This window comes from Polyodon spathula, chromosome 31, assembly GCF_017654505.1.
Source record: "Polyodon spathula isolate WHYD16114869_AA chromosome 31, ASM1765450v1, whole genome shotgun sequence".
Taxonomy (NCBI): domain Eukaryota; kingdom Metazoa; phylum Chordata; class Actinopteri; order Acipenseriformes; family Polyodontidae; genus Polyodon; species Polyodon spathula.
The window spans coordinates 2860200-2922698 of record NC_054564.1 but is presented as its reverse complement, the minus strand read 5'-3'; the positions used below and the strand labels follow the sequence as shown (position 1 = coordinate 2922698).

The 62499-nt window shown below is 41.1% G+C and overlaps 2 protein-coding genes across 2 annotated transcripts; one reads left to right on the top strand and one right to left on the bottom strand.

Annotated features, from left to right (window-relative positions):
* The first annotated feature begins 3648 nt into the window (after positions 1 to 3648).
* LOC121303224 lies at positions 3649 to 5349 on the top strand. The gene has a single exon (XM_041233793.1). The coding sequence runs from the start codon at positions 3664 to 3666 to the stop codon at positions 4621 to 4623; it is 960 nt and encodes a 319-aa protein (XP_041089727.1). The 5' UTR covers positions 3649 to 3663; the 3' UTR covers positions 4624 to 5349.
* A 3188-nt stretch (positions 5350 to 8537) lies between these two features.
* On the bottom strand, positions 8538 to 42665 carry ftsj1 (FtsJ RNA 2'-O-methyltransferase 1). Its single transcript, XM_041233689.1, has 11 exons — positions 42566 to 42665; positions 27527 to 27665; positions 26548 to 26617; positions 25152 to 25254; positions 24974 to 25052; positions 24832 to 24884; positions 22609 to 22662; positions 22222 to 22324; positions 21754 to 21837; positions 16533 to 16636; positions 8538 to 8872 (listed from the first exon to the last, which is right to left on the bottom strand). Exons 2-11 carry the CDS (start codon positions 27645 to 27647, stop codon positions 8660 to 8662), a joined length of 984 nt encoding a protein of 327 aa, XP_041089623.1. The 5' UTR covers positions 27648 to 27665; positions 42566 to 42665; the 3' UTR covers positions 8538 to 8659.
* Between the last annotated feature and the right edge of the window lie 19834 nt (positions 42666 to 62499).

Genomic DNA, 62499 nt, shown 5'->3' with positions numbered 1-62499 from the left:
ATGTATTGGGGAGATTTGATCTTACACCTTATAAGGGAGGTGGAGCTGACTATGTGCCTTAGCAAACACACTTACAATTCCCTAACCTTTTTACAAGCATCCAATTCAGTCTTCAATACCATCAGTCTCTTGCCTTTCCTTGGCACCGATAGACAGAACAGCCAGACAGTCGTGCAGAAAATGCAGGTAAGTTTAAATCAGACATGTTCCCACCAGTTTCCTGTATGCAAACACAACCCTTATTGACCTCAAATTAATTCATTAGGAACTTTATTTAAATGCCCCCCCACCGACCACAAATGTATTACCTCACCTCCCGTTTACAGCTGTCAAGTCACGTCAAAGCAACCACTCCTCTGTGTGAACGACTCTCGAGTTAAATCATGTAGACAACCTCAGCAAGCACTTTGTCACAACACATGACACACCATACTTGAAGAGGATTGATGCCAAGTTGCCCGACTAGTGGTTTCTCAACAGACAGGTAAAGATTTTATATTTTTACAAACTTTCAACATTTTTTCTGTTCATAACCAACAGGTTGCCATCTCTTAATTCCCACCTTTATTTTCACAAACATAAATTATCCGTAACCAGGGCTTTGTTGAAGTGCAGTTGTTAGTGTGTGTTGTTGTTAGTGAGTAGTTTTTCGAGATTTACGATTAAACTGTATTTACAGTATAATCATAAATCTCGAAAAACTACTCACTTCTAAATCTTTTGTAGTCATTTTTGTATTACTTTAGTATAAATACATGTTAATTTGGATTCATATGTTGTTTTTTTCTGACTATGTGAACGAAAAGACGCACATTTGCCTGTTTTCCCATTGGAAATAGTGATATTTTGAAATATCACTGTCCTGGTCACAAAAGCAAAGTTTGTGGGGAATAATAGCCATTTTCTATACTTCTGAGGCATAAGCAATTAGGAAATAACACTTACTACCCAGGAACAAAAAAAATAATAATTGTTACATAGTGTTATTTTTGCCCGAGGATTTAACACATCCAATATATTGTTCTGTTCCTCTGAGTAACTGGATAAAAACCGCTGCAGAGGATATTCCACTTTTTGACAGACAAGAAGAGTTGAGGTTTCTATTTTTTTTTTATTAATCAATTTTTCATCTGTGTAATTGAGTGTATCAAACCAGTTTTAGAATTAGTCGAATTGCATGAAACTGCTACCCTGTTTAAGCTAGTCAAAACATTGTCTGACTTTCTTGAAGTACAGTGGTTAGTGTGTGTTGTAATTACAGACCTTCAAATATACTTTTCAGTACATTAGATACATAAATATTGCACATAGTAAAGACCTATGAGCAACTCGCACAAGCAAAAGTTTCAGACAAATGCATTCAGTGTTCTTACAGTCAAGCTAGTTTTTAAAGCAAGATATTTGAACATGTCTCTCATAATGAGACATGATGGGTCTGATTTTCCCATGTGGACAGATTGCTCATGTAATGCATTTACTATAAAAAGAATCATTTGGCTGAGATGTAACCTCCAGAGTTCCATGGCATCAAGGATGAAACTTTGTACCTAGTAGCCTATATATACCACAATGAACCTGTAAAACAGCTGCTGTGAGAAGTTTGATGCAGGCTTTTCCCTGGTCACCTACCATGCAATTACTACCATTGATTTTAAAGGAGTCAGATTAGAATCAGGCTATTTATTTATCTATTTTTTATCCCAAGTGCTCAAGTAGTCAATCGGATTCTTATCTCAGTAAGGTGATTAAACATGTAGGGTAACAGTAAGAATTTGAATTCTCTTTTTAAGTCATACCTACAAATCTATTGTACGTTTTTGTGATATTCTATGTGGTATAGCCAGTACAACACTGCATGTTACCCACTGTTTATAACAGACAGTCTAATGCCATGGTATCAAACTATCTTACCAGTATTTATAAGTTTGCACTTCCAGCAGCGAGCAAGGATATTTTATATTTTTATAGGTATCTTTCTACCTATTTCAAGACAAAACAGAATCGTTTAGAGTAATCATCGATGCTGGTTTAATTAAAAGATAACACTGTGTAACAATTTTCTTTTTTTTTTGGTTCCTGGGTAGTAAGTGTTATTTCCCAATTGCTTATGCCTCAAAAATATAGAAAATGGCTATTATTCCCCACAAACTTTGCTTTTGTGACCAGGACAGTGATATTTTGAAATTTACCTATTTTCCAGAACATTCCAGATAGATTCAGTGCTGAGTAAACTTGGAGTAACTTCTAGAACTTTCCAGTAATATAAATAGTAGTATAAATACAGGGGCCTTAAGCCCAGCAGTTCAGTTTAGTTCCAGCTGCCTAAGTGGATACATGTCTGCATTTTTCTGAGATGGCATCAAAAGGCTGCAATGGTGGCATTCCTGATGGGTCTCCAAGGCGCTTTTACCAAGTTTCCCTGCTATCTTTGCCTTTGGGACAGCAGGGACACCAAGGCGCACTACCACAGGCGGGACTGGCCACAGCGGACCGAGTTCTCTGTGGGGAGGAACAACGTCAAGTGGGAGCCACTGGTGGACCCCCGGAAGGTGCTGATGCCACCACTGCACATCAAATTGGGCCTTATGAAACAATTTGTCAGAGCTCTAGATAAGGAGTCGGCAGCCTTCAAGTACCTTCAAGACTTCTTCCCTAAGCTGTCTGAGGCAAAGGTCAAAGCCGGTGTCTTCGTCAGACCACAGATAAAGAAGATCGTGGAGTGCAATTAATTCCCCAAGAAGCTCACTAGTAAGGAGAAAGCGGCTTGGAACAGCTTTGTCGCAGTGGTTCGGGGCTTCCTGGGCAATCACAAGGCCGAAAACTATGTGGAGCTGGTTGAGACTCTGGTGAAGAACTACAGCACAATGGGCTGTAGGATGTCCCTCAAAGTCCATATCCTTGATGCTCATCTTGATAAATTCAAGAAGAGCATGGGAGCGTACTCGGAGGAGCAAGGCGAGCGCTTCCACCAGAATATACTGGACTTTGAACGCCGCTACCAAGGACAGTATAACGAGAACATGATGGGAGACTACATCCGGGGGCTGATTCGTGAACGTGATTTACAGTATAATCGTAAATCCCGAAAAACTACTTACTTCTAAATCTTTTGTAGTCATTTTTGTATTACTTTAGTATAAATATATGTTAATTTGTTGACTTTATGTGAACGAAAAGATCGTTTTCTCATTGGAAATAGGTCAATTTCAAAATATCACTGTCCTGGTCACAAAAGCAAAGTTTGTGGGGAATAATAGCCATTTTCTATACTTTTGAGGCATAAGCAATTAGAAAATAACACTTACTACCCAGGAACAAAAATTGTGTTACATAGTGTAATCTTTCAATTTCTTTTCTTCCACAGAATTACACTGGATTTAGCAGACTGCTACCTTGAAGTGGTTTGTTAAACTGGCCACAGGTAAACATCTTTAACAATTTATATTTTGACATTGTAGCGATCTAAGAGCTTTCATGCATTATTCTTCCTTAAACTAACAAGAGTGGACATCTTAAAAGTGGGAATCAGCAGGCAATTACATGTTTATCATCCCTATTGTCCTTAACTTAAATTACTAGGTAATTCTCAGTTTTATAAACAAGCACTCTTGTTTTCCAGCTTCACACCCATCCCACAAGAGAGTGCAAAAGGAGAAAAGAATCATGTTGGAAAACATCACCCATTTTGCCATTTGGATGGTGGTGGGTTTTGTTGCTAGTTTGACCATATTTTGCAATCTCTACATCCTCCTGATGAACCTGGGCTCGTATCACAAGAACCATCACTTCCAGCCTTGTGAGATCATCATCACTGTCCTCTCAGTGATAAACATCGTCTACCAGATCCTTACCTATCTCTGGATGACAATGGATCTGTTCAATGTTTCCTGCCTCATTGATTGCCTCTTCAACACACTTATTATGCTGTTAATCAACAGTTTGAGATGCACACTTGTGTGGACCACTGCTTTCTTGTCTTTCTTCTATAGCACCAAACTGGTGATCGAACCCATCCACTGCTATACCAAGATCCAGGAAGGCATCCTGAAGCACGCGCCCACTGTTCTTCTGGTCATCGTGTTCTTTAGCTTCGCCAGCTGCCTCCCTGCCATCTTGGTATTGTCCCGCAACAACCAAACAGGTTCATATGATGGTAGTACTATGATCTCCAACGAGACCCCTGGATTAATCTATGTGGGGTTCTACATCACCATTTCTGATATCATCCCTGGCTTGATCATGCTGAAGTCCAGCATTTCCATTACAGTTCACTTGGCTATCCATCTGTATCATATGAAGGCCAACACAAACGGCTTCCATGGGCCCAAGCTGGGCTCTGAGATGAGGGTTATACGGATGATACTGGCCCTAGTACTAATCTACTTATGCTTTCTCATAGCTGATTTGGTTGTGCTCTACAGAAGCACCATCAATAGGGACAACATGTCTTACATTACTGGCCTGGTTTCATCCATCTACACCTCCACTAGCTCTTTCATTCTCATCTACGGCAAGAAGGCCCACTGGAAGGAGCTCATCCACATATACAACCAGTTTGTGGATGAATACCCTTGTATTCGCTGCATGAAGTGCCCAGAGAAGAAGGTGTCTCCACCACACTAAAATGCACATAATTTTGCCTTAGCACAGTATGACAATTTAGACATCCATAAAATAAATCAATCCCAGTGATTATAAATGTAATAAAACAAGAAAATATTAAATTTTTATTAGTTTTAACTAGGGTGTAATCTGCTCCCCCTACCCTCTGTTTCTATTTTGGTATATGAGAAGATTTATTTTTTAAAATTGTGTTTACAAAAGTAATTACAGATTCTCAAATTCTGATCAGCACTTTCAAAAGCTTATCACAAGAACATTAAAATCGGTTTTGTAAATAGTGAGGTCCAACATCAAAAATGAAAAACCCCCTCTTAACCCCTTCTCTGCTGCCTAACATACCTGGCACATCCTAAAAATGCTCACTAAGTGCTACTTAATTAAATTAAAAACGTGCTTTTTAAAAATAAAGCTGGATTGCTATTATTTCATTGGGATCGATAGAGAAGTTTTTACAAATCTTGTTTGGCTGGTGGTTCCAATTTGATTATGTTCGTGAGATAAGGGTAGTGCTGGCTACGGCTGTGATACAGCCAGAGTGAATCTAAAACAATCTGCATGTAACTTGTTTCTCTACAATGAGTTTTCTTTTGATTAGGAGTCGTGCTAATGTCTCGCATTTCATAAAATTAGCTTTGAAGTGACATCTGATTATTTTCAGCATTTTGTTTTGTTGATGTGACAGTACAAGACAATGACATTTAATAGAGAAAAGTGTAAGATATTGCACGCAGGCAATAAAAATGTCCATCTTAAATACCATATGGGAGATACTGAAATTGAAGGAGGAATCTATGAATCTAGGAGTTTATGTGTTCACTCAAAAATGTGTTCATCTAATGTGGGGAAGCTATAAAAAAAGGCAAACAAAATTCTCAGATATATAGTGAAAAGTGTTCAATTTAAATCAAGGGAAGTAATGTTAAAACTGTATAACACATTAGTAACACCACATCTATTGCGCTCAGTTCTCGTCACCTCACTACAAAAAGGATAAAAGTGCAAAGAAGAGCGACCAGAAGTATTCCAGCATGTCAAATGCACACAGGCTAAAAGAACTGAATCTATTCCGTCTTGAACAAAGAAGACTATGCGGCGATCTGATTCAAGCATTCAAAATCCTAAAAGGTATTGACAATGTCGACCCAAGGGACTTTTTCAACCTGAAAAAAGAAACAAGGACCAGGGGTCACAAATGGAGATTAGACAAAGGGGCATTCAGAACAGAAAATAGGGGACACTTTTTTACACAGAGAATCGTGAGGATCTCGAACTAACTCCCCAGTAATGTTATTGAAGCCGACACCCTAGGATCCTTCAAGAAGCTGCTTGATGAGATTCTGGTATCAATAAGCTACTAACAACCAAACGAGTAAGATGGGCCGAATGGCCTCCTCTTGTTTGTAAACTTTATGTTAAAATAAACATTAGGAACCATGTGATTTGTTTTATTCCAGTTGCTGTACTTGAAATCTTCTATCTCAAGAGTTTGTTGCGTCTGGCTGAGTTGGGGTTGGACATAAAGTTTAGGTAGCAGTTTTGGTGCATTTTCACAGATTGAGCTTCATAAAATATATTTTTCTGATTCTCTTTTTTGTAATCTCCGAGTTACATCATTTTTCTTGCTTTACAATTTTGTGTGCGAGTGTGTATATACATACATATGCAGTGTATATCTCCTTTAATTTGTTTACCATCACCAATTCAAAAAAATCCACAGAATAACTATTTGTATAACTTGAAAAATATACTTATATTGGATTGTTGCTGTTCTAGATTTAAAAGAAATATATTTTGATTATTACTTATTGATTTATTTCTGCCCCTCTGAAATTTTCAGATATCTTTTTTTCTCCCTATCTGTAATAAAAACACTGTCTATTTAAAAATGTTTATCTAATAATTGGTCTGATTTTTTCCTTTTTCTACTTGGTTAAAAAAAAAAAAAAATGCGATTTGATTGCAATTATTGGTTAGATTTCTTCTGATTTAAAAATAAAAACAAAAAACCAAAAAAAAATAAATAAATAAATATTTTTTTTTTATATTATGTACATAAAAATAGATTATATTAAAAGCCACATTTATTTCTCATATATATGTTCTAAAATAAAGGTTGATTAATTTTATTTGTCTTTCCTCTCCCCCAAAAAACATTACTAATTGATACTGAGCTTTAATTTCTGATTTTAAAAAGGACAGCATGGGTTGTTGCTAACCCTAGAAGATTTTGTGGCAGATGACTGGCAGTGAATATGAGCTGATTTCAGATTTCAGCTATTCTACAGCAAGACCCCCCCTAACATCATCTAGTCTCAAATATCCCCTTTTTCTGGCACACCTGATAGCACTGTGAACCCAACTGGATTTACCCCAGTTAACTTTTTCCAGTTGTTGATCCCTAATGAATTCTGGGAACATTTGGTAACCCAAACCAAGGAGTGTTTTGAAAGGTACCACACACTAATGAGTACTGGAAGGACTAATTAAACCCCAGAACATATTCCAGGCAGCATTAGTTGGGGCTCCAGAAAGATTACGGGTAACATTGCAGGGAGAGGTTATTACCTATTCCTAAAGTCCCTATTTTGTGCAAATTTAAAAAAAAAAAAATAAAAAAAAAAAAAAAAACATATTCTTATGCCATCTCGTTCTTTGGTAGCATATTGGGCACATGGAATTGGGTGGTCGGGCTGTGTAATCTGGAGTTAAAAGAGCATTCTTTGGTACAGTAACATTTTCACTTCCTTTTTTGTCTAATTGTTGAGCTTTTTTCTGCATTACAGCCTTTCCTTAAATTGTCTTTGTTTTTTTTTTTTTTTTTTAAAGTTTTCGGGGCATTTTGTTAAGGCAAGTGCGCAATACACAAACCTTAAGTATTTTTTTTTTTTGCGCTGGTCTTGTTCTACATTTTTTAAATGTGAATGTTTATTTTAAGCTACATTTTTACAAACAGATTGATATATTACGATGATGCGATTGAGGGAGTATTGTGGTTGAAGAATCATACTGTGATAAAGAACAGCTGCCAGTGTAAACCAGTTGCAAGCCTGTCACGTACCAGTACGGGTATGCGTATCAGGGGTTGAAAACCACTTGTCTAGAGCATGTAAACACATGCACAACTGTATACAACAACAATTGAACTAAAGCAGTCAGATTTACAGGTGCAAATATTGTGAAAAACTATTGATTTTTACTACTTATTGAGACATTACCTCAGATTGCAGAAGAATTATGAGTAACAAACAATTGAAGGGAGATGTTATTACCCATATTTATCAATTTCTAAAATGCTTATTTTATGCAAATTAAAAAAAAAATGTATACTTATCACGGGGAACCTCATTCTTTGGTGGCATATTGGGCACATGAAATTGGGGTGGGTGATACACACCATGGGCTGCATAATTCAAAGTGGCCTGCTGTCAGCCTAGATCACATAAACCCCAAAACCAATAAAAAGAAGCAGACAAACATGGGCAAATCCAGCACCTAAAAGCTTCTAAAATCTTACATCAAAACATTAGTATTTTAGGGACTAAATGTGATGTAGGTAAAACACATTACAAAAAAGTTTTGTTGTTTATAAGAATCTGTATTTTGTGGTCACATGAATCCACAAAAACCTGGCACCAATGAAAACTTCAGTGTGTGACCAAAAAAATAAAAAATAAATCTATATATAAATCTATATATATGTGTGTGTGTGTGTGTGTTTGCCTGAGGTATCTGAAAAGGAACATACAGGAAAACAGCCGACTCCCAAAATCATTAAATTCTTGAGCAGTGTCACAAGGGCCTCAGCAGACAAGGAGTTTCTTTTTTGTTTTCCTGTACTGTGCATGTGAATCTTGATTAGATATATAGCCACTCACTGAATTATGATTGCCTGGAACAAACACACAATCCTAATGGATTTTTTGTTTCTTTATTTTATGTTTTATAAAATTAGAAGTTCTCTTTATGTCCAGGTCAGTTCTTGTTTTATTTATTCTCATTAAAATGCTGTTTAGCCTACATGCTACGGTAACCTGATTCAGGCAGTTTCTGCTTGTTCCTGATTGATGGACACATCCTGACGAGGAGACAACTCTTGCTCTTGACATGCTGATGGTTCTGGGGTGGAGCTGGGACTAAGGGTCTCTTTGGCAAGAAGGTTGTGTTTGCGGAGAAGACAAGCCTTCTGGTAGGGGGGTTGGATAGGGGGCTGTGTGGGAGGCAGGTATTGATATTCCTTGTTGGGATCCAGCTACACAGAAGGGACAAAAACAGAAACTCAGTTCAATAAGGAGCACAGGAAAAACAATCTTTCAAGAATTAGTTAAACTTGAATACCAAACAATGTAGTCATAACCCAGTTTCTATTTCCTATATCTTTACAGTGTCAACAGCAGCTACAGAGTTTTCGCTAGGAAAACACTGACATTCGTGTGACACCTGTACATTCTTAAAGTGATATAAATACATGTAGTTATGGAGAAAGAAAAGGCCTGTGTGAAAGTAAAAAAAATAAATAAATACAAAAAAATTTTAAAAGTAGCAGAAAATTGAAAAGAACATGATTTCATTACATGAGAGTAGATGTTAACTTCATACATGATTTGAACTCGGCTCTCGCCAAGATAGGCACTGACTAAGATGTAGCTTTACAGTAAACTAATGTGATCCATCTGCATCTCCATCCATTTGCATTCCTTTCCATCTGACGATGTAGATATCCTTCTGCTTGATGTTGATGGCTGAAGTGTAATGCTGGCTCCAGGGATCAGCTTTACTGCTGAGGTCTTCAAGTGGGCACCTTCCATCCTCTGTGTTTCGTTGACTAGCCCACGACACCAAGAGGGCTCAACAGTGATTCTGGCGTCCCAGCATCACCCCCCTCCATCCCCCACTCAGCTCAGCCCAGCTTACTTACCCATACATCAGTGTTGCTTTCTTTCTATTGTGCTTGAGATCCCCATTCAGAATCTTTCCTTCTCAACCCCAGACAGTTGCTGCTCCTTTCTGCTGCTTCAGATAACTTCTTCACTGTGCAAAGCAACTCTTGGCCACTGAACCAGATAACTCGGAGAAACTGGGTTGTAGAGTGTGCCGCAAATTCTAGGCATCCCACCTCCATCTGGTAAGCCTGGACTCTCCATCCTCGCTGTTCCGCTTCAGCAGCTAGTTAAGCATACCGAAGTTTCTTCCTCTCATACGCCTCATCCACAGCATCCTCCCATGGCACTGTTAACTCTACCAGATGAACAAGGCGTGTTGATCCAGACCACAAGACAATGTCTGGTAGAAGGTTAGTGGTGGCAATCTCAGGTGGAAAAATAAGCCGTTGACCAACATCTGCAGGATTTTCCAGTCTCTAGCAGCTTCCAGTTGTCTGAGGCGAGGCTTGGTTTTAACACCTTTTCTTGGTGGTTGCTCTCCTGGACGGAGGAATATTGTCTTTTGTGTGTAATGCTTTGATATGAACTGGTGGCAATTTATTGGCCAGGTTACGCTTGTCTTCCAATACTAAGGCAAAACATTTCAGCACCTGGTCATGGCGCCAAGTAAACCGTCCTTGGCTAAGACCCACCTTACATCTTGTCAAAATGTACCTTAATGTTGCAGGTGATGAAAACAAAGGACATGAGGGATCCTCCCCCACCCAGAGGTTTAGGTTCTGTGGTGATGGGAGAACATCATATGTTGATCTGATGAGGAAACTAATCCTGCTCTGTTCCATTGTCCATAGGTCTTGCCAGACGATCTTGTGTTGTTCCACACTCTCCCATCTCATCCATTCTCCCTGGCCTGGGAAACGGCCTTTACACACCTTATCCTCTCCTCCTGCTTTTGCACCTCGTTGACTACCAGCTTCCTCAGCTGAGCTGGAGTTGCTTTGTGCCATGTAGGAGGAGCTGAACTGACCAAGACCTCCTCTTCCATGCTGAACTTGCCCCAAAATATCACCAACTCGAAGGGCGCTTTAGCATCTTCCACATAGTTTATTACAATTTGTTTTCAAAAGTTGCCAGAATATTTAAGGTTGATATTTTGCTTTATAATTTCAAATTCAAATATTTAACACAATAGCTCTTAGTGTAACTGAAAAGGTTAGGTTATTATCATAACCCTGTTTTTCCTGAAATATAAATGTAACGATTACCTCATGGGTATTAATCATAATACCCATGAATCGATATTCCAAAGCTGCAAGTAGTGCCCATGATGCAGTCGTGCCCGCCCCCAGGGCATAAGAGAGACTGCAGTCATTCAAAACGTCACAATTTTCTCTCAAGACTGCTGCAAAAAACGCAGCGACCTTGGAGGTTAATGGTTACGTTTCTATTTCAGATAACCAGAGTTATGATAATAACCTAACACTCCCTTTCAGGTATGAAATGTAACCATTACCTTGTGGGTAGACATACCAAAGCTGTCGCAAAGAATATTGCAGACCATGTGAAAAAGCTACAAGGCTTGGCCAAGGCCACCTTGCGCATTACCATGAGGAACCCAGTACAAGTAACAGGGCTAAAAAAAATTATACTGCAAGAGTCAAGCTCGAGGCTGCCCTTAACACTCTTGTTCCAAAACCAGGGTTTTGTGGATCCACGACATTCAGCCGATATAAGTGTGGGGCATAGCCCACACCAGTGCATCACAAATGTCTCTGACAGTTGTACCCTGGCATAAAGCCCATGAAGTAGCCATCCCCCTGGTAGAATGGGCAGTGAGCTTCTCTGGAGGGAGTAAGTTGGCTCGTTCATATGCAGTCTGAACCGTATCTGTGATCCATCTTGACAGCCACTGTTTAGACAGAGCTTTCCCCATGAGACTTGGCCCCATAACAGATAAATTGTTTAGACTGCCTCCAACTTTTGGTTTTGTCCACATAATACGCTACTGCCCGCACCAGGCAAAGCGTATGGAGCTGCTGCTCTCTATCAGACTTGAAAGGAGGCGGATGAAAAGCTTCAAGCTCTGTCTGATTCACGTGGAATGCAGAGATGGTTTTTGGCAACAAACGCAGGATTAGTGTGAAGTATGACTTTCGCCATCTGCAAAAATTAAGCAGGCTTCTGCAACTGTGAAAAAGCTTGCACATCACTCACTCGCTTAACAGATGCAACAGCGAGCAAGACAGTCGCTTTCATTTATAAATATTTCAGCTCTGCCGAATGTAGCGGCTCAAAAGGGAGGCTTACAAGCACATCCAGCACCACATTCAGCCTCCAAATGAGGGACAATGTCCTTCATAGCATCCAAAGCCTCCGAGCACCCTTTAAAAATTGCCCGCCAGCCTGAGGAGAGTTAATCAATTTTAATATGACAAGCCGAAATGGCTGCCAAACAGGTCCTGTAAAAGTTGCAGTATGTACCCACTTGTACCCATACTAGGAACGTGTGAACTGTGCTCTGGCATTCTGTAGAGTGTCAATGACTATTAGAAAGCCCCAGATGGATGAAATGGTGCCGTTCAGGGGCCAGACCCAGAGCTGCTGGCTCGATGGGTCAGGATGCCACAACATCCCCTCCCTGGGCCTGAATGAGCAGGTTGCAGCATTTTGGTAGGCTCCACAGCTGGCCTTTCTGGAGATGTATTAGGGTTGAAAACCAGTCTCCTGGGCCACTAAGGGGCTATTAACAACACCCTGCTCCGGTCTTGCCTTATCTTTTCTAAGAACAGCGGGAGCATGGCCTAAAGAACCTGCCTCGGCCACGGGTGTGCCAAGGCATCTCTTGCCAGCGGGTCCCCGGCTCACATTATTGAGAACCAAAGGGGACAATGGGTCGATTCTTGGGAGGCAAACAGGTCCACCTGTGCTTTCCCAAACCCTTTCCAAATGAGGCTCACCACTTCTGGGTGAAACCTCCATTCCGAGGCACTGTGGACTGTCCTTGAAAGGAGGTCCGCTGCCCAATTTGTCACCCTGCAGTGAAAGGAGGTGATGGTGCACCCAAAGCAACAGCTTGCTGGCAACCCTGTGGAGACTGGGGGACCTGAGGCTGCCTTGGTGGTTTATGTATGCCACCACAGTAGTGTTGTCTGTCTGGACAAGCACATGTCTGCCCTGCACCTCCTAGAAACACTGCCCGCAGTTCCAGAATATTGATATGGAGACCCTGCATGGGGGTCAGAGTGGACAACAAGGTCTGGATGTCAGACACACTCCTAAATAGGAGGCTGTCTGTGAAGGCATGAGCTGGCTTTTTGCATAGTTCAATGACAGACCTAACAGGAACAGGTGATCTGCAAAGAGTTTCATGTGAGCCCTTGCCTGCGCTGGAGATTGGCTCATTTGTGCTCAATCGTCCAGGTAATTGAGCACTGATGCCCCGGAGTCTGAATGGGGCCAGAACAGCTTCTATGCACTTTGAAAAGGCATGGGGGGGCTAAAGAAAGGCTGAACGGTAGAACCCGAAACTCGTACGCTGTCCCTTGGAAAGCAAACCTGAGGTACTTCCTGTGCCCTGATTTTACTGGGATGTGAAAGTAAGAGTCTTTTAAATCCAGAGTAGTGAACCAGTCACCTGGCCTTACTGACTGCAACAACTGCTGCATGGTTAACATTATGAACCTGCGTCGACTCAGATAAGAGTTGACCTGTCTGAGATCGAGGGTTGGTCTGAGGCCACCATCCCATTTGGGCACCAGGAATTACCTGGAGTAAAAACCTTCTTCCAAGTGAAGAATATGAACTGTGCAAATAATAGTCTTCTGCAGCAGGGCTATCACCTCCTGAGACAATACCAACGTGTCTCGCAAATCCATATGTAATATTGTAGTTACACCCCGAAATGGAGGAGGACAGAGTTTGAATTGTAGAGAATAACCGGTCTGTACAGTATTGAGCACCCAGGTGTCTGAGGTGCATTGATGCCAGTCCTCCAGGTAACTCCCTGAAAAGGGGCCCTGGGCCTTTGGCAGCAAATTGCTAGGGCTGCTGCTTTGCCTGAGGCAAAGCCTGAGGCTTTTGCCTTTGCACTTGATGGCAGAACTTAGAGGTTCCCTCTGCACAGCCGCGGGTCAGTTGTAAAAACCCCCTCTGGCTTTAGCAGGAGTTGGCTGTGCCAGTCTCTAAGGCGGCTGGAACCTTGATCTCCAGTTTGGCACCGGTCTACGTAATGGAGGCGGCCTCTTTGGAAGTAGACGCACCAGTTCCTTCGTAGACTCCCACCCCCATTGAGAGGGCTGCAGATGGCATCTACCAAAGAACCAAAAAGGTGTATCTTGGACAAATGGGAGCATCGGTGCCTTGTTACCATCTGCTATGCGTGCCTGAGGACAGCCAGAGGCGAGTCTTGCAGCTCCTAAAGCAGCCAGGCTCCTACCCACTGCCTGCCCGCTGAATTTTGAAATATGGAGCTGGTTCTTATTCACCATCTCCAGTTCCTCAAGCTGCTGTGGTGTGGATCTGTGAAAGAGACTTCAACAAACAGCTCTGGTAAGTCACCAAGATGCTGTTACAATTACCCAGTCGCGCAGCAAAAGCACCAGCTGAGTAAGCCTTTTTTAAAGTATAATTTCAGAAACCTGCACTTATTCAGGCAGGTAGCATCTTTACTTAAAAGTGCTAGCTTTGGGGCTTGCACCAATGATGTGATAGCAGGATCTACTGGTGGAAAATCAGCCAAGCCAAGTTTTTCTGCCTCATGCAGGCTGTACAGCGTCCCCAAAAGAATGTAAAGCAGCAGGTGCTGTAGCCGGGTGACCCCAGGATGAATCACCTCAAAGAGGAAATCCGGCTGTACAGGAGGAGACACCTGAGAAGGAACAGGATCATCCTGTAAAATTCAGTGTTTCTGTTTGTCATCTACAGGCCATGAAACATTCAAAATATCCATGACCCTTTTTATCAGTGGCAAAGGCTCAGCTGATAATGACACATGCGTTACTGGTGTTGCACCATCTGAGTCACCCTCCTCAGAGGGGAAATCTTGATCAACTGCCTCCTCAGAAGCAGGGATGGACAGCAGATCCTCTTGCTGCCACTCTGCATGTACTCCTCCCTGTGATTAATGGTGCAGAGGGAGCAGTGCAGTCACGCAGCAGCTTCTCTAACATGTTTCCCTATTGGGAGACTGCCTCCCAGAGCTTATCCAGCTGCTCAGAGCTCTCCAATCTATGAGACCGATGGCTCTCTCTCTTCCTTTTCTTAGAGATGGGAAACTGGAGGAGGGGAAGGGGATAGAGAAGATGAGAAAGGCCATGAAGCCGGTCTCCTATCTTCCCTAGGCAGACATCTCATGAGAGGATACAGCTCTCTCCTTCTGAGAGCTTGTCCAGGTGGAACAGACAGAGAGCGCTCTCTAGAACTGCGTGACACTTATTTTTCTAATGCATGCACAGAGAAGGACGCACAAAATTCACAATAATTGTGGTTGGGGAGATCCCTCTTGCATATGTCACAATAATTAAAATCTGGCATAATGTAGCGGCAGTAGTATGTAACGCAAACTATCTTTAAATGTAATCGCGATAACAGTATTGCATATATTACTAGTATCCGAGGAGACTGTCGAACATGTACGCAGTAATATTGCTATGCAGCTGGCAGTGCAACAACACAGTGTTGTATCGAATGCTTAACACCTGCAGTGTCTAGTATAGTACAACGTACGGTACACACAGAACGTGTCTTTAGTGCACAAGCACAGTACATACAGTACAGTGCAACAGTATGGTACAGTGCAATACAGTATGGTGGGCAATGCACAGTATACACATGGTATAAATGATACGGTATAGTGCTAATGATATATTATAATGCCCAATGTACAGTATATACACTCAGTATATAGCGCACAGTACCCCTGGTACGGGTATACGGTACACATGCTATAACAACCACCTTTAGCAAAATGCCAACCTCCAAGGAAAGGTTACCTCCCTGAACCAACTGCATAAAAACATTTAATAAAGGGGGAAAGGCGGGTCAATAACGCGGGATCCTTCTCAGTTATAATTACTGAAAAAGTAAAAAAGGGAGATGCATCAAGCCAGGCCAAGCCCCACCCCTTGTGTGCTGTATTTTTCACATACCTTTTTATAGCATACCGATAAATCCTCTCCAGATCACTCGTTTTATCACCAAACTCCTCAATAACCCAATCCAAGTCATTAGTGTATTGCTATAACATCTCAAAAAGCTCTGCAAATGATCTTCTTTGAGCGCCGGATGCAGAAGCAGCTATCTCCTTTGTTTAATGTCTGTGTTATCTCTGTAGTGCATGGGGCTAGGAGACACACCTTTTTTTTCAGCTTCGTTCAGCTCCTAGTGGTCTAACTCGGCCATTGAAAGGTTTTCTCGACTTTTTCCGGGGGGGGGGGGGGGGGGGAAATGACTAGACACCTGTGCTATACGTCTTTTTGATGTTGTCGAACAGGTTCCAACATCGGACTGGAAAGGGAAAATTGGAATGTTGGACCCAGTCAGACATAGGACCACAAAGGGTTAAAGGACATGATTAGTCAATGCTTCTAGCTGCCTGTCACAGACCTTTTGCTGCCAGTCAAACTGGGGCAACTTCAGTCTCTGTCCGTAAACTAACTTTTGAAACCGTCTCTGGCAGGTCATTACCAGTTAATGGAAACTGCTAAGCTCGAATTAAAAGTTCAAACTTACAAATGGAACCAACAATTTCTAAATGTACCTTTGGTTTAATTCCATCAGCACATCTTCACACTGGGAAACACAGCCCCTTGTGTCAACATGGCTGCGGAAAAGTGTACCCATGTTAATATACCAGGGAGCAGTTTAAGTTGGTTCATTGTCCATGTGCATTGGGCAAGCTGGGTTTAGTTATTGTCATTGCCAATGCATCTGTTTATAAGATGAACCAATCAACTGTGGACATCAAGATCCAAGTCATCTGTACACAGAGGCACAGCATGTAAGAGCACATAATGCTAGTTGCAGAATTACCTGAAGGGGGTAGGTCCTGTCAGAATCATAGGCACTCAGGTCTCCACATGCCAGGAAGGGGACGATCACCCGGTTTGGACCCTCCAGCTGATTGAAGTCAACGTCTGAGAATACGGAAACAAAACTCCATTTTAACAGCAAAAAAATTCAGTCTTAACACATTGCCAAACCAGCTGTTACACAATGCACACCCTGTGTCACCACTGAAGGAAGTGTTTTACGGTAATCCTCGGCGAGTCCTGCAATCCTCGATTACACTGAACCCTTGGCGAGTCCTGCAATCCTCGATTACACTGAACCCTTGGCGAGTCCTGCAATCCTCGATTACACTGAACCCTTGGCGAGCCCTGCAATCCTCGATTACACTGAACCCTTGGCGAGTCCTGCAATCCTCGATTACACTGAACCCTTGGCGAGTCCTGCAATCCTCGATTACACTGAACCCTTGGCGAGTCCTGCAATCCTCGATTACACTGAACCCTTGGCGAGTCCTGCAATCCTCGATTACACTGAACCCTTGGCGAGTCCTGCAATCCTCGATTACACTGAACCCTTGGCGAGCCCTGCAATCCTCGATTACACTGAACCCTTGGCGAGCCCTGCAATCCTCGATTACACTGAACCCTTGGCGAGCCCTGCAATCCTCGATTACACTGAACCCTTGGCGAGTCCTGCAATCCTCGATTACACTGAACCCTTGGCAAGTCCTGCAATCCTCGATTACACTGAACCTTTGGCGAGTCCTGTAATCTCATTTACACTGAAGCCTTGGCGAGTCCTGCAATCCTCGATTACACTGAACCCTTGGCAAGTCCTGCAATCCTCGATTACACTGAACCCTTGGCAAGTCCTGTAATCTCATTTACACTGAAGTGTAGGCGAGTCCTGATTCTCATTTTCACGTTACAAAATGGAATTGGAGTTTTTGTGAACAATAACAAAGCATCTGGTAGCATAACCCAAGGGGAATGTCATAAAATATCAAATAAATCATGAAGTAAAATTGAAAGGTTAAAAAACTGTTTGGCAGTGAATTTGTTACTTTCTACTAGACACGATCTCTATTGGAAATTTGAAAACCTTTTACATGTATGTTTAGCAATCACATGGTTCTGCTATTTACATATCCAAATGGAGAATATAAAACATGCTTTTAATATTGAAATCACAATTACAGATTTTTTGTAACAATTTTTAGGGCTTTCTAAAAAAAACAAAACAAATATCCTCATTGATATCAATCTTGAATAACAACATAACACAATGTAATCTTAACCCTAAAATGACTTATTTCCAAACAATAAATAAAAAACATAGTAGCGTGAACAGTGATGACGCACAATAACCCTAATTCAAAGATTATTGTTATTTCATTTTTTTAAATAGAGTTGTGAAGCTGATACTATTACCATGTAGCCATAAACCCTTACCAGGGCAAGAAGTTAATTTAAGGCAGTAATGAGGATTTGCTACCTGCCTGGAAAGTAGGTAGCAAAATGGTCTTATTCGGTAGTGGTTTGTTCGACTAAAATTATATATAAAAATTATTAAAAAAAATAAACACCTACTCACTGTTTTAAATAGACAGAATAGTACGCCTATATTTAAACCAGAAAGTATTTATCGAAACCACCTTGTGCTCAACTAAGTAATGGAACTAATGAAATTCCTTGCTGAAATGTATTTTGTTTTATCCTTAAGATCTACAAGCATGCAACCATATCCGTCATCTAAATATCTGATAAGCCACCAGTATGTATTTTTCTTATTTAGAAATATGAACGTCACTGTGATTCAGAAGAAAACATTTTCTTATAAAAAGTTTAGTTTTCGTTTTGTAGAAAATATTTTTTACACTTTCAAACAATATTATTTCATGTCTAACATTAGTTGATCAGATCAGATCTCAGACTATTGAGATTTGCCTCAGCATTTCATTAAAATAAATAAAAATAAACGATTCAGTCTGTCTAACAATTAAATAAAGTTATTCGACTAACAAACTATTGTAAGGAACTGCAGTAGATGCCCAGAGGATGAACACTGCTGTGTTACTTTCCATTAGCCTTTCATTTGTTACAACAGGGCGCACTAAAGTCTTTCCTTGCAATCAGCCCGGGTGGCTGTGGGCAGCTGACGAACTCCCCGGGCAGATGCCAAAAATGACATAAAATTTGAAGCTAATCGCAAACCTAAACCGCAAAGCTAAACCGCAGCTGGGCACTTCGCCAACTGCCAGGGCATTATGGCAACGGTCCATAACGTTACATATAAAAGCAACTGCCTCTGTCAATTCATACCAACCAGCCAGGAATGGCCAAACAAACCTTATTTCCTTATGGTTCTGGACTCTTGGTTGCACACGTTGTGGTTTTTCACAATGATCCACACTACTCAGAAGTCCAAAATTCATTACATTTTTATTGAACAAACTGCTATATATAAACTGCTGCAGCCATATCCATGATGCGTTTCGACTACAAAAGTCTGATGGTGAATACTACTGTTAATTGGAACACAATCTCTATTTATACATCTTATTGTTAATCACATTTAATAACAATAAATCAATTCATTAGATTAAACTCAGAGCTTAAATAATATATATTTTTTTGTTTTGTTATAAAAGAGGACCCATATCATAATTACTACATTATTAATTACTTCTAAACATGAATCAAAAGAGATACTCAATCTTACTGTCTTTTAGAACATAAGAAAGTTTACAAACGAGAGGAGGCCATTTGGCCCATCTTGCTCGTTTGGTTGTTAGTAGCTTATTGATCCCAGAATCTCATCAAGCAGCTTCTTGAAGGATCCCAGGGTGTCAGCTTCAACAACATTACTGGGGAGTTGATTCCAGACCCTCACAATTCTCTGTGTAAAAAAGTGCCTCCTATTTTCTGTTCTGAATGCCCCTTTGTCTAATCTCCATTTGTGATCCCTGGTCCTTGTTTCTTTTTTCAGGCTGAAAAAGTCCCTTGGGTCGACACTGTCAAAACCTTTTAGAATTTTGAATGCTTGAATTAGATTGTCACGTAGTCTTCTTTGTTCAAAACTGAACAGATTCAATTCTTTTAGCCTGTCTGCACATGACATGCCTTTTAAGCCCGGAATAATTCTGGTTGCTCTTCTTTGCACTTTTTCTAGAGCAGCAATGTCTTTTTTATAGTGAGGTGACCAGAACTGCACACAATATTCAAGATGAGGTCTTACTAGTGCATTGTACAGTTTTAACATTACTTCCCTTGATTTAAATTCAACACATTCTTAAACACTCAAGTTTCTCAAACAGTAATTTAGATGCTTACAAGTGACGAATATTCAGACTGTGGTAGGGTGTGGGTAGTCACTGACACAGGAGACAGAAAGTGTGTTTGAAAAACACCGCACAGGTGCTCAGTTTTACTCCGGTTTCTTTTCAATAATTTCTTTTAGTCCGCAGAGGGCACTGCTTTCCATGGCTACCAGCGATGTTATTCAGGTCCTCCAGAGTACCACGTTAGGGTGCACAGTGGGTTGTGGGTGCACTCGCAGGTGCTCAAAGAATAACGAAAACTAAACAAAAAGGTGCTGCACTCGGCAGTGTTACCCGGGCCGTTGCTACCCGTATGACCAGGGTCTCCCTCCTACACTCGCTGCTCCCTCAACCTGCTGCTTTTAGATTTCTTTCACAGTTTTTTCTCCCGGACCGAGAGCGGCCAGGAGAAAAAACTGTGAAAGAAATCTAAAAGCAGCAGGTTGAGGGAGCAGAGAGTGTAGGAGGGAGACCCTGGCCATACGGGTAGCGACAGCCCAGGTAACGCTGCCGAGTGTAGCACCTTTTTGTTCTTCCGCAAGCTCAGCACTGCTAGAGGGACAGATCTGAATATCACCGTAGATCAGATATATTAGCCTAGCAAAAAATATGAATTCTGTAAGTAGAATTTATATTAGTAAGTAGATCGGATATATTCGACAGTATGTCTGTCTTATCTAACATCAATGTGAATATCACTGTAATATATATTAGCAACAAATACATAATTTGAAATTTGTAAGTAGCCTGTGATATTAATGCATATTTCTGTCTGTGTAACAAACATTAACTAGCTAAATGTGTTACATATTTAACGTTATTCTGTGTTCTTGTTTTGGGAAGCACTACTGTATGGACAGGTATGCAACTGATTTTCCAAAAAAAGTTAAAGCATGAGTTTCAGTCATGAAAAAAAATTTAGCTCCATGCTGCGACTACTAACTAGGCCATGGTGCACATAAACCACACGATGTACTTGAAAAATGTTGCTTTTACAGTATTATTATTATTATTTTTATGTGCTTTGTTGCTTCATTTATTTTTACATACAGTACTTTGTATAATTAGGACAGAAAACAGACAGGAGACTGGTCATCATCATGCATGTATTTCAATTACAAGTTTGGGAAGAAAGAATACATTAATTAGCTAAAAACTAACTAGTTAACATCTTTGCTAAACCGTGGTAAATACCTGTAGTTCAATACCAACCAAGACAGCTATTATAAGAAAAGAAAAAAAATAAACCACTACAAAAACTAAACTACCCTTTCCAAGTGCAGTTAGGCAATGTCCCTCCTTTCTGACTTCGACCATGGATTCACTCTGAATACCCACCCCAACTACTGAGTGGCATTATATTAAAATGACAGGGAGACTTGTTCGCAGGATTTAAAGCTGTATTACAGTAGATAAGGAGGATTTAAAACAGAACTGCAAATTGTGGCGGAATGTTAGAAAATGCCAAGACACACAAAACCCCCAGAAGAACGTGTCTGTAACCAGAAGGAGTTCATTGTGGAAGACAGCAAAGGAAAAAAGGGACAATTTATGGTCAGCAAGTACTCTTGAATTACTATACATATAGTTACAGAAAAACCGCACAAGCATTTTGGAAAGTAACAAACAAAAACAAAAAAATCTGGGGTATCCACACTCAAAAGTTGCAAAAAATAAGCACTTATAAATTTAATTAATAAAAACAGAAGCCCTAAATATATTATCCACCCAAGAGAGCATCATAGGATGAATAAGAAGTGCATTGTGTGTGTGTGTGACTGAATAATACCAAATTTAAGAAACGTCCCACTGAGAGGAACAGTAGTTTGTGTGTACCTCCTAAATGTCCTCACTTAAGAGGTACAGCCTCCCACCCCACACTCATTTAAGACAAAAAAACAGAACACTGAATTGAGACGGTACCGTAGCAGTGATCCAGGAGAGGGTTAGACATGTTGGGGATATAGCCCTCAGGGGGAGTGTACCCTTGGCACACCACAAACGCCTCTGCAGAAAAGGGAGAACCGTGTAAAAAAAAAAAAAAATTAGAAAATACAGATGCACTCCACTTATCACGGATCCTGTTAGATTCTTCAGATTTGTTAATAAATATTCAGAAATGTATCAAAATCTCCTTACTTCGTTTATAAAGTTTTTAGAATTCATTTCATATAAGCAAGTCGTCACTTGAGGGCATGGGTTATCGTAGATATTGTCACTGCTTGGTTGGTTGCTAAAAAGTGACAATATCCACGATAACCCGTGCCCTCTCGTGTCTTACTGCTTTAACAAAACATGCTCTGGAATTTTTTGGAATTAGGAAGTAATCAAAAAGAGAATGAAAGTTGCAAAGCCCCTCGTGGGGCTCAGAGGTCAGAGATCACAACTCACCGATGCTGGAGTTGCGGCTGCTGCGTGGCTTGGCGCACGTCACGCCAGAGAAGAAGATCTTCAGCTGAGAGTAGAGGAGGGTGACGTCCTTTCCACGGAAAATCTCAACAGAAAATAAACAAAAACTGTCAGTGATCAGGGGGACTGGCTGCATAGCAGCTTGATCCATTACATGCTTATTCATTACGTTTGCCACAGTGTTTGGTAAAGTTTAGTAAAACCTGACACAGCTCAAACAGCTTGTATTTCCATCCATGTAGTTCCCTTGAATCTAGACAGTGTAGGATTTCAAGTGAATGATTTGTACTCCTTTTTACATAAACAGGGCTGCTGCAGGACCACTACACTCCACATTATCATAAAAATAAACTGGAGGTTTCTCCCTACCTTCGCCACAAAGGTGCCTCCTGGCTTCAGAACGTGAGTGGTGATATTCAGAGCCTGTTGGAGACACAGCAGACAAAACATACAACTTATCATAGAAGAAGAATAAAGAAAAATGATCATAATGCACATTCTATATCTTATCGGTCTAAAAGAGCAATACCTCCACTTTGGCAATTGCAAGTCACAAATTGGAAAAGCAGAATACCATTGCTGGCTATAAACACGCTATCCGATCTCCAGTGTCGTCAGCTTCTTGAGCTCCTAATAAACACAGCACCTTTATGAGTGCTGAAGCAACACAACAAGCACTAAAACAATGTACTGTCTAGTAGGTGAGGTATTATGATGTTAAAAAAACCATGTAGTCCAGTCAGTCTCGTTCAAGTTGCACAGCTTGTACAGGCTTGAAACAGTCAGATACATCAACATCTAGTGATGGAAAACTAACACAGGTCTCCACACAAGTCTTCAGACATACCCTTACCCTCTTCAAAAGGATTCATTTGCATCATAAATGATGTTGTTAGTGCTTATTGAGTAACAGTGCAAACAGTGTATGACTTTGTTTTAATGAATGCCCTGACAATGAACATGGTACCAGCTGGAGTGTATGATGAAAACATTGAGAAGAGAGGCAGTTACAGCATAAGGGTACACCTTTTAAATATGGTGTGCACCAGTAATTGCTTTCCTTCTGAAACACCGTAATATTTGAAACACGAGTAATATTTGTTTCAAGGGGGGTGTGATAATAAGCAATTAACTGTAATATAATGCAATTAAATGTAATAGTATGTCTTTTTTTTTTTTTTTTTTTTTTTAATTCAATCCCACTTAACCCGGAAAAAGTTAAATACCTGAAAAATCGCATTCCCCAATTATAACCGAAACTTGACTGGTTAGCCCTTCAAAATCAAACCCTTTCATACAAAAAGCATCTCAAAGCACCATACAAAATAAACAAAGGGAAGTCAAAATAAAACACATTTGTATAGAGAAATAGGAGTAAAAGAAAACAAGATCCAAAATAAAAGTCTGGCACAATATAACGTTACAAATATTTGTTTGCCAGCAAAAAGTGTACACATTTCAAAACACAGTCTAAAGTTCATAACTGATGCAGTACTACATAAATCCTGCGGGCAAAGGCAGAGGAGTTTATCCAAGCATCCCCCATCCCAAGGTAGGGCATTAAATTCTCCTTTAATCACACACTCCCATGCACTATTTTTTTTATAATCTCTGTGAGCAATTTTTTCCTGCCAGATTTCTAAAGTACTGTGTTGCTTGTTGTGGGGGAGTGAACTCTAAAGTCAGCGACTTAATATTAGCTTGCGCTGTGGTCACGCTGTTGCTGGTGTTAATGATCATGTGGTTCCCATAACAACAGGCTGGTTATTACAGGAAATATTTCTCACCAGATATTATAATTAAACATTACATGCAATGCACTGTTAACCCTTTAAGGACCAGGATCATGTTAACACGATCATACTGAAGTGGGCTTTGAGGACCACGATCATGTAAACACGATAAAAAATGCAATTTGTTTTGATAAACTTACAGGGCCACTGTACACCACTTGAAACACATATCATTAGATATGGGAGGGATCAAATCTCACTTCCTGATGGTTTTTTAAAAAAAAAAAAATATGTGACATCACGGAGAGGAGCATTTAGTGCATTTACAGTTTGTGCAACACTGAGAGACAGTCTGCTTCAGAGAAACCTGTTTACAGGTAAGAAAGACACAGAAAAACGATCAGACGTATTTGACAGTTATTAGAACAATTATTCTGTCTCGTTTTAATATACATATGTTTTCACAACATTTACAAATATCACAAAACGAGGTGATATAAACATACTATTCCATGAACTAAATTTATCAGGTATGTTTTTTTTTCCTTATTACTGATAACGACGGAATGAATAACTAAGTTTATTTATATTTATTTTGAGAAAAAAAAAAAAAAAAAAAAGAGAGCAGTGTCTATTATTGCTTATAAAGACCCTGAGAATAAACATGTATTATATCACTGCAATCACAGGTGAAACAATGTCTTGTAATTGCTCAAACATCAATATTTTTCAACAAAACTTACAGGAAGTATTGTAAGGTCCCTCTGGTCATATAATAACATGTTTTCATCCATGTATCTCTAAGCAGAATACATATTTTTTTAAAAGATACAGTACTGATGAGCGGTTGAGTACTCACAGCCAGGAGGAGCTGGGCCTGGATGTACTCATCCACATCGTGGAGCCCAGTCACTGCAGAGACAGACACACAGTTAGGCACTGTACATCGTGAGGAGGGGAACACAAAGATAGGTTTGCAGGATTCAGTGTTGTGTACCTACCATCGGGGGCGCCGTCACACACCACAAGGTCAGCAGGCTGACCCTCAAAGTGACGGATGATCTCCTGGGCCGTGGAGACCTGTGGGGGTTGCAAAATAATATGCATCAGTTATGAACCTGCTGTTCACTTTAACAATAACATACCAAGCTAAACAATTCATCACCCTAATGGAGTTACCTTGGTGATGTCTCCCTGGATCTGGGTGACGGCAGGCAGGGGAGCCATGGCCTGGAGGTCCACTGCCACAATCTTTACTTCTGTGCCCTTCCCTTCATCCCCCCTGAGAACAAAATCACCAGACACCACATCAGGAACATCCTAGCCCTGCAATCTAAGCTCCCTAGGATGCCGGCTCTATATTCTTACCTCCCCTACTCTCTCCAGCACCTCAATGAGCGCTTAAAGGTGCAACTTGGTACGAGTACGAAATATCTTGCACCGTTATCTTGATTAAGGCTTGGTGGTCCAGTGGTTAAAGAAAGCGGCTAGTTACCAGGAGGTAATAGTTAAATCCCAGCTGAGCCACTGACTCACTGTGTGTGACCCTGAGCAAGTCATTTAATCTCCTTGTGCTCCGTCCTTCGGATGAGACGTAAAACCGAGGTCTTATTGGCAGTGACTCTACAGCAGCACTTCTGATTCACAGTTCACCCCTAGTCTCTGCAAGTCTCTTTGGATAAAAGCATCTGCTAAATAACAGTAGTAATAATAATAATAATAATAATAATAATAATAATAATAATAATAATAATAATAATAATCATAATAATAATAATAATAATAATAATAATAATAATAATAATAATAATAATAATAATAATAATAAATCACTAATCACCTATATATATTATAGTAGGATTATATTATATAATTATTATATTAGTGGGATTATTAATATCTTATGTAGGATAATTATTATTATTAAATAGTAGGATTATATTATTATTATAAAAATTTTATTAATAATCATCCTAATATTAATAATATCATCCAGTAGATACATTAAATCATTAGTAGGATTATTATTATCCTAATAATAATAATCATCCTAATAATAATAATAATCATCCTAATAATAATCATCCTAATAATAATAAAGTCTTCTCTTTGTTATTTGGAATCACTCAGAATCACCCTGGTGGCATTTTAAAACTCACAAGCCAAAAGCACCCCTGTGGTCTCTTAAACATGTCTAAGCACAGCTGGTTCACCAGACGGTAAACAATAATCTCTTCCCCTGCTGCACTCCCCCCAGTGGCGTTGATGTTCCAGGTGCTATATCTTCATGATGTATATCTTCATGATTACACCCTGACAGCAGACAGCTCTGTTGAGGCCACAGGGGAGCCTCAAACTTTAAAAAGACCCAAGGATGCGAGAACTTAAAACAGCAAATGATATGCAAAGTGAATCTAAACAAGGAGGAGAAGAGAACTACGTTTCATACTCAGGCCACAGCACCTTGAAGAACTCCAGTTCAAGAGGACACAGATACGTTCTCCAGCACCTCAAAGGGCGCTAACACTATTCTCAGCTATCCAGTACACCGATGAGCACAAACAGCGGGACTCACTTGAGTTTGCGACTCAGCACCTGACTCCAGCTCCCTGGAGCAGCACACAGGTCTACAGCCCGGCAGACTCCTGCAGTGCAGAAGGGGATAAAATTAAAAAAAAAAAAACAATCACACTACCCAACTGAAACCTGGCTGTTCTATCTTAATGGACCAGATCTGCAGGATAGAATGGCTTGAATTCTACCTCGTCAATGTGTTATTATAGATATGAGTAGCCTTTAAGGTTGATATTCAGTAGACAGACCCCTTTTAGACTTACTACAGGCTAATGATTATTTACTTGTACTACATGCCTACCTATAAAAAATGTGATCACTGTAAAAGTGATTGTAGCTAACAAAATTACTACAAGTGGTGTAGTTCCAATCATCATACAAGTCTCAAATATCCAGTTTTTGAAAAAAACACACAAAAAACTCAACTTCACCACATGTTAACAGTAATTTTGTATTTTCTTTTAAAAAAATGATATATGGTACTAAACTTGGTTGAAGAAATCTGTTTGCAAGTCATGCTTTCAATTAGTGTTGCACTTGATTGGTCATTTCATCCCTTTAACAGCTTCTTTCCTGTCAATCAACCAGCTGCTTCCCTGTTGACTGACATGCTTTTAGCCAGTAACATGCTTTCACCCAGAAGACACATACGGCGAAAAGACCCAGGAAGTGTAAGTGTATAGATATCCTCAGAATAGACATAGAAGCAGAGTACTGCCTAAAGCAGCATGTTTTAAAATAAATACACGTATGCATGCATGCTATAAACATATGCTTATTCAAAAATGCACATTAGAGACCTATTTAGCTAATGGAAGTGCAAAACAGGAAAGATTCATAATTATTTTGTGATCAACACTAAGGCATACTTTCAACCTATCCAACTTTTTTTTTTTTTTTGGAACAAAGTGGACAAATGATAGGGATGATTATTAATTGAAAATTATTAACTAATGTTTAATGACACAAAATACTTTTACCTTTGAAGAGCCTGAATTCCTCATCCAGCTGAAGCAGTTTGAAGGCGCTTCGTGCTCGCCAGCCCTCCTCCTTGGCAAGCCGGTAGTATATATCCCGTTTATCCTTCGAGGACCGTCCCATTGCCTCTCAGTCTGGGCCCTGAAATACAGGAGTACACACTCGTACTGTATCTCACTATGAGAAGCAAAATGACAAAAACACACTACCCTACACTAGGGTTGGAACAATAATCGCTAACTTTATTGTGTTGAAAATGTATTATTTATAATCATAATAATCATTCGTGACCCAACAAAGCGGCTTTGCATTGAGCAGTAGGTGTCACTTAACTGTCTGCGTGAAGCGTAAAACATGTGAGCTCCGAGTACATTGGGAAGTATTTATTTTAATCAGTATGCTTAGGCTTTTAACTGTGTCATGGTTTCATTTTGATAAGAAAATTAAAGAAAGCAGTAGTGGTTGTCTAAAAAAAATAAACTTTTGTAAAATAAAAAAATAATAAATCTAAGATCACTCTAAAATTACTGTGGAAAAATTGAACTTTTGACTATTAAACACTGACACAGGATTTATTTATTGTAAGTAAATTGAATGCGATTGCAAAAAAAAAAAAAACACAACATGGCACGTTTAATATAGCCTGAACAACTTTGTTGCTTCTTTATTTTAAGCTACACTAAAGACGTGAGTGCTATACTGCAGCCTATGTACCGCTATTGTAAAAAAGTTATTTCATAAATAGAAGTACATGCAGTTTTCTTTAGTAAACTGTCTGCATACATGCAGTGAACCTATTTTGATCTCTTAATGCAGATTCGCCATTAATGTTAGCACTTTTCTTTCGTTATATTAGTACACTTGGTGTCATTGTTATTCATTTTCTTTCATTAAAAAATATACTCAAATTAACAAATGTTTATATAAGAAAAATTGTTTTCCTAAAAAATACATATTTATTAATGTACAAACTAAAATAGATGTATTTTTATACTCAGGTTTGTTCTGGGCACTCTGCACATACACTGTCTTTAAAAATAAACTGTGGTGGTTGTCAAGCTGATCAAGTAAAAATCTGACAAATTACGAGAATTTTAAATATTGTATTTATTCGGACGATAATGCAATTATCGTGATAATTTACAGATGACAATCGATAGCTGAAAATGTCATTATAGTCCAACCCTACACTACACACAGCCCACTGCAAAAAACACACTACACACAGCCCACTACACTGCAAAAACACACACTACACACAACCCACTATACACAGCCCACTGCAAAAACACACAGTTTATCACCAAACTTCTCAATAATGTGATCCAAGTCATTATTTTATTACTATAACATCTCAAAAAGCTCTGCAAATGTCCGTGATATTCTCTGAGCGCTGGATGCGGAAGCAGCTATCTTGTTTGTTTATGTCAGTGTTATCTCTGTGGCGCAGGGGCTATGTACTGCTCAGATCCGTCCCTTTTTTTTTCGGCTTCTCTTGGTTCCTATCAGTCTCACTCGGCCATTGAAAGGTTTTTCCGGCTTTTTCCGGAGAAAAAACGACTACAGACCTGTGCTTGACTTCTTTTTGATGTTGAACAGGGTCCGACATAGGACCGTGTGACAGAGCAAAGCTCTGCTCTTTTTAAATTGGCAGGGATGGGGTTAATTTTCCCTACCTGCCTGGGTTTATTATGTTCAGGTGGCTGGGGCTGATCAGTTGATTAGATGATTAACTTAATTCATCATCAACTTTTTCAATCAGCGCCCAACCACCTGACATAAAAGGAGGCCTCTACTTCTCATTAGGAGGAGGGAGCTGAGGAAGCAGGTTGGTGGTTTTTTGTATTTTTGGAAAGTTTGAATCCAGTGAAGGCATCGCCCATCCTGGAAACCTTAATTTTGTATGTTTTGTTTTGTTGTCTTTCTTTTTGTGTTTAAAGATTTTTATTTTGTTCTTGTGCACGTTTATTTTGTGTTATTTATAATAAAATTAGTATTTTTATTTTTTTTTAACTGCAGTCTGTCTCTGGGCCTCTTTCCACTCGTCAGCCTGTCACAGACCGCAAAAGGGTTAAAGCACCAGTTTAAAGAATACCATTGCTGTAAAAACTATGCTAAAAGTTAAACACGAAGAGCAAGTGAGCTGCTTACCAAATGTCTGTAACTGAATTCCCTTGCTTTTGATCCCAGCTATGTCCAAAGACAACGTGTGTCCGCCCTTCACTAATTTAATAGCATCCACTATCCAATGGGAAAGGCGTTGTTTAGACAACGGCTGACCCAAGGTCTTAGAACCACGGCATATGAACAACTGTTCTGTTTGCCTCACAGTCGTTGTACGGTCAATATAACACCTCAATGCCCGCATGGGGCAGAGCATGTGTAACCGTTCTTCCTCTGGGGAAGAAAAAGGAGGAGGATGGAATGCCATCAACTCGACTGGTTGGTTCATGTGGAACGGGGATATGACCTTTGGCAAAAGGCTGGATTTGGGTGCATGGAGACTTTAGAACAGTCTCCTGCGAAACGAGTACATGATGGATGCACCGACAGTGCATGTAACTTGCGGACGCGTTTGGCCGATACCACTGACGGCAGAAACGCGGTTTTAATAGAAATAAGCTTCATATCCACAGTGTGGAGAGGCTCGAATGGTGCCTTGGTAAGGGCTTCTAGCACCACGTCAAGACTCCATGACGGTAAACTGGTCCTTCTTGGAGGTCGCAAATGTCTTGCGCCCTTGAGAAACTGCGATGCCAGAAAATGGCAGCCTGGTGATAACCCGTCAATGCGTACGTGGCAAGCTGATATGGCGGCTAAATATACTAAGTGTAGAGGGAGACTTCCCTTCATCTAACAGTTTTTGTAGAAACTGTAATATCACTGCCATAGGACAAGATATTGGGTCATGGCCCCCTGCCAGACACTAATCTTGGAACAACTGCCACTTCTACGTGTACTGCGACCTAGTAGAGGGTGCTCTAGCACTCTGAATGGTCGAAATCACCGCTGTCGAAAGCCCTAAGGCTGACAGGCACTCCCGTTCAGGGGCCAAACCCATAGCTGCATGAGCTTGGGGTTCGGGTGCCAAAGCCGTCCTTCGGCCTGGGATAATAGGTCTGCTCGCAGGGGAAGCTCCCGCGGTTGACCATGGAGCAACTGCACCAAGCTCGGAAACCATATCCTCCGAGGCCACCGAGGAGCGACCAGGATCACAGTCGCTTGCTCTACCCTGACCTTCTCCAAGAAAGCAGGGAGCATCGGAATCTGTGGAAACGCATATAGGAGCCCTGGCGGCCATTCGTGAGCCAGTGTATTGACTCCTAGGAGGCTGTCGGGGTCCCTCACCGAGAACCATAGGGGGCAGTGCGTGGTCTCTCGCAAAGCGAAGAGATCTACTTGCGCTATGCCAAGCCACTCCTAGATGCGCTCTACCACCTGAGAGTGGAGATGCCATTCCCCTGCAAGAGGGCCTCCTCTGGATAGGAGATCCACTGCATAATTGACTGCGCCCGGTAGGTGAACCACGCGCAGAGAGGTCAAACGCGGCTGTGCCCATAGCAACAGCAGTGCTACCATTCGGTGAAGGCGGGGGGGACCGTAGGCTGCCCTGGCGGTTGATATACGCCACAGCCGTGGTGTTGTCTGACCGCATCAACACGTGCTTGTCTAGAAGCACTGGCAAGAAGTGTCGAAGGGCAAGGTCCACTGCTCTGAGTTCCAGAGCATTGATGAGGGCTGACTTCCACGGTCCTGACCACACTCCGCGGGTCCCTGAGCCGTTCCAGACTGCTCCCCAACCTTGGTTGGAAGCGTTGGTTGTAACCACCTCCCTCCGGAAGATGGGACCCAAGCGCACGCCCTGGCAGATGTTTGACAGAACTTTCCACCAGCGTAATGCTTCCCAGCAGGTTTGGGATACAGTCAACCTGGATTGTTTGTCTCTCCGCGGATGTAACGCGAAGACATTGAACCAGGCCTGTAGAGGTCGCTGGTGTAATAAGCCCAAGGGAAGGGCTTGTGAAGCAGCAGCCATCAGCCCCAGCATGCGCTGACACAGCTCCCTGCTGACCAGGGAGAGACACCGCTCCAGCGAGGTAATTCTGTGTCGACAAGGTCGCGTCCATGGACACAGAGTCCACATGCAGACCCAAGAATTCGGTCTGTTGGCTTGGCACAAGGCAGCTCTTTTCTGAATTGACCTTCAGACCTAGCCGCTGAAGATGGTCTGTAACCATCACTGTGTGCTGCGCCAGCTGCTCCCGTCCAGACAGTTCAGCAGTCGGACGCCTTGAGCCCGCAAGGGAGCTAAAATGGCATCCATACATTTGGAAAAGGTTCGAGCAGCTAGTGACAGGCCGAATGGGAGGACACAAAACTCGTACACCCTGCTCTGGAATGCGAAACGTAGATACTTCCTGTGACTTGGGCAGATGGGAACATGAAAGTATGCATCTGTCAGGTCCACGGTGGTGAACCAGTCGCTGTATCGGACTGACTGGATGATGTGCCTGTGCGTAAGCATCCTGAACGATAACCGCTTTAGGGATTTGTTCAGTACTCGCCGATCTAAAATAGGGCAGAACCCACCATCCTTTTTGGGTACTAGGAAGTATTTGGAATAGAACCCCTGGTCGATCAGAGCAGGGTCTACTTGTTGAATGGCACGCTTCCTGAGCAATACCTGTATTTCCACATTCTGAGTTGAGGACTGAACAGAGTCCTCCACAGCAGTTACCACCACCCCCCGGAAGGGGGGAGGTTTTAACTGGAACTAAAGGGTGTACCCGGTGGATATAGTCTTGCGCACCCAGATGTCATTGGTGCACTGGTGCCAGAACTGGAGCTGTGGGACAGTGTAGGGGTGGGCTAACAGCTGCCTGGATGTTTCAGGGCTGTTTTGGCTGTGCTCGCTCACGAGGGGCTCGCTCTCGCAGAAGCGCCGACACCACGCAGAATGCGAGTACCAAGCGTTGAACACTAGCACAAGACGCTTAAGCTTCAGCTGACCCGCAGAGCGGAGATGCTAGTGCTGGTACAGTGTCTGATGAATACTTACCTAGGTGCTATGGGACTAATATGTGCTTGGTGGTTGTCTTCCTAATTGTGAAAAAAAAAATTTGAATGCTGCAGCAAGTGCAAGTGACTGTAGGGACAGGCCGTACAGCTACCACGTGGCGGGGAAACACACCGGAGTAGATATGTGTGTAAAAAGGTCTGCAGAGCAGACTCCACATATGCGGTCAGCCAGAGGCGTGACCGAGGCTGCAGTGTGCGTGTGGCCAAGACCAACGCAACACATGTCCTAACAATTATATAAATACAATAATACAAAACCCAAAACACACAATAAAAAATATAATATATATATAATAATGTAACAAGGAAGACGAAGACCATGAGAGTAAACAAAAATGCGATGCCGAAGCAAAGCGAGAAGGAATATGTAAAATAATATACAAGGAAATATATATGATATATAACCAAAAATGATAAGACACTGAAATATACTCTGAGAAGGGGAAAAAAAAACAACTTCTCAAGCCTAAGCCAATGAGTACAATCAGTGAGCTCTACCAACTTACCACTACCGATGCTGAAGACAAAAGAGGAAGAGAGTCTCCGCTCGCTGCGTATAGTAAGCTCCCAGGGGGCGGGCTTACACATCAGCTCGCGCAGAGGCCTATCGGCAGCTTTGCTATAAAGCTCAGCCAATCCCTACTGCCTGACGGCAATGTCCCATACCTTGATGGTTATTTTTGACTTGAAAAGGAACAGAGCACTGTTCATCCATGCTTTCCCCTGTGATTTGTAATTGACAGGCAAAGTATTCATATTTGAATTTAGGAGCTTGTGGATTTTTTGCTTTGCCAATTACAGTTAACAGCAGTTTGTGTGTGCCACTGGCATTTGAACATGCCCAGATAGTCAAGCAATCTTTGCTGCTTATAGTCAGCTGCAAACCTCTTTCTTCTGGAAACAAGTGTATTAGATGGTAACATCTTCCAGTACAAACCTGTCACCTCAATTATAAACTTGTTCCGGTGACAAGTTGTGCTCAGCCAGAATGTTGAATTTTTTGGCAGTCAGCAATAATTTCTGAATTGCCAGACAGCTTACAATCTGAGGAGAAAAGCTGTCGGATGGTGTGACACTTTTTAAACCGACTGAGCCATCCCTGACTTGCAGTGAAACTTTCGAGCAAGACTCTTATTTTATCTATAATCTCAACGTTAGTATGCAAGGGTAGTAGAACACACTTTGGTTTACCAGTTGAAGTACTTGAAATAGTGAAACCAGAAATGGTATAATAAACCAGAATTCGAGGGCAACATTTCTGCTTCCGTTTGGTGGTTCGGTTTATAAGGAGACCCAGATTATCGGGGCTTGAATAAAACAGGGTTTTACTGTGTGTGTGTGTGTGTGTGTGTGTGTGTAAATACACAGTGCCTTGCAAAAGTATTCAGACCCCTGACCAATTCTCTCATATTACCGAGTTGCAAATGGTACACTGAAATTCCGTTCTGTTTGATATTTTATTTTTAAACAGTTAAACTCAGAATTAATTATTGTAAGGTGACATTGGTTTTATGTTGGAAATATTTTTAAGAAAAATAAAAAACTGAAATATCTTGCTTGCATAAGTATTCAACCCCTGTGCTGTGAAAGCTCCCAGTTTGCACCGATGAAAGAAATTGCCCTAGTGAGGACACAATTACCTTACCACTGGCCTCCACCTGTGAACCATTAAAGTTGCTGTCACATTTTCTGGATAAAAACCCCACTGTTGAAGGATAACTAGTAAGGCTGTGAATCTGAAGGAAAATGAAGACCAAAGAGCATTCTACAGAAGTCAGAGATAAAGTACAAATGCTTAGATTAGGGAAAGGGTACAAAATAATATCCAAGTGTTTGGATATCCCAGTGAGCACAATTGGATCAATAATCAGGAAGTGGAAGCTGCATCAAACCACCCAAGCACTGCCAAGAAAAGGTCGTCCCTCAAAACTCAGCGCTCAAACAAGAAGGAGACTTGTGAGAGAAGCCAGAGAGAGGTCAACAATCACTTTGAAGGAGCTACAGAGTTCAGTGGCTGGGACTGGAGTAATGGTGCACAAGTCAACCATATCAAGAGCTCTGCATAACAATGGCCTGTATGGGAGGGTGGCAAGAAAGAAGCCGTTATTCAAAAAGTACCATCTGAAAGCACATCTGGAGTTTGCCAGAAAGCATGAGAGTGACCCAGCTGCGATGTGGGAAAAGGTTTTCTGGTCAGATGAGACCAAGATAGAGCTTTTTGGCCAAAACTCAAAGCGCTATGTGTGGCGCAAACCTAACACTGCCCAAGCCTCAAGACACACCATCCCTACAGTGAAGTATGGTGGTGGCAGCATCATGCTGTGGGGATGCTTCTCATCAGCAGGGACTGGGCATCTTGTTACAATTGAAGGAAGAATGGATGGAGCAAAATACAGGAAAATACTGCAAGACAATCTGCTTCAGTCAGCTAAAAAACTGAAGCTTGGGAGGAAATTCACCTTTCACAGGACAATGATCCCAAGCACAAGGCCAAAGCAACATTGGAGTGGCTCAAGAACAAAAAGGTGAATGTTCTACAGTGGCCCAGTCAAAGTCCTGATCTCAATCCCATTGAGAATATGTGGCACTATTTGAAAATTGCGGTCCACAAGTGTCGTCCAACCAACCGGAACAACCTGGAGCAAATCTGCCAGAAGAATGGGCCAAAATCACTCCGACACTGTGTGCAAAGCTGCTACATACTTACCCCAAAAGACTTAAAGCTGTTATTGCAGTGAAAGGTGACTCTACCAAATATTAATGTGTGGGGGTTGAATACTTATGCAAGCAAGATATTTCAGTTTTTTATTTTTCTTAAAAATATTTCCCAACATAAAACCAATGTCACCTTACAATAATTGTTTCTGAGTTTAAGTGTTAGAAAAAAATATATATCGAACAGAATGAAATTTCAATGTACCATTTGTAATTCAGTAATATGAGAGAATTGATCAAGGGTCTGAATACTTTTGCAAGGCACTGTATATATAAAAACACATACATACACACACACTTGTGGTAAAAAGTGTTCACACATTCTACAAAATACATGGTAATTGAGAGGAATGGTAGTTCCTCGTACAAGTTAGAAAAACTTGTTTAAAACTACTGAGAGTCTCCACAGCTCCAAGAGTCTGTTTTCCTGTTTTCACCATGTTGCAGCAGCAAAACTAAATCACTTAAAATTACCATCTGTACCAGTACCAAAAGTCTTACCAAAAACGTAAATACCTCTTATACACAATGAGATACAAGTCAAACTAAGGTAAAATTGTTATTCTCGTTCTTCCTTACTTTAAATGTGTAGGGACTTTTCAAAGCATGCGATTCCACATGCTGGTTAACGTCAAAATAAACCAGGGATTGCAAGCAGTTTGATATTCACATTTATATTAAACAATTTATTTATGTTTTAAAACCGCACATATCGTAGAAAGAAAAAAAAAAAAAAAAGCCTGCTGTGCTAATTTAAGCTTACATCCATGCCTGACCAGCTTTTGCTGAATGCCTGACAGCTTTTGCTGACACCTGCGAGGCGCGTATGCCTTAATTCTGAAAAAATTTGCCTTTATTTCCTGTTTGAAAATATCTAGTTTCCTTGCTGAACACCTGAAGGTTCTGCTCAATTCTAAAAATGCTTTATTTCCTGTTTGAAAATATCTAGGTTTCCTTGTTTGGTAGATACCATAGAATGGAACTGTACACAAGAGTGGCATGTAGGTTCCTTGTCCAAATCTCATAGAAATAAATAAATGATTTTAAAAAATACATAGAGGAATAAATATTTAAATAAATGTAGAAATGAATGTTTACATTATAAATGTATAAATAAATTAATAAATAGCAAGCCAGAAAAATGTCATATTAATTGATTTGGCTGATGCTTTTATCCAAAGCTATTGACATTTGTATACCTATACAAAAAGTACGTTTCATGTAAAAAATTTTTTAATTCAGCACAGAGAATCCGCTTTAATGAATGATGATGATAGTGACTGCAATTGCTGATGATTTATGACTGTGAAAGGCGCTCAGGGCCCGACTGAAATATATATTTGGCCCGAGGTCTCGTCCGCGGGTGCCCGACAGCTAGCTGCGCGAGGCCGGCTGGAAATACACGAACAGATACGTGCATCCCAGTCCAGTAATAAAAAAAAACAACTGTATAAATGAGCAATTGTATGTAAAAACAAACAAAAATAATAATAAAAGTCACAATTGTAAATTGGCCCAGATGAGGATGACTGCTAAAAAATAAAACAATAATTTTCAGGCCTGGTTGATACAGGATGGGAGACTGCCTGGCAATACCAGGTACTTTAAACATTTCTTTGGAGTCTTACACACGGTGTTTACCCACTTTGAACTTCGGCAATATATCGTTTATTCACTTCATATAAAGCCCTTATTACACAAGTCAATTTAGTAGCAAATTGTATTGCCTGCAACTAAATCCCGTGAGGATTGCCACGTGTAACAGCCCTGACAACGTACTGTCAGCGTTCTGGCAACTGCCTGGCAACGCGATTGCTTAAGTGGACTGCAATCCTACTACAGGCAACAGGTTCCTGGCAATATCCAATCAGAGCACTGGTGTGTGTCACATGAGTCTGTCTGCTACAGTGAAAACAATAGTTAAATTGACATGAAAGCTGCAATTACCTGGAGACAGGACAAATAAATACTTCATAGAGTTTTATGAAGGTTGGTCAATGCTGGAAGAGTTACTTTTAACAAGTTTTTAAAACTTCTTAAAACCTTTGGTCCAACTGTCGTTAACTATAGGGGAATAAAAACGTAGCTGCTGTAACTCTGCTAAACTGATGCCCATATTCTGTTATTTCGTTACCTTTTTTATACGGTTCCTCCGCAGCACTGTGATAATATAACCATGGAAGGCAGTTTATGACTGACAAAAGAAAAAAAAAAAGCAATCGCTTTCTGAACATCCCTGTGTAATGTGTGTACACGTATGTTATATAAAAACAATATTATATATAAGAACATAAGAACATAGCGTCTGCCAATAAATAAAATATATCGTATTACTGTATCTTATACTTGTTCTCAACTCTGTAACTGGTTGTATCATCGCTTTGAAGCTTATTCAGTAAACTGTGAAAGCAGGCTTAGAGCCACTTCTAAACCCAATTGTTCTTTCGCTGGCATTTGTGTTTTTCTTCATCTTCCAACAAATTCATTAGAAGTTCACTATGGCTAGGGCTGGGGGTCACGGTGGTTGTGGGTGTCACGGATTCCGTGACTTGTGCTGGTGTCCGCGATGTTTGCTGATGTGCGTGACTTGCGGGGGTGTCAGTAAATTGTGTTCAATATGTATGTGATTTTATTGGAAATTGTTTCTCCTTAACATTAAATAACACATTTAAAAAAAAAAAAAAAAATGCATTTATCGTTTATTAATTCTAATAAATATTTTGAACTAGCCTCAACACCGTACTTCCTGTCCTTTTTTGGGGGGGAGGAGAAAAACAAATCGGAATTGAACCAAACCCTTCGATTAAGTACTTTGTGAAAGTTATGTTAACAGTTCATAAATTCAGCGTGTCTGTATCAATGTATCAGTGTCCCCCAATGTGTTACTCTTGCCGTCTCTTACCCATCCTTTTCCGTTTGCGTCTTTATTCTCTGCTTAGTTCAAAGCTTACAAATGCTAGTTAGTAGTCACAAATAAAAAAGCAACTCATTGAAATTTAATTTGCTTGTCTCGTCCTTCTTTGCTGAATCTGTGCGCACCAACGCCGCAAATGCTTTTAAGACTTAAAAATAAGTCGTTTTTTTTTTTTTTAATGCAATTCTCAAGTCTGCAAAACATAAAAATGCCCACTTGTGGTTTGAAACTGGATAATGAGTGGATACTATGCACAAGCATGAAGGAAAATACTGTAAAGTGACTGCATCTGTATTTGTCACTTTTTTTTTTTTTTTTTTTTTTATAACTTTTGTCCATAATCCATGGCCAAACATATATTTAAGAAAAATAAAACCATGCTTAGTTCTTTTCAGTGCTGTAAAGGAGCGGGCTGGAAGCATTCGCTCAAGGAACTACACTGCTCCGCTCCATGTACAACTGGCTAGCTCCGCTACACTATGGGTATTGCCTTTTATGAAGAGATCGAACACTTTACAAATGCCTTACATTGGCCTAAGTTCGTAACACCTCTATAACAAGGAGAATAATGTTTTATTTTTCAGTATTAAAATGTGTTAGTATACTACCCTTTAGCACTGACATGCATACGTACCTTTTTAACCATTCATAACATTGTAGTTTTGTACCTACATAAATATCTATATTAATACCTACCAAAATAGACATACTGTTTTCAACCCTGATGGATGTACATTTGCAACTAACAGAATACAATGTTTACGCTTTCAATACTGTCCAAAAGTCTCTTCTACCATTATTTTACTTTCAGATCTTCTCATTTCTGTTATATTACTCTACTTATTAGTCTGTCTTGTCTGTGTCTATTTACCATACACATTCTTGAATAGCTTTCCCTTGCTTTATTCATTATTTGATGAAGTAAAAAAAGAAGTGATATCTACAACAAAAACATTGCCAATGTAAAAAAATCAGGTTATAAAATGCAAAAGCCATTTTAAAGTGGTGATATCAAACACGAAAGCCCAAGTTAGAAGCAATTTGGGCAACTGGTCAAGCATTAAGCAAATAGGCGTAATTGTAAAGGTGCTGGGGCCCAACATTCACATCCCCCCCAATCGCTCCACTTTACCATCAACTGTCACTTCCCATACACTTACCTTGCATTCTCATTATCCCTTGCACTCACTGCCATTATTGGTCTTGTTTATCCTCTTCATTGTTGGAAATATATTGCTTTATGCTCTTTCACGTATTCTTGTATGTATGGGCTAAATGTATGTCCGTGTGTGCCCTGATCTACCTGTGCCTTACCTGAACGTTGTCCGTGTGTCTTCCCAAAGTATATTTGTCTGCGCCTGTGATGACGCCTCTCCCATTGCTTACAAGGATAACCAAGAAAACTTCAGTCTGTGTTGAGCACTTTCCTTGGCACATGTGTCTCAGCATCTTTATTCTGGTTACAACCTAACTGATAAGGGAATGAGCATTTCAGTGTAAAGTGGATCAATAAAGTGGAGTGATCAAAAAATGAAGCCAAGTTAGAAGCAACAATTGTGTGAATGTTGGGCCCCAGCACCTTTCCAATTGTGCCTATTTGCTTGATGCTTGACCAGGTTGCCCCAATTGTTTCTGCTACTTGAGCTTTTGTGTTTGAAATCACCACTTTAAAATGGCTGTTGCGTTTTTTTTTTTTAAACTTGTTTTTTTTACATTGTTTTTGTTATAGATTGAATAGAACTCAAAGCAATGACCTAAATTAATACAACCAAGAATTGGATAGTTCTTGATCCTCTCAATGGCTCTTTCTACGTGAATACGAGCATGGGCAATGTGAGCTGTGGCCACACACTGATCCTGAGTAAACTGGGGGTTTACCAGAAAGGGAGGTAGGTTCAGGTGAATGCCAGCAGGCATCATATCTTGTACCAAGAATCCCTTATCAGCGAGCACAAGATCACCCGGGTGTAGTTCAGTTAGGATTCTGCAGTGACTACTTCTTTATCTGAACAAGAATCAGGGTACAAGTGGCTAACATATGTGATCACTCCATTGGGGGGGCCACACCAACCAAGCCTTTAAATGTATTGCGTTGTTTATAGTGGCTAAATGTCCCGTTCTGGCGAGACATATTAGATCTGAATTTCAGTAAGGTCAAATACAACTCTGCATCCTGTAAAGATAGAAAAGCAGGCAGGTAAGGATCCTTTGTTTTTGAGTTGTGAGGGAATACCCTAATTTTGCATGCCTTTGTACATTTTTCATGGCGGACAGACAACCATGTCACAGTGATGTTGGTTACAGTAGCCTTAGACACATGAAAGCATGTTGCAAGATTGCTGAAGTCTTTTCAGAATTTCATAAAACACATTAAGAGCTGGTCTTCAGGTGTGACACACTCCACCTTCCACCCTTCATAATAACCGATTTCGGAACATAAATGCAGACCGATTACGGTGTCAAAGGTATCAGTATTTGGCAGTCCACTGTAGCGGTTTACCAAAATATCATTGTCCCTGAGGCTGGCAAATGTAAAATGCTTACTTTTGTAGCTGAACTGATCCTCGTGTTTCTTTACCTTATCGTTTAGCTGTGAAATCTCAAAATGACAAAATAAGGTTATCAATCTCTAAAGACTTCATCTTTGGGTTCAGTGAGGGTGTGCGGAAGTACTTGCAACTGGAGTGGTGCTGTCTGGGGTGACAGACCAGTTGCTTGCTGGGACTAGATTCTTATTATGCTGTTCTGACCCGATTCTCCATTTATTCTGTCCTGGCTTTCTTTTTGCACTATAGTAAAAAACATTTAAATTGCATTTAAAAAGTAGAAAAACATATTTCACATATTAACATTTAAGAACTGTAGAAATGTTGTGCAGTAGTCAATGGATTATCTGTATTTTCCAACAGTTATTGTGATTTAATAATTTTATTTAAAATCAGTTTAATACAAATTTGTATTACACAAACTTATTTACAAACTGGTTATTTAACCAAAGAAAGCATATGAGCAATTAAACACATTATTATTATTATTATTATTATTATTATTATTATTATTATTATTATTATTATTATTATTATTGTTGTTGTTTTGTTTGCATTAAATGTGCTGCTTTAAAATTAAGTAAATTACTACTTTCTTCTCAGGACTCTCAAAATGGAAAATCTTGTTGTCATTGCGTTCAAAGATAGTTGGCTCATTCTCTTACTACATTTATATTCTCTAGAATATAAATGTAGTTTTACAGTTGTATTATTGTACTGTAGCGTTCGTCACACGGAACTAAATAATTAGTGAATTTTACAAAACGAGAGACAGCTTGATAGAACCATGTCGTTTAGTTATCATTTTCTAACAACAAGAGGGTGTTTCTGCTTTCAAAAACTACTGTACCAATACAGCACTACGACTACTGCTAGCTATAGTAATAAAATAATAACAACTAACACGAGAAAAATACATGTATATACACAAATTGTGTTTATGTTGTATTAATATTATTCAGACAGTTTCGTACAAAACGGCACAAGTCTTTCCACTGCCTCACGAGATAGGGGATCAGCCATAGGAAAGGTGAAGAAACTAGTTCTCTTCCTGAATGGTGGTTGCAGTCTGCCGCAAAACACTGCACCATGCCGTTTACTAGCTGTATTTTGATTTATATTAAAATAAGCCCTCTTACTATACACGTTTACGGATGTTTTATAATGCACTATACTTTTACTACGGACTCGCCTGCTTGTTTGGAACCAGCTAACAACAATCACCGCGGATGTGACGTCACATTAAAGAAGCACATTGTCACTGTGGGCATGATACAAGAACGCAGTGACAAAATTCACAGAAAAACATCCATCAAAACAAGACTGTGCTACGTTTCTCCTGAGATATCCACAGAGCCATGAGGGGTACTTAAATTGGAGGTTTACTTTCACAGATAAAATTTAACAGATTTTTTTTTTAAGTGGTTAAAAAATGGTATTCATACCTATCTGTCAAAACAGGGTGCCTCCAGCATACAACTACTTCAACCACTATATAAACACACAAATACATTACAGTAAGCACTGAAGTAAAGAATAGCTATTGTTTAACGTTGTCACTTTACATGTAACGTTACAAAATGATTTATATTACTAGACGAGCAGCCAGTATTAAACAGAAGTCCACACAAAAAAGTTCAAAGGTGCACATCACGCCATCTGCTAACTGCACCATGTGCACATCCGCAAACAATTCAGTACACAATACAGCCAACTAGAATACAATTACAGGGAAGTGTCACACAGATAATATATAATAAGTATGAACGTTGCCAAAATGAACTCACTGCGTGTTTCGGGTTCCGCGAGAGTCAATCGTGAATGGCAGCTGCAACACTGTCCCCCCAAGAGCTGCTCCAGAATCAGCTAGTAACTCATTCCATAAGCCCCGCCCCTCTCTTGACGTTTTCAAACCCTGCCTCTTCATGACAGCAGAGAACGCAGAACCAAACTGACGTCACTGCATACTTCAAACGAGCGGGAACCAACGGAGACAGCTGACAGAGACCGAGAATAAACTTTATAAGTAACTTTATTTACTTACTTACTTAATTAAGTAATTAAGTAATAACGTGTTTAAAATTAATAGCGTGCATGTACTCATTGTGCTTTATGAACGCTTTAGTTTGTAGTAAAAATGTAAGTGCATTTTATTTGTTGGACATTTTTATCAGTATGTTTCAAGATTTTTTACATTTCTTTTAGGACAGTAAAGACAAAAGTCAGATTATATAACAATAATAATCGTATTGCTGTATTCATTATGAAAAAATAAAGAAATGTAATACATCTGTGATCAGCCTAGCAGTGTTTGTGCGAATACTGATCTGTGGTCAGCCTAGGTGTGTGTGTATGAGTGAGAGTGCGTGTGAGAGTGAGCATGTGTGATAGTGTGTGTGAGAGTGATTCTGGTATAGTAAGCAAACTTGTTAAATTTGCAGACGACAAAAAAATAGGAGGAGTGGCAAACACTGTTGCAGCAGCAAAGGTCGTTCAAAATGATCTAGACAAGATTCAAAACTGGGCAGACACATGGCAAATGACATTTAATAGAGAAAAGGGTAAGGTACTGCACGCAGGAAATAAAAATGTACATTATAAATATCATATGGGAGATACTGAAATTGGAGAAGGAATCTATGAGAAAGACCTAGGAGTTTTTGTTGACTCAGAAATGTCTTCATCTAGACAATGTGGGGATGCTATAAAAAAAGGCTAACAAGATGCTCGGATACATTGTGAAGTGTTGAATTTAAATCAAGGGAAGTAATGTTAAAACTGTACAATGCACTAGTAAGACCTCATCTTGAATATTGTGTTCAGTTCTGGTCACCTCTCTATAAAAAAGATATTGCTGCTCTAGAAAGAGTGCAAAGAAGAGCGACCAGAATTATTCCGGGCTTAAAAGGCATGTCATATGCAGACAGGCTAAAAGAATTGAATCTGTTCAGTCTTGAACAAAGAAGACTATGCAGCGACCTAATTCAAGCATTCAAAATTCTAAAAGGTATTGACAATGTCGACCCAAGGGACTTTTTTGACCTGAAAAAAGAAACAAGGAACAGGGGTCACAAATGGAGATTAGACAAAGGGGCATTCAGAACAGAAAATAGGAGGCACTTTTTTACACAGAGAATTGTGAGGGTCTGGAATCAACTCCCCAGTAATGTTGTTGAAGCTGACACCCTGGGATCCTTCAAGAAGCTGCTTGATGAGATTCTGGGATCAATAAGCTACTAACAACCAAACGAGCAAGATGGGCCGAATGGCTTCCTCTTGTTTGTAAACTTTCTTATGTTCTTATGTTCTTATGAGTGTCAAATGGGAAGGCCCTAGACTTTCAACAGAGAAGACTCCACTGGAAACAGCACTGAGACAGCGCTCCATGCTGAGCGAGATATAAAGATATCATTGTGTACTTGAATGGAGTGTTGGGTTCAGTCAGTGACAGGGCTTCAGATTGATCGACTCCTTTGCTGTGAAATGAACTCAACGGCGTGAGCATACTCTGGATGCTGCTGCTCTGATGAGCCGCGCTCGCTGTGGAAGGAGCCTCAGATTGAACACTCAGTAGTTCTGGTTGAAGTCCTGAGAAGACCTGTGATGCTGACAGTAAAGCAGTGATGGGCACAACTGCAGTTTAACACAGCCTGCCTCCACACCAGGGTCGGAAGCCATCCCTGCTTTTATCAATTCTCATTCTCTTTTAAATCAATTCCATCACTGATCAAAATTACAATTGGAAGCATTCTGTTACAGTGAGCTTCTCACAACAGCGGCAACACATTACTTCCATTGAGGTCGCTGTTTGTTAGTCAATTAAATTGGCTTCAAATGAAAGCAGTTGAATGATCACAGCAGTTATTTATTTTGTCTGAGGAATTGGAATTGATCATTAAAATGGAGTTGGGCTTGCTAACCAGGCGTTGACCCCGAGCCGTCTCTTTCAAACTGGGACCGGTTTCTTCTGCAGCCTGTTCTGCAACCAGACACATTACACACAACCCTGAGACATCCTGTATTCATGTCTTTGTTGAACTGCTATTTATAAAGGAAGTCACCGGCCTCCAGTACTTCCCCCGACAGTATAATGTATTCACAGCCTTCCTGTTCACACAACTCTTTCCTTCATTCAGAGATTTTAAAACCCACCTCTCTCCAGCACCCTTCCAATTGGGTGATCCAGTAGGTAGCTTCCACCGTCAGTGTGGAGAGATGGCGCTCAGCCAGCCAGCAATCCTGACCGGCTGAGTCCCAATTGAAATGGATTTGATCTCTGACGGAAACGAGCGAGCGGCAGACTGAGGTGGTGCACATTCGAGGGGCTCGCTATCTGATCCATATATACATTCAGTATATTCATTATATATATATATATATATATATATATATATATATATATATATATATATATATATATATATATATATATATGTCACTAGTACTGCACGTTCAATGACAGATGCAGGAACCAAACACACAGAGGCAGTACTGAAGTTCAAAAGACACATGGTGCGCTGTTTATTCAAATAACAATAATAAATAAAATATTTAAACAAACAACACTGCTCACAGAGCAAAATAAGTTTTCAACTAAAACAAATCACAAACACAAAAATAACCAACTTAAGATCAGGCTGGGCCGGTGCTTCCACTGTTCCTTAGTTTAAATTTGTTCTCTCCTCTCGCTCTCGTAGTCTCCTCCGTACACCCACACACGGAGTACAGAGAGCTGCAGGTATTTATCTTGGTGGTCATCTCCCAATTAATAAATTAACTAATTAGACTTGGGAGATGACCACCTTCTGCACAAAGGTTTTACTGTGGATGGTGCTACCCATCCATGCTACAGAACATAAACAAAACTACGGCTTCTTGTCGTCATTTTTAAATACAATAAATTTCCAAAACAATAACAAAAACACACAGCGCTTTGCCGGCATATATACAAATACACAACAATAAATAAATCATAATAAACTAACAGAAAAACACAGAGGCGGAAGGGGAAACCCCATTCTAAAAATAAACTGTACAGGGCTCCTCGCCCTGTTACATATCCCCCCCTTGTGCAATGCACACATGGCCCCAACGGCCATGGTCTCAAAGTCCTGGAAGAGGGGATGCATGGTGTCTATGGGGGTGGCCATGGTGGGAGGTCCTTCACCCCCCACTTCTTTGTGGCTGGCAGCTCCCTCTTCCGGGGCTCCTGCCACACACTGTCTGACAGCGAAAATGCTGTGGCTGGAGCGGGTCTCCTGACCTCCCCCCCTTCTTCATGGCCGGCAGCTCCCCTTTGTGGGGCTCTAGCCACCGTACTTCCTGCCAAGAAAGTGCGGTTGGGGAAGCTGGTCTGACCTCACCCCTGCTTCGTGGCCGGTAGCTCCCCTCTATGGGGCTCCAGCCACAGTATTTCCTGCTTCCTGGCAGTGACCTCAAAGCGAAGCAGAACAGGCAGCAACCCCAGGCAAAGCAGGACCGGCAGCAACCCTAGGAGAAGCAAAGGAGAAATAGGCAACCCCAGGCAATGCGGGACCTTCAGCGCCACCACGCAAAACGGGTCCCTCCGCAACCCCAGGCGAAGCAGGACCCTCGACAACCTTAGGGAATAAAAAGGAGACACAGGCAGCCCCAATAGAGGGCCGTCCCGCAGCTGGTTGCAATGGAATCTTTCCGGGTACTTGCAACTGCGTGCCCCTCCTAATATGGTCACCTTCCGGTTTCCACCTACCATCAAAGCGGTCCATAGGAGGCAGAAAACCACCGTCCTTACACGGCGCCATTTCTTGTTGGGAGGGCAATTTACAACATTGACTCTTTCTCTCTCTCTATCACATGGATGCATCAGCCTTGAGTTTTATTACCATCAATTAATTGTTGCTGCATTGGAATTTCGATGTGGATTGTACACAAGACCCCTGTATTTCCAGTTGGGTTCTCCTTAATCCACACAGTGGATTTCAGGTAAGTAACCCAAACAGGGTTTATCATAATGCGATACAGTCAGACACCTACCTGCCTGAATAAAGTATTATAGTTTATCTTGAGGGCTTTCCCGTTGACAATTTCGTTCCATGTGTCAATATATAAGGAAGGCGTGCTAGTTAGTATTATTCCAAGGGTAAAAAAAGTAGCCAAAAGTTCCGTTTCAATTCGAAGATGGTCACCAAACATCATTATGGGATACACTTCTGCCTATTGACAATAGAGAGAGTGCTCTCCCCCATCTGTCCTGTAATATTGAACTGTTACTGATAGACACTTTTGTATTTTAAAAAGTTTTTATTAATGTGTGTGTAAGTCAATTGCCCACCGCAGCTTCGACCCTGTCCCCCTGTTGTACACTACGCACTGCCTAGGCATGTGACCATGTGGTCAGCTTAGGCACCGTGCACAGCGGTGCCTTTTTAATAGGTGTTTTTTTAATAGAGCAGTGCGTAAGACTCTGCCCGTGCTACTTCGGTACCACAGTGCGCAGAAATCAAGGTGGAACCTGAATTCGAGGTTGATACGGCCCTAGTTCCGAGGCTGCCTCGGTTACTAACGCACCGCCACTGGCAGGGTCCGTGCCCGCGCTTATGGGGCGTGCGACAGCATACCTGCAGGTCTGCTAGATAGCATGAACAGAGCCACGCCGTTCCGTCTTTAGACCACATGACGTGGCTCCCCGAGCTCAAACCTTCCCAGCATTCCCTGATTTTATAGAGGAGGTGCGTTCCTCTTGGACACATGTTCGTAGAGCCTATGTGGCGGGAGCCCAGAGTACCCGCCTAGCGAACACGTCCATTGTGCTCACTGCATACCTGGTGATGCCTGGTGATGCCCCGCTACCAGAGCCGGTGGCCACAGAACTGCGACTTCTGTCGCACACGTTGCTCCAGATCTCCGGCCTGCAGGATCAGACCCTGGGCCAGAGCCTAGCGGGCCTAGTGGTCGCATGCAGACAGCTGTGGCTGTCGCAGGCACGGGTGCTTGACGCTGATAAGGCCGCACTTTTGGACGCACCCCTATCTCTTGGTCACACCTTCGGCCCAGCAGTGGAGGAGATCCTCTAACAGAGCCTTCGGGAATGCGAGGCCTTGAGGCAGGTAGTCGCGTTACTCCCTCCCCCCGCTCCGGCGCGGGTCAGGTCGAGCCGCCGGCACCCGGCGCAGCCACGTACGGTCACTCGGATGGTGCCTGTTCCCACATCCCTGCCAGATGACCTTAGGCACCGCCTATAGGCCTCATCTCAGGTGAGAGGCAGGACCCTCCCTCAGTGTGGTGGACGTGGCTGTAGCCAGCCCACGCAGCAACAACCGCGACGGCGGTTCCAGGGTTTCCACCCTAGACACCCTCCCACACTAGCCTTGCCCTAGCCTCAGCCACCCCGACAGGGCCCCTGAAGGCTGGCGGCCTCAGACCCAATTCACGGCACAACAGCTCCACTACTGGCACGCCTGCAACATGTGGGTGCTCGCAACCACACAATACGGTTACGCGCTTCAGTTTTGTTTGGGACCCCCTTATTTTCACGATGTCACAACTACGTTTGTGACGGATCCGCTTCAGGCTTCAGTGCTCCAGACCGAAGTGGCAGCCTTGCTGGGCAAGTGCACCATTTGTCTCGTAGATCCCACCTCTCTCGGAGAGGGGTTCTACTCGAGATTCTTTCTGGTACCGAAGCGGGACGGTGGCTTTCGCACCATCCTGGTCATGCGGTTTCTAAACCGGTTTCTAAAGCAGAAGGGGTTTCATATGCGGACTCATCGTCACATACTCCAGTTTGTCTGGCTGGGTGACTGGTTCACCACGGTGGACTTACGGGATGCGTATTTTCACATTCCCATTCGTCCACAGCACAGGAAATATCTCCGCTTTGTCTTTCAGGGCAACGCATATAAGTTTTCCATGCTGCCGTTCGACCTCTCCCTAGCTCCCTGCACATTTTCAAAGTGTGTAGACGCTACCCTCGCCCCCTTGAGGCTGCAAGGAGTCCGAGTGATGAATTACCTCGACGACTAGTTGATCTGTTCAGTCGCGGGAGGGAGCGGTGCCCCACACGGCGCTAGTGACGGAGCATCTAGTGAGGCTGGGCCTCACTATCAACGATGCCAAGAGTCGGCTGACGCCAGCACTGTGCAAAATGTATGTGGGACTCCGGCTGGACTCCACTATAATGCGTGCATACCTGTCGGATAGTAGCTTTACAACACCACCTCTCCCTGTTTCGGCAGGGATCGAAGGTGTCCCTTGTTTTGTGCCAACAACTTCTGGGTCTGATGGCAGCAGCGGTATCAGCCATCGAGCTAGGTTTATTATGTATGCACCCACTACCCCCTATGGTACTCTCTCCACCGCTGCGGCGGTCCACTTGGCGTCGACGCACTAGCCCACATATGGCCCAGAGCGCTCCTTTAGGTGTTTCCGCCTCAGCCATTGCTCCTGGCCTTTCTCAAAAAGGTCCAGTCGGAAGGCTTCAGATCTCCTAGTGGTCCCCAGGTGGCCCAGGAGAATCTGGTTCTCATCCCTGTGCCAGCTATTCCCAGCCCTGGGAAATCCTGCATCGACGGGATCTTCTCAGTCAGACGAGAGGTACGCTTTGGCACCCGGAGCCGGGCAGGCTCCAGCAGTGGGTCTGGCCCCTGAAAGGGACCGCTGGTCAGCCTTAGGGCTGTCAGACGCGGTCGTGGGTATGCTGCAGAATGCTAGGGCGCATTCCACTAGATCACTGTATGCCTATAAGTGGAAACGTTTTCAAGATTTGTGCTGTTCTAACGGTCATGATCCAATCTCCGGTCCCATCCAATCACTCTCAACACTGAAGGTTTACCTAGAGGCTATTTCTGCTTGCCATGCCCCTGTTGACTCAGTGTCCCCGGGTTGAAGTTCCTGTCCATGAAGACAGCCTTCCTCTTGGCGCTTTCACCTCCGCAAAGCGTATTATTGAGCATCAGGCGTTATCTGTGCATAGCTCTTGTATGCGTATTTGGGATGATGGTAGCAGAGTGGTTACAGCCTTCCACATGAATCAGTCAGTGGAACTGGAGTCCTTTCATCCTCCTCCGTTTGCGATAGAAGAGGATAGAAAGTTGAACCGTCTCTGCCCAGTTCGGGCATTGAGATGTTATGTGGATAGGACAAGAGTGCTGACCAGCTCTTCATCTGCCATGGAACACGGACCCTGGGACAGCCCGTCTCCAAGCAGCGGCTGTCGCATTGGATTGAGGACACAGTCTCGACTGCGAATGACACTACTGGCTTACCCCCACCTGGGCGGATAGCTGCACATTCCACGAGAGGTGTGGCTACGTCATGGGCCCTCTTCCGAGATGATGTGGCTAGCTGGGCTAACCCGCATACCTTTGCCAGGTTCTACCGCCTGAATGTGGTAGATCCCTCATTGCCCTCTGTGGGCACTAGGGAACTCGAGGTTGCACACTTACGCTGTTGACCTTGGTCAGGCAGGGCTAGGTGTCATATGCTGCCGTTCTTTCTTCCCTCGCGACGGCTCTGGTACACGCTTCCCATAACGATATTTGGTGGCCATCTTCGAATTGAAAGGGAACGTTAGTTTACCTACCGTAAACCCGGTTCCCTGAAAGAGAAGATGAACATAAGAACATAAGAAAGTTTACAAACGAGAGGAGGCCATTCGGCCCATCTTGCTCGTTTGGTTGTTAGTAGCTTATTGATCCCAAAATCTCATCAAGCAGCTTCTTGAAGGATCCCAGGGTGTCAGCTTCAACAACATTACTGAGGAGTTGATTCCAGACCCTCACAATTCTCTGTGTAAAAAAGTGTCTCCTATTTTCTGTTCTGAATGCCCCTTTGTCTAAACTCCATAGATAGCCATCAACCGCGAGGTCGCTTCGGCAGACATCACGGTTTCATCGCGAAAGAGGATGTTCCTCTCGTGTGATGGTTAAGTACCCTCGGGAGGCGGGACAGAGGAGGTCACTGGGGGAGGGGGACTATCGGCAGCTTTGATATAGGAGCTCAGTGACACCTACCAATAGGCAGGAGTGTATCCCATAACGATGTTTGGTGGCCATCTTCTCTTTCAGGGAACCAGGTTTACGGTAGGTAAACTAACGTTTTGCATCATCATATAGAATTAACTAATTTTGCTTCATGAAGTCGAATGAAACTAAATAATGTGACATATTGAATTACACACCGCTTTGTAATTTGTACACTTCTACACTTAACAAAAAAACAACAAATTTAAATATGTAACATTTCTACTACCGCATATTATGGCTTCCGGTAGACTTTTTGCAATATCATTTTGCCGTTTCTTTATTTACAGTGATGTTAAATATAAGCTCTAAATTATGTTATATGATTATATAGTAGGTGATGGAGAACTTTTAACCACAGCTGAAGAGTGGTGTCAACTCCAGTTTCTCTTTTGACTCGCAAATATCGAGGTGAAACCAGGAGAGACGTACAGTTATAAACAGGCCTTATTACCTTCTGTATCGTATACCCTCTGAGGCAATCAGAATGCAGGCGTCCTATTTGTCCCTGTTGGTTCTGCTTGTTCACTGTGCCGGCGACCTCTGCAGAAGCTTACTGTTCTTCACAATGCTGTCCCGAGATTTTTAATGATGTCAAAACTACATGGTTTTGTATGGTTTTCTTCATTTTCACTGGTTTTATTTCTCTTGTATTTATCTCCATCCACTTTATCCCATCTTTTGATTTTATTTTTTCTTTATTTTCATTGATAGCTCATCATGTTCTTATTTGGCCTTTGTTTGATGTCCCGTTTCCTTTGCGTTTATCTTTCCTTTTCTTCATTTACCGATGATGGTAACTTCTATTATCCTTTTTATTTGTTGGCTTGTATCTTGTTTCTCTGTTGTTGTTTCTTTGCTGTCCTGTGTTGTGTCTCTTGTGTCTGTGTTGTTTCTTTTCTGTCCTGTGTTGTGTCTCTTGTTTCGTTATTGTTTCTTTGCTGTCCTGTGTTGTGTCTCTTGTTTCTCTGTGTTGTTCCTTTGCTGTCCTGTGTTGTGTCTCTTGTTTCTGTATGGTTGTTTCCTTAATTCTCTTAATTTCTATTTACATGTATTTATTTATTTATTTATTTATTTTTTAAAAATTAGATTTACCTTCATTTGTTTTTGTTTGCCACCCTCCCTAGAAGAAGCACCAGCAGCATCTCCCATGCCCCTTCTTTTTGTCCTCCGTCTGTTTCTTCTTATAAAATCTTGTAAACTATCCAAACCCTTTTACCTTCTTGTGGCCAGCTGTCATTCTTTTACAGGCTGCACAGCACTGACATGCTGTCCCCCGCTCCTGGTCTCTTTCACGGAGGCTTTCCACCCCTTTGGGGTCCTCCAGAGTTTGCTGTCCCACCTCCAGGTCTCTTCCCTTCCCATCCTGTTCCACAGTCTCTCCCTGCAGGGCAGCACTGCAATTCTCTTCCTCCGCGATGTTATCTGGAGAAGTCTCCATGTTTTGAAGAACCAGGGTCTCCTCATTGAGCAGTGGTTCTTATTCCTCTCTTGTTCTCCTCCGTGACCGCTGGCAGGCTGCGGCTGGTTTGAATGGAGTTCTTGTCTGATGGCTGCGGGTGCACCCTCCTGTGCTTCCTACGCATGCAGAGGGTGCTGTCCGCACTCTGAACATGCTGAGGCACTTTCCGTTCCACATTCAACCGAGGGAGATGTTTTATTCCCTCTCCCTGCTCTGTTAGGGCGCTGTGATGTCATGCCATCTAACCCTGCTGGAGAAATCTCCTCTTTTCCGTGTCTGGGGCTCAGGGATTTCTGGTCGGGCTCATCTTTCGGATTATCCTGTTTGTTCTTGGAACAATTTTTCAACCATCCTTCCCTTCTTGGTGGCCAGCTGTTCTTTTGTTAAAGTCTCCATGGCACTCACTTTCTCCTCCTCTGCCGAACCCATCGCTGCTGCTAGCAGGCTGTGTCTGGTCTTGATGTGGGTCTGTTTTAGTGGTCGGGGCTCCTGCACCCTCCCGTTTCCTTTGCATGAAGATGCTTCTGTAGCACTGAGGAGTCCTGCATGCCACATTTAACTGAGGCAGAATGTCAATCCCCCATCCAGATCTTTGTCAGGGCGCTGTGATGTCACACCAGCTAACCCTGCAGGAGAAATCTCTTCTTTTCCCAGGCTGAGGCACAGGTATTTTTGGTCAGGCTCGCCTTTCCATTGGTCCTTCTGAAGGTCCCTGGTGGCTTTTTTGATGATGTCATCGACAAATTTGCCAGCCACAGCCCACAGCTGTGGTGAAACTTCATCAGCTCCATTCATCATTTTTTAACTATTAAAAAATGGGGAAAAATAGCAAAGCATTGACTTCAGAGGGAACGTGATTCTTACTGCGTTAAACAAGTCATGGCAGTGACATTCTAGCATCAAATGTACATGCAAGTTTAATAGAACCGCTTACAGCTCTGGCCAAAAGTTTAGCATTACCTACAATAATAGAATCGAGACATCATTTAAAAAGAAACCTACATGAACAGAATTTAGATCTTGTATTTAACATTCTGAACAGAAATAGAAATCGGAAATGATTTATTTTATTTATTTATTAATTCTTTAGCCAGGAAAAAAACCCACTGAGAATGAGGCCTTTTTACAAGACTGTACCGGCAAGATGACCAGAAACAGACAGCAGTGATGCAACATCCCTAAAAATAAAGAGAAACTCATCATACATTCAATCTGGGATCAGAAGCATTTACATTTCGATCATTCTTGTAACCTCCTTATTAAAACCCATTTAATCTTAGTCATTATTCTTCAATAATAATAGCGTTTAGGGAAAGCTTGGAAAGGGAACACCAGGACGCACCAATAAGGACTCATTTAGGATTAATAGGGACATTTTTTTTTTTAAAACAATATCCAAAATAGCTCTTTTCTGTTTTAAGAATAATACCATTGCTTGCAATGTGACTTCTCATGGTTTTCCATCAGTGTTTCTGTATAGTTCTAAAGCAATGACCTCATAAATGAAAAAGAATATCCTTCATCACCAAGACTGACACACAGAATAGCTCAGCCAGTCACACGTCAGTACAGCAGTGTTGTCACTGTGCTGCGAAAATGTCATTCTATTTTAACGATGTCACTGCATTGTGAGGATCTTATTTCAATTCAGTTCTAGCATTCCGGTATGGAGACATTTTAATAATCTGTTCACTTTCCTTTGACTTGTATCTGACGTTTGCCCATTAAGAATAATCTTTTGAATTCGACTTTTTCAGAACATCCTTGTAAAAAGTATTTCAGAATTGATATTCAGAGAATCAATATACTTAAGAACCTAATTATTTTCCAAATAGTGCTACAGCAAGTGTCATTGGATTCCTCTCACCATAGTAAGCTACACTGACATCGTTGCTTGCTATACCCACAAACTTATATTTAAATGACTGCATCCTGCCATCTGATTGGTCCTTTCCTTTTGACCTTAAATGAGGTCACAGTTCTGTGACATGAAACATGTCTTTTGCTGTACACTTGATAGAGAAGGCTCATTAAAACATATATATGTAAACGACTGTATTCGTGTACATTTTAAAGCCACTGTGACCTCATAAGACTACCTCACAATTGGAAAAAAGCCTTTCACTGTAACAGCCAATCAGAGTGCAGGGATTTCAACCAGTCAATTATTGTCACTCATAGCATTCTGGCAACGTTTGAATAAGCTTAATTTCAATTAGATAAACAAGTTCTAGTGAACAGTTCCACAGTATGCCAGTCACAGGACATTGATACAGATTTAAACAGAACAATCTTCTAACCTGCCATTTGAATGAGAAGAATTCAGTAAAGCTGATCTGAAGCTGCTTTTCTTTCTTTATTTTTACTCTAATTGCTTAATAATAATAATAATAATAATAATAATAAATAATAATAATAATAATAATAATAATAATAATAATAACAACAGCAACATCTTTATCTTCAAGATTCAATTAAAGCCTGAATATACTTTTTTTTTTTAAATCTTAGAATGAAAATTTAAATGTCTAGTATAAAATTTATAAAAAAATTATAATATATTTTAAAACCAGTAACAGCAGAAACAGATAAACATGTCTTACCTTTTCGCAACTCTTACTTCAACGCCTCTCAACACTGGCGTTGCCAGGTATGCCAGTGTTCAGTGATGATGTCTTCATCAAACCAATTGCAGCCTGTAGAGTTCTGATGATGTCAGTGCATTATGATGTCATTTCAATCAACCAGCTGCATCCATTTTGTTCTTCTGGTTTGTTTTTTTTATCATGTTTTTAAAATGACTGCCGTTGTCTGGCTTTAAATGACATCACAATGCAGTGACATTTTCATCAGCACTGCAGATGCTGATGATGAAGGAAATTAAAAGAGAAAACCAAAACTGTGGTATTTTCTGGTATACTACCGGCACCTTGCAAAGGAACATATGGACAGCTGGAAATAATTAATCAAAACGCATGGCTGAAGACGTGGTGCACACGGGAAGGCTTCACCTATCTTGATCACTGGACCACATTCTACAACGAGGACTATCTGTATAGACGGGATGGACTGCACTTAAATAACAAGGGAACCAGTCTACTTGGAGAAAAGATCCTCGAGCAGGTTCAGAACCATTTAAACTAGAAAGAAAGGGGGGAGAAATCAACAAAAAAACAGAAGGGAGACCGCATCAAAACAAGAACAACAACTCAGGTAAGACAACCATTAAATGTATTTATCTAAATGCTAGAAGTATCAGAAACAAAATTCTAGAACTTGCAGCTACTGCACTAACAAGTAACTATGATGTGATAGGTGTTACAGAAACTTGGTTGTCTGAGAGTGATGGGGATGAATATAATATTTATGGGTATACACTGTATAGGAAAGACTGGCAGAACAGAAGAGGAGGAGGGGTGGCGCTATACATAAGAAACAGTCTTGAAGCCCAGGTGTTAAACATGGACAAAGAAAATAAAACCGAATCAATATGGGTCAGAATAACAGACAAAAATTCAAAGGGCATAATAACAGCAGCATGCTATAGACCGCCAGATTCAGACGGTGAGCAAAATAATCTGTTATACAATGACATTAGAAATGCGTGTAGCAAAGGAGAAGCAATACTAATGGGGGATTTCAACTTCCCCCAAATAAAATGGGAAAATCCAGTGGGTAGCACGAAGGATGAAATTGAAATGGTAGAAATGACAAATGACTGCTTCCTAACACAATTTGTCAAGGCACCAACTAGAGGGGAGGCATGCCTTGATTTAGTCTTTTCAAATAACGAAGATAGAATAACTAAAACAGAGGTCAGAGAACCACTGGCAAACTCAGACCACAACATGGTCTCATTTGAAGTGTTTTTTAAAACCCCAAAAGTAATGACTAAAGCTAAGGTTTACAATTTTAGAAAGGCAAACTATGAAGGTATGAAACAAAGACTAACAGAAGTAGATTGGAGTAAAATAGAGAAAACACCCACAGAAGAAGGATGGTTGTTCTTCAAAAATGTAGTACTAGAGGCGCAAAACAATTACATCCCTAAAGTAGACAAATCTAAATCTAAAACTAAATTGCCAAAATGGTTTAATAGATCAATTAAAAAAAATATTCAGCGAAAAAAGGCACTTTACAGAGCATTAAAAAAGGACCAAAAAGAAAGTACGCAGAAAGAGTACACAGAACTGCAAACGCAAGTCAAAAAGGAAGTTAGAAAGGCCAAGAGAGAAATAGAAATGAACATTGCTAAGGGAGCTAAAACCAATTCCAAAATGTTTTTCCAATATTACAACAGCAAGCGAACATTCAAAGAGGAGATTAAATGTTTAAGAGATACAAATGGCAAAATCGTAGATGAAGAAAAAAAAAAAAGCAAATATATTAAATGATTTCTTTTTACAAAGGAAGATACAGACAACATGCCCCACATGTCAACCAGTTCCTATCCAGTTTTAAATAACTTTAGCATAACTGAGGCAGAAGTGTTAAAGGGACTAGGAGCTCTTAAAATAAACAAATCCCCTGGGCCGGATGAGATCCTCCCAGTAGTACTCAAAGAAATGAAAGAAGTAATTTACAAACCGCAGTCTCTTGACACAGGGGTTGTACCGACAGACTGGAAAATTGCAAACGTAATACCGATCCACAAAAAGGGAAACAAAACTGAACCAGGTAACTACAGACCAATAAGCCTGACTTCTATTATATGCAAACTTATGGAAACTATAATAAGATCCAAAATGGAAAATTACCTATATGGTAACAGGGTCCTGGGAGACAGTCAACATAGTTTTATGAAAGGGAGATCCTGTCTAGCTAGCCTGCTTGATTTTTTTGAGGATGCAAAAAATGGACAATAGATAACTGCAAAATCATATGACATGGTTTATTTTGATTTTCCAGAAAGCTTTTGACAAAGTCCCGCACAAAAGATTAATTCTCAAACTGAACACAGTTGGGATTCAAGGAAACGCATGTACATGTATTAGGGAGTGGTTAACATGTAGAAAACAGAAAGTACTGATTAGAGGAAAAACCTCAGAATGGAGTGGGGTAACCAGTGGTGTACCACAGGGATCAGTATTAGGTCCTCTGCTATTCCTAATCTACATTAATGATTTAGATTCTGGTATAGTAAGCAAACTTGTTAAATTTGCAGACGACACAAAAGTAGGAGGAGTGGCAAACACTGTTGCAGCAGCAAAGGTCATTCAAAATGATCTAGACAAAATTCAGAACTGGGCAGACACATGGCAAAGGACATTTAATAGAGAAAAGTGTAAGGTACTGCACGCAGGAAATAAAAATGTACATTATAAATTTCATATGGGAGATATTGAAATTGGAGGAAGGAATCTATGAAAAAGACCTAGGAGTTTTTGTTGACTCAGAAATGTCTTCATCTAGACAATGTGGGGAAGCTATAAAAAAGGCTAACAAGATGCTCGGATACATTGTGAAAAGTGTTGAATTTAAATCACGGGAAGTAATGTTAAAAACTGTACAATGCACTAGTAAGACCTCATCTTGAATATGGTGTGCAGTTCTGGTGTAACCCCACCTCGCTATAAAAAAGATATTGCTTGTCTAGAAAGAGTGCAAAGAAGAGCGGACAGAATTATTACAGGGTTTAAAAGGCATGTCATATGCAGACAAGCTAAAAAGAATTGAATTGTTCCGAATTGTCAGACAATCTGTGAACAAAGTTAGTTCTACTGATATGCGCCCACCGCTGGGATTCAAGCATTCAATTAGTAATCTATCTATGCTATACGATCAGATCTATTAGATAACGGGTGTGTACTAGGTTTTAAGTATTATACACATGAATTCAGTAGAATTTCTGTAGGAATCCTTTGCCTACACTGATGTGGAAGTGCAGTCCTTACCAAAATCAAACGGTTGGTTTTCCGCAGAGCCTGGCGGTACAATTAGTGCAGGTGACAGTGGACCGAGGATGGCATACACGTTGAAACATTCCTAACAAGTCTGGTATAAGCTTATATATTTGCCAAGGGGTTGTCGCAAGTCAACGCCACCAATCACTGTTTTGCTTCGGTGTCTCCTCATTTGCTAAACGTCGGGGTGACATGATGCGGATGGTCAGATTCTGAGGCGTTACAGGACTACGTCGTAACAGTTGTTCTTGACAATTCAACTTCAAAGAAGCATGTAACCGGAAGTCTAGAGTTCAAAAAAACATGTGAATGCTTAAGTATGTTGACGGTAGAGTGAAGGTTTTCCTAAAAACCATCTCACATACTTACAACATTTTTGCGTGTGTATGACATGTGGTTTGTGTTAGGAACTCACCGTCTTAAGACCACCTCCAATCTGGACCCTACATGTTCCGGGACTCATAGTAGTAGATCTTGATAAGAACATAAGAAATTTTACAAATGAGAGGAGGAAATAGGGCCTGTTTTGCTTGTTTGGTTGTTAAATGCTTTTTGATCCCATAATCTCATCAAGCAGCTTCTTGAAGGATCCCAGGGTGTCGGCTTCAACAACATTACTGGGGAGTTGATTCCAGACCCTCACGATTCTCTGTGTAAAAAAGTGCCTCCTATTTTCTGTTCTGAATGCCCCTTTTTCTAAACTCCATTTGTGACCCCTGGTCCTTGTTTCTTTTTTCTTTTTCAGGCTGAAAAAAGTCCCTTGGGTCGACACTGTCAATACCTTTTAGAATTTTGAATGCTTGAATTAGGTCGCCACGTAGTCTTCTTTGTTCAAGACTGAACAGATTTAATTCTTTAGCCTGTCTGCATATGACATGCCTTTTAAAAACCGGAATAATTCTGGTCGCTCTTCTTTGCACTCTTTCTAGAACAGCAATATCTTTTTTTATAGCGTGGTGACCAAAACTGCACACAATATTCAAGATGAGGTATTACTAGTGCATTGTACAGTTGCAATGAAGGTTACTTTCCTTGATTAAAAAATTCAACACTTTTCACAATGTTATCCGAGCATCTTGTTAGCCTTTTTGATAGCTTCCCCACATTGTCTATATGAAGACATTTCTGAGTCAACAAAAATTCCTAGGTCTTTTTCATAGATTCCTTCTCCAATTTCAGTATCTCCCGTATGATATTTATAATGTACATTTTTATTTCCTGCATGCAGTACCTTACACTTTTCTCTATTAAATGTCATTTGCCATGTGTCTGCCCAGTTCTGAATCTTGTCTAGATCATCTTGAATGACCTTTGCTGCTGCAACAGTGTTTGCCACTCCTCCTACTTTTGTGTCGTCTGCAAATTTAACAAGTTTGCTTACTATACCAGAATCTAAATCATTAATGTAGATTAGGAATAGCAGAGGACCTAATACTGATCCCTGTGGTACACCACTGGTTACCACACTCCATTCTGAGGTTTTTTCCTCTAATCAGTACTTTCTTTTTTCTACATGTTAACCACTCCCTAATCCATGTACATGTGTTTCCTTGAGTCCCTACTGCGTTCAGTTTGAGAATTAATCTTTTATGCAGGACTTTGTCAAAAGCTTTCTGGAAATCTAAATAAACCATGTCATATGCTTTGCAATTATCCATTATCGATGTTGCATCCTCAAAAAAATCAAGGCAACTTAGTTAGGCACGATCGCCCTTTTCTAAAAACATGCTGACTGCCTCCCAGTACCCTGTTACCATATAGGTAAGTTTCCATTTTGGATATTTTTACAGTTTCCATAAGTTTGCATATGATTGAAGTCAGGCTTATTGGTCTATAGTTTACCTAGTTCAGTTTTGTTTCCCTTTTTTTGGATCGGTATTATGTTTTGCAATTTTCCAGTCTGTCGGTACCACCCCTGTGTCAAGAGACTGCTGCATGATCTTGGTTAGCGTTTTGTAAATAACTTCTTTAATTTCTTTGAGTACTATTGGGAGGATCTCATCTGGCCCCGGGGATTTGTTTATTTTAAGAGCTCCTAGTCCCTTTAACACTTCTGCCTCAGTTATGCTAAAGTTATTTAAAACTGGATAGGAATTGGATGACATGTGGGGCATGTTGTCAGTATCTTCCTTTGTAAAAACTTGTGAAAAGTAATCATTTAATATATTTGCTATTTTTTTTTCTTCATCTATGATTTTGCCATTTGTATCTCTTAAACATTTAATCTCCTCTTTGAATGTTCTCTTGCTGTTATAATATTGGAAAAACATTTTGGAATTGGTTTTAGCTCCCTTAGCAATGTTCATTTCCATTTCTCTCTTGGCCTTTCTAACTTCCTTTTGGACTTGCGTTTGCAGTTCTGTGTACTCTTTCTGCGTACTTTCTTTTTGGTCTTTTTTTAATGCTCTGTAAGGTGCCTTTTTTCGCTGAATATTTTTGTTTTATTGATCTATTAAACCATTTTGGCAATTTAGTTTTACATTTAGATTTGTCTACTTTAGGGATGTAATTGTTTTGCGCCTCTATTACTACATTTTGAAGAACAACCATCCTTCTTCTGTGGGTGTTTTCTCTATTTTACTCCAATCTACTTCTGTTAGTCTCTGTTTCATACATTCATAGTTTGCTTTTCTAAAATTGTAAACCTTAGCTTTAGTCCTTTCTTCTGGGGATTTAAAAAGCACTTCACATGAAACCATGTTGTGGTCTGAGTTTGCCAGTGGTTATATGACCTCTTTTTTTAGTTATTCTATCTTCGTTATTTGAAGCGACTAAATCAAGGCATGCTTCCCCTCTAGTTGGTGCACTGACAAATTGCGTTAGGAAGCAGTCAGTTTGTCATTTCCACCATTTCAGTTTCATCCTTCGCGCTACCCACTGGGTTTTACCATTTTATTTGGGGAAAGTTGAAAATCCCCATTAGTATGGCTTCTCCTTTGCTACACACATTTCAAATGTCATTGTATAACATATTATTTTGCTCAACGTCTGAATCTGGTGGGCTATAGCATGCTCCCATTATTATGCATTATGAATTTTTGTCTGTGATTCTGACCCAAATTGATTAGGCTTTATTTTCTTTGTCAAGGTTTAACAACTGGGCTTCAAGATTATTTATTGATGTATAGCGCTACCCCACCGCCTCTTCTGTCCTGCCTGTCTTTCCTGTACAGTGTATACCCACAAATATTATATTCGTCCCCATCACTCTCAGACAACCAATTTTCTGTAACACCTATCACATCATAGTTACCTGTTAGTGCAGTAGCTTCAAGTTCTAGAATTTTGTTTCTGATACTTTCTAGCATTTAGATAAATACGTTTAATTGTTGTCTTACCTGAGTTGTTGTTCTTGTTTTGATGCGGTCTCCCGCTCTGTTTTTTTGTTGATTTCTCCCCCCTTCCTTTCTAGTTTAAATGCTTCTGAACCTGCTCGAGGATCTTTTCTCCAAATAGACTAGTTCCCTTGTTATTTAAATGCAGTCCATCCCGTCTATACAGATAGTACTCGTTGTAGCATGTGGTCCACTGATAAAGACAGGTGAAGCCTTCCCGTGTGCACCATGATTTCAGCCATTCATTTAGATTTTTTTTATTTCCAGCTTTCCATATGGTCCTTTGTAAGGTGCGGGTAGTATACTAGAAAATACCACAGTTTTGGTTTTCTCTTTTTAATTTCCTTCTTAGCACTCTGAATTTGTTTTGAAGGGTTTTTGGTCTGTCTCTTCCAATGTTGTTTGTACCGATGTGGACGACTACTACCGGGTCGTCTCCTGTTATTTCTAGGAGCCTGTCCACGTTTTCAGTTTTGTGCTTGACCGAGGCTCCCGGAAGGATTCACACTGTTGTAGTAAGGGGGTCCAAGTTGCGAATTGAACTTGCTGTGTTTCTCATTATGGAGTCCCCAACAATCATGACCGCCCTTCTTTTTGCTGTCTGGTCACCACTGTCAGTGGGGTCCTGGATGTTGTTCCTTTCGTTCTCTTGTTGTTGGTTCTGCTCATCAAAATTCTGAAGTGACTCAAATTTGTTGGTTGTTTTGATTTCTGGTGGTTGTGTTTGAGGAAGTTTCTTTTTTTCCCTGCTTCTGCCTACCTGAACCCAGCTGTTCTGACCTTCTATCTCCCTGGTGGCTTTCAGTCTGTTAGGAGTGAGGCAGACTTCCATGAATTGTGGGTGTGCCAGTTCCTCAAGATCCTGTTGCTGTTTCACTTCTTCCAGCTCCATTTCTAGCATACTTACTAGTTTATGCAAGTCCTGGATTGCGCGGCACTTTACATACACTTGGTTTAGCTCCCCTGGGTTTTCTCGGATTTCCCACATCAAGCAGGTATCACAGATTACTGGCTTGAAGC

Bases quoted from the DNA above. Each gene is read 5' to 3' on its own strand.
- LOC121303224 (XM_041233793.1), top strand. From the start codon at position 3,664: ATGTTGGAAAACATCACCCATTTTGCCATTTGGATGGTGGTGGGTTTT.
- ftsj1 (XM_041233689.1), bottom strand. From the start codon at position 27,647: ATGGGACGGTCCTCGAAGGATAAACGGGATATATACTACCGGCTTGCC. The intron at 24,885-24,973 runs GTAGGTACACAA...CTGTCTCTGCAG, and splicing joins GTGTGACGGCGCCCCCGATG to TGACTGGGCTCCACGATGTG. The intron at 16,637-21,753 runs GTACCGTCTCAA...CCGTATTCTCAG, and splicing joins TCTCCTGGATCACTGCTACG to ACGTTGACTTCAATCAGCTG.